General features: G+C 34.0%; 1 long non-coding RNA gene across 1 annotated transcript; it reads right to left on the bottom strand.

The window, feature by feature from the left end:
• Window positions 1–17669: 17669 nt before the first annotated feature.
• On the bottom strand, window positions 17670–60146 carry LOC100918173. Its single transcript, XR_147355.2, has 3 exons — window positions 60079–60146; window positions 56858–57025; window positions 17670–17824 (listed from the first exon to the last, which is right to left on the bottom strand). It is a non-coding gene; the product is annotated as an uncharacterized LOC100918173 (long non-coding RNA).
• Window positions 60147–72089: the final 11943 nt, after the last annotated feature.

Here is a 72089-nt window from a genome sequence, read left to right as displayed (position 1 = left end):
TTGGAACCACTATTGTATACTGGCATATTGTTTCCCCAAATGATTATAACAATTCATAGCTCTAGCAGATGTGGAACAGCATACTTGACTTTTCATAGTCTCATTAATATAAAATTTTATCATTTTAGATCATCTTGGACAAATTAATGTTTGCAAGTTGGTAGCTAAGAGTTTTTAAAATTCAATTTTTCTAATTAATATAAAATTAAAGTTTCAGAGGGTTATTGGACTTCACATTTTTTTTGAATACTAGCTTTTCATATTCTTTGACCCATTGAGAATCAATCTTGCAAATGAATCAATTCTTTAAAGATTTTAATTATTTTTTTGTTTTTATTGAAGTATTTTTATTTTTAAAACATATGCAACGATAAATTTTCAACATTAATCCTTAAATACTTTGTGTTCCAATTTCTCCTCCTTCCCCCAATCCCCTCCCCTAGACGGCAAGTAATCCAATATATGTTAAACCTGGTAAAATATATGTAAATCCAATACAGGCATACATATTCATACAATTATCTTGCTGCACAAGAAAAATCTGATCAAAAAGGGAAAAAAATGAGAAAGAAAATAAAATTCAAGCAAACAATAACAAAAGAAGTGAAAATGCTCTGTTGTGATCTCCACTCAGTTCCCACAGTCCACTCTCTGGGTGCAGATTCTCATCATCACAAGATCATTGGAACTGGCCAAAATAATCTCATTGTTGAGAAGAGCCACGTCCATCAGAATTGATGGTTGTATACTATTGATGTTGCCATGTACAATGATTTCCTGATTTTGCTCACTTCACTTAGTATTAGTTCATGTAAGTCTGTCCAAGCCTCTCTGAAATCATCCTGCTGGTCGTTTCTTACAGAACAATAATATTCCATAGCGTTCATACACCACAATTTATTCAACCATTCTCCACTCAATGGGCATCCACTCAGTTTCTTGCCTCTACAAAAGAGACTGCCACAAACATTTTTGCACATGTGATCCCTTTTCCCTCCTTTAAGATCTCTTTGGGATATAAGTAGAAACACTGCTGGATCAAAGGGCATACACAGATTGATAGCCATTTGATCATAGTTCCAAATTGCTCTTCACAATGGTTGGATCAGTTTACAATTCCCCCAACAATGTATCAGTGTCCCAGTTTTCCCACATCCCTCCAACGTTCTTCATTATCTTTTCCTGTTATCTTAGTCAATCTGAGAAGTGTATAGTGGTAGCTCAGAGTTCTTTTAATTTACATTTCCCTGATCAAAAGTGATTTAGAGCATCTTTTCATATGACTACAAATGGTTTTAATTTCTTCATCTGAAAATGGTTTGTTCATATCCTTTGACCATTGGTCAATTGGAGAATGGCTTGAATTCTTATAAATTTGAGTCAATTCTTTATATATTTTAAAAATGAGGCCTTTTTTCAGGATCCTTGGATATAAAAATGTTTTCCCAATTTATTCCTTCTCCTCCAATCTTGTCTACATTAGTTTTGCTTGTATAAAAATTTTTTCAACTTAATATAACCAAAATTATCTACTTTGTATTCAATAATAAATTCCAGTTCTTCTTTGGTCACAAATTCCTTCCTTCTCTACAGATCTGAGAGGTAAACTATCCTATGTTCTTCTAATTTGCTTAGGATGTCACTCTTTATGTCTAAATCATGAATCCATTTAGATCTTATCTTTTATACTATGTTAGGTGTGGGTCAATACCTAGTTTCTGCCATATTAGTTTCCAATTTTCCCAACAGTTTTTGTCAAATAGTGAATTCTTATGCCAAAAGCTGGGGTCTTTGGGTTTCTCAAATACTAGATTACTACTGTCATTGAATATTTTGTCCATTGAACCTAATCTATTCCACTGATCAACTGCTCTATTTCTTAGCCAGTACCAAATGTTTTTGATGACTGCTGCTTTATAATATAGTTTTAGGTCTGGCACAGCAAGGTCAGCTTCATTGGCATTTTTTTCATTAATTCCCTTGAAATTCTTGATCATATTCCAAATGAACTTTGTTATTATTTTTTCTATATAAAATAATTTCTTGAAAGTTTGATTGGTATGGCATTAAGTAAGTAGATTTATTATCGTTTTTATTATATTTGCTCATCCTACCCATGAGCACTTGATTTTTTCCCCAATTAATTAGATCTGACTTTATTTGAGTGGAAAGTGTTTTGTAGTTGTGTTGTTCCTGACTTTACTTTGGCAGGTAGACTTCCAATATTTTATATTATTGTCAATTACTTTAAATGGAATTTCTCTTTGCATATCTTGCTGCTGACTTTGTTGGTAATATATAAAATTGGCAATGATTTATGTAGATTTATTTTTTTGTCTCCTTCAACTCTCTAAAATTATGAATTGTTTCTAAAAGTTTTTTAAATTAATTATGTAGGGTTTTCTAAGTATACCATCATATCATTTGTAAAAAATGATCATTTGATTTTCTCATTACCTACTCTAATTCCTTTAATCTCTTTTTGTTCTCTTATCGTCAAAGCTATCAATTCTAATCCAATATTCAGTAGTAATGGTGATAGTGGGCAACCTTGCTTATTGGGAATGGTTCTAATTTGTTCCTATTATGTAAGAGCCTTGATGATAGTTTTAAATAAAGACTACTGATCATTTAAAAGAAAACCCCATTTATTCCTATATTCTCTAGTGGTATTAATAGGAATGGATGTTTGATTTTATCAAATTCTTTTTCTGAATCTATTGAGATAATCATGGTTTTTGTCAATTTGCTTACTGATATAGTCAATTATGCTACTAGTTTTCTTTATATTAAACCAGACCTGCATTCCTGATATAAATCCTATTTGGTCAGTGTCCATTAAGGGATGGTTTTCTGTAATCTCTTTGTAATATTTTATTTAAAATTTTGTATCAATGTTCATTAGGGAAAGTGGTCTATAATTTTCTTTCTCTGTTTCCACCCTACCTGGTTTAGGTATCAGCACCATATCTGTGTCATAAAAGGAGTTTGCTAGGACTCCTTTCCCTATTTTTTCAAATAGTTTGCATAGTCTTGTGATTAATTGTTCGTTTAATGTTAGGTAGAATTCACACGAAAATCCACCTGGCCTTGGAGATTTTTTTCTTATGAAGTTGATTAATAGCTAAAATGGGACTGTCTAAATAATATTTTTTCCTCTTCTGCTAATCTAGGCAATATATATTTTTGTAGGCATTCCTCCATGTCACTTAGAATATCAATTTTATTTACATACAGTTGGGCAAAATAATCCCCAGTTATTGCTCTTATTTCCTCTTCATTGGCAGAAAGTTCTCCCTTTTCATTTTTGAGACTAACAATTTGATTATCTTCTTTCCTTTTTCAAATCAAATTAAAGATATGTCTATTTTGTTGTTTTTTTCATAAAAGCAACTTAGTTTTATTTATTAATTCAATAGTTTTCTTACTTTCAATTTTATTAATCTCTGCTTTTATTTTCAGAATGTCAGATCTGTTATTTAATTGGGGGGGGTTATTTTGTTCTTTTGCTACCTTTTTCTTTTTAGTTGCAAGCCAAATTAATTGAACTTCTCTTTAATGTATGCAAGGAAACATCTAGAGATATAAAATTTCCCTTACTACCACTTTGGCTGCATCCCACAAATTTTGGTATATTTTATTGTTGTCATTCTCTTGCATGAAATTATTGATTACGTCTATGATTTGATGTTTTGCCTATTCATTCTTTATGATTAGATTATTTATTTTCCCCTAGCCTTTTATTGCATCACGATCTGAAAAAAAATGCATTTACTCTTTCAGCATTTCTGCATTTGATTTGAAGATCCTTATGCCCTAATATATGGTCAATTTATATGAGATGTAATTTCCCTTATTTTACCTCTATTTTCCTCTTTTCCTAATACAATCCCCTTTTTACCTCTAATGTATTTTTTATATTATCACAGTAAAATCAAACTTTACCTGCACCTTCTAAGTATATCCACAATAGAGACAGAGTTATCAAGAGTTCTTTCCTTTTTTACCTTTTTATGCTTCTTTTGAGTTTTGTGTCTAGAGAGCAAATTTTCTGTTCAGCTATGGTCTTTTTTAAAAAGAAATAAATGAAATTCACCTGTATCATTGAATGTCCATTTTCTTCCCTGAAAGAAAATGCTTAGTTTAGCTAGATAGTTGATTCTTGGCCACAGTCCAAGTTTCTTTGCCTTTCAGAATATCAGATTCCAAGCCCTTCAATTCTTTCTGGTGGAAGCTGCTAAATACAGGGTCATCCTGATTGTGAATCCTTGATAGTTAAAGTGTTTCTTTCTTGCCACTTGTAATATTTTTTCTTGGTCTGATAATTCTGAAATTTAGCTATGATATTCTTTGGAGCTTTCATTTTGGCACCTCAGGAAGTGATCAATGAATTCTTTCAATAGCTATTTTACCTTCTGAATATAGGACATCAGGACAGTTTTCCTTGATGATTTCCTGAAAGATAATATCTAGATTTTTTCCATCATGGTTTTCTTATGATCCTTACATTGTCTCTCCTAGATCTATTTTCCAGGTTAGTTGTTCTTCCAGTGAGATATTTTACATATTCTTCTATGTTTTCAGTTTTTTGGTTTTGTTTGACTGATTCTTGATGTTTCATTGAGTCAATCATTTCCATTTGTTCAGTTCTAATTGTTAGTGTATTATTTTCTTCAGTTACTTTTTTTAAAGCTCCTTTTGTTTTTGGCCAATTAATTTTTAAATGAGTTTTGTTCTATTTTTTCCATTTCCTAAATTTTGTTTTTCAAGTTGTTGTTTTTTTCCTTTTCACAAATTTTGTTTTTCAAGGAGTTGTTTTTGTTTTCCATTTTATCAAATCCATTTTGTAAGGAGTTATATATTTTTTTCCATTTCACTATATGTGTTTTGTAAGGAGTTTTCTCAAAATAATTTCTGCGTTTCCTTTTCCAAATCCTCTTGCAAAGTTCTCATTTCTTTGCCGCATTTTTTTCTTCTCTCTTTTAAGATACTTTTTGAATTCTTCCAAAAAGCTTTGTAAGGTAAGTTCCAATTCATATCACCTTTTGGGGCTTCCTCTGGAGACAATCTTCTTTTAGTGTTCTCAGAATTTGAAATTTGTTCTTCTGTTTCTCCATAAAAATTATGGTCAGAATTATTTTTGCTTTTTTGATCATTTTTTTTTTTAAATGTTGAGTTTTGCTTTTAGGATAAAGGGGAGATTGTCCAAGCTTCCTCTACAGGTGACAATTGATAAGCTGAGTCAGTACTGACTAACTAAGTGCCGGTCTCACATTATTCTAGTGTTCAGAGGCTCACTATTTGCCTTTTGTATTTGTGTTGAATGTCATAGCTAATCTGCTGATCTACTGTCTTCCAACCCCAAACAGAGTATCCAGCAGTGCTTTAGATTCCTTTAATTATATTCCCCTGGCAATGGAGCTCATACTGCCCTGAGTCTCTGCATTGCCTGTACTTGCCTGCTCCCCTCTCTTCCCTATTGAAACAGACCTTTTCTGAATTTCTTCCAAAATACCTTCTGCTGGAAATTTGTTATACTCCACATATTTATGGGTTCTGTCACTCCAAAACCAGTTCAGAGGCTTCATTTTATGTTGGTTTTGAGGGACTTAAGGGAGACCTGAGAGAAAGAGGGTCTCATCTCCTCCATCTTGGCTCCGACCCCCAAGATTTTAATTCTTTTACTTTTTTGTCTTCAATATTTACAACAAGGAATTTTTTTCCAATCTGTTTCCTTTTTTCCAATTATATTTCATTTTGCTGTGCAAGCCTTATCTGTAATATAATCAAAATAATTTCCTTTCCTACTCTGAATTTCTTTTGCTTGTTAAATAAACATTTTTCTATCCCAATTTTAGGAAATATAAAGATAAAGATATGGATTGCATCTATGACTTAATTGATATGGGGAATACCCAAGTGAAGGAGTTCCCTTCATCAGTTGAAGTTGGACCTTCTCTGTGACTTACAAAATTTCCTAGAGTACTGGGAGGTTAAGTTACTTGACTGAGATAGCATAGTCAGTATGTGTTAGTATGTAGCATTTAAATCTAGGTCTTTTAGGTTTGAAGGTTCACTGTTCCATGCCAGCCCTAAAACATGCATCCCATATATCACTCCATTTTCTTTCAATTTTTCAGGAAAGTTTTATATTTATATTTATTTTTTATATTTAGATAATTGGTAGAAGCTACCAAAATTTGTACTTCACTATTGGCATTTTAAAGAAACTTGAGTCACCTCATCATAAGTCAAGGAATCCATGGTTTCCATAAGTACTGTTTTATGACTTTGGATTTATCAAACAAACATAAATCCAAAGTCACAAAACAGTGCCTATGGAAATCATTATTCAGTAAAAGTTGTTTGAGAAAATTAGTGATATGATGACAAATGGGATTAAATGCACAATGTATATTATAATTGGAGTAAAATGTTTTCAAAATAGACATTTTCCATGTTTCATTCACTGATTCCTTGACTTATGGTAAAGTGACTCAAGTTTCTTCAAAATGCCAATAGTGGACAGAGTGTTGAGCCTGGAGGCAGAGAGGACTGAGTTGAAATTCAGTCTCTGACACTTACCAGCTATGTGTCCTTGGGTAAATCACTTAATCCTATTTATCTCAATTTCCCTCTTAATCAAAGGGACTAGAAAAAAAGTCAAACCACTTATTAGCCTGAAATGATCAAACACTTACAATTTCTAAATTAAAATTAATTTTAGCTTAGTCAAAAAGGACTAGATAGTTATTAAAATATATTTGAACAAACAAGATCCCATTTTAATACAGATACTGGAGACAATTATTGGAGTTAAATTGCCATATGATCTATAGTAAACACATATGCTAGAAAAAATTCCCTGGTTATCACACATCAATTGGAAAACAGTTCAATAGCATCATGTGTATAGGAATGTTATCATCTTGCTAGATTATCTATCAGCTTGCTTCTCAAGCCTCATTAATAACTTCTGACCTGGATTTGGACATAATATGTAATAGTATATAATAAAGAGCTCCTCTCAAAACTTCCATTTAAGGAAGGCTCCCAGGTCAGCCATCTTTTTCTTCATTTTTAACCTTGCAGAACTCTGAATTTCTCCAACATGCCCCCAAGGTAGAGTACCTACTTTCTTCTTTCCAGCTTCCTTTTATGTGTTGTTTTCCCTAAATTGAAAGTTCCTCAAGGTCAGATAGTCTCTCCTTTTGTTTTTTTTTTTGAGTAATGTCTGGCATATAACAAAAAATGTTTATTGACTTACTAAAGAATATATTCAAACATCTTGACTCTTTCTTAAAGTATAATGTTTGTCCCACAAGCCAGCCATTGAAGCAATAAATGAGTCTCCTTTCTCTCAAGTCTTTTCTTTTAGGTTTAGTAGGAGTAGGAAAGAATTGAGGAATCATCTGGAAAAGAGGTGCAAATCTGAAGAACTCCAAAAAGGAAGATTGTCCTTTGTCGGTAGTGAATGGTCCACTTTTGCAATGAATTGCTGGAAGTCTGACTTGTCTCCAGATCAGGACAAAGGATCATCAAATCTCTGTCTTCCCCAAACCAGTTTCCAGTTCCCTTCCCCTACTCAGCAAAGATTATTCAGGCATAATGTTTTTCTGGTAAGCGAAATGTCTTCTGGAAAGCAGAACAAAGGGAAAGAAAAAATAGAGGAGACTTTGTGTCATTTAAAGTTGTCAATCTGGGTAATCCCAGATGTCAGTAGAAAATTTACCATTTCTTCAAGATGATCAATTTTGTTGTCTTGTGAAACTGAGTTTATTTCATTACCTATTTTGGGTACCTTTTGATACTCTGACTCCAGTCTATGTATTAAAGAATTTCAAGGGTGTTTTTCCCTGACAGTACTGATCAAAAAAATGAGTCCATGGGAACCATTTCCCTAAAGTACATTTAGTTTTGCTAACAGACACCGCCTGCTAGGTTCAGTGACAGCTTCTTCTGATGCTTAATGACAATATCTTTTAATTTAACATTTTTAATGAAAAATAATGTAGGAGTTAAAACTTTAAATTAGGGGAAGAGTACTTTGGTACCATAATTGGCTTCAAACCCACCAATTAAACATTATATGAATTAAAGTTTTATGTATTTTTAATTGTACCTTCAATAAGAGAGGAGTACAGCTTGTCTTTTAAATATACAATGAATTATTTAACTATTGGATTCAGTCCTGAATTTTATGGGGTTTAATTACCTGGAGAAGGAGAAGAGGGATAACACTACTTACAAAAGGGAGTGTGGCATGAAGAGGGATAGTTAAGAAGAGACTGAGTCCATGCTTCTCATTTATGTAAAAAAATTGACATCAGGATAGTACTTGGACAATTAGAAAATAATTAAATTTTTGATTTATTCTGATGGCAGCACTGGGGAGACTTTCTTTCTCTTTTGCTTTACCAAACCTCATAAAGGACAATTCTGGACCTAAGATTACAGAATGCAGGCTGATGTGAAGGATATGATCCAGTTGCTGATCAGCTGAAAATATTTCCTTAGTGATGGTGCTAATTTGGCTGAAAAGAAGAAAGTAGGTTGCCTGATTTTCATGTTGCTAAATAAAAATCCCTCCCTCTCCCTGGAATGCATCCCAATCCTAATGGCAGTTTGCAAAGTAAAGACAAAATAGCAAAAAGAGAGGACATTAACCCTTTTTATTCCCACAGTTTGAAAAACACTGAATTAAGTCAAGTTTAACCCATTTTTTTTTCTATGTAGAGCTTGACAATTGCATATTGGAGATGCAGCAATGGGATCAATGTAAATCCTAAAAGTCTTCTATATGATTTTTCTCCATCTAAACCAGGATTTGTCTCCGTGAGTACTAGGAAAAGATCAGAATTATGAGACATTTGATAACTGACTCCCTTATAGGAATTCTTCTTCTGAGTCCTTAACATAATTTTCTACTTTTTGCCATCTCATAGAGACAGATATAGCAAGAGTAATATCTTTTGCAAGACCATTTTGGAGTCCATTCTTTTTTAACTTAAATAGTTTGTGAAACAGCTCAGTGGCGTATCTTGAAAAAACAAAAAAAGAAATTTAGAGTAAGGGTAAAAGATTCAGTATGTTCAAGGGCATCCTTGGAATATTAAATTAAGTGCATAAATCTTCTCAATAAAGCTCAGTACTTGGGGTCTCCTTTGATTGCACCATCATGTAGTTGGGAACAGTGGCTTACTGATTTTTGTCAGGGATTAAGATTCAATGGGTTCCACCTCTTGTGGATTAGATATTTCATATCTCATAAAAATTAGGCCTTTCATAAATGAGCAGTAAAGTCACAGACCCAGCCCTGAACAGAGGAGTGTATTTGATATAGAAGAATCGTCTTCTCATCATTCCTTATTTCTCCATCGGATCTTCAGGACCTGAATAATAGACCAGAGAGAAAGAGGAAGAACAATTGATGCAGAAGCAGAAAGGGAGGACAGGAATCTAGAATTTCAGAGGTACTCTAACCAAACTATACTGCTTGCTCAGAACTTAGCAAATCACCAGTAAAGACTGGATTCTTTAATACCTTTCATTCCTGTTGTGCCTAGAATTTCTGACCAGGAATTACTAGTTCTAGTTCCATACCCTCAGGCACTATGCTGGCAAGTTCATGGTGTTTGTTGCCTCTTTTTTCCTGACTTCTGTCCTGTGTATGAGGCAGCTAGACAGTGTAGTGGATAAAGCACTGAATAGTATCAATAAATCCTGAGTTCAAATCCTATCTCAGCCATTTACCAAGTTTGTAACCCTCTATAAAATGGGAACAGCACCTAATTTATAGTGTTATTGTGAGATCAAATGATAAATGAAAACTTCTTTCAAAATCTCAAGGCACCATGCTAATAGCTACTATTATGATGATAATGATGATGACAACTTCTCCTGAAGATTTTTCTACTTTCTCTTCCAATTGGTTATTTTGTCTCTATTTTGAGTGGTATTGTGTTATCTCATGAAAACAAAACAAAACAAAACAAAGCAAAAAATGCTAGACTTGGCTCCAGGAGAAATGAAATCAAAGAAGGGATGATGAAAGCCATTGAGGGCAACTCTTCATTTTACAGATGAAGAAACTGAGTCTGAGAAGTTGTGACTTAACCAAATTCAGAAAGCTAGTACATTATTTACAGCAGGTCTTCCTGATTTCAACTCTTATGAGCTCCTAGTAACCTACCACTATCTCAAAATAATATTTTAAAAGGATGATTCATAAATCTGAAGTTTACTACGAATGTGGCCAATTAATCTTTCTGAGCCTTTGTTTCCTCATCCATAACATGGAAATTTTACTATATCATTTATAGGGTTGTCATGAACAAAGTTCCATTTAAGTATATGATCTATTATTATATTCCATTTTCTTGTTACCTTAAAGACTCCTCTTTATGTAATTGTCCAGACACCTTGGATAATTCTTCTGTTTTCCCTTTTTATTCTCATTATTCCTAAACCAAAGTATGTTCTTTTTCCTTTTCATAAATTTTTTTTAAAATATATGTTTTGGAGAGGAAAATAAAGGAATTGACAGATTTGCTTTCATCATATATTCAAAAGACAAGAATTATCTCACTGGATATTGGATTATCTTGAAATACATAGCTCATGATAAATGTTAAAAAATATATACTAAGATTAAAGAGAATTATAATCTAAATACCAACTTTGGTTACAGAAGATGAAGCAGAAGAGAAATCTTACATAGCTTTTTTATCTCCAAATTAAAAATAAATCAACATAAAATTTGACAATTCAGTGAAAAAGTGGACATAAATCGGGACAGTGAAAAAATATGGAAGAACTGGATTAGGAATAAATTAAGAAAAGGAGAAATTTGTACATGTTGGGAAAATTAGGAATCATAATTATTTCATGACATCTTGATAGAATACCAATGTAGACATCTCCAACCTCCTGGGAGCCCAATACTAGAAAGTCCCCAATACCTAGGCAAGTACACAGTAAAGTGGGTGGTCTCATCCACTCTTCTAACAACAACTTTCTGTCCTTTCATAAGAGACTCTGGAGTTCTGTCTAAAGGATTCTTTCACATTTCCAAAAGTAGTTGGTCTCTTCCCCTTGTTTCCTGCCCTTGAACAGAAAATATTTTCTCATTCTGATAATAAATCCTGCTTATATCCTCCTTTTCTCCTTTGGCTGATCCCTCTCCCTGAATCCCCCCAATCTTCTGCTTTATCCCTTTCTGTGAAAAGCTTTATTTTTTTATCTTAGTTGCTGTAGAATGCTCCAGTTGGCTTTACAGTCTAAGAAGGCATTAAAGGTTAGTAAAAAAAAAAATCTATATCAGAAATCTGAATCTTCTATCAGTGAAAGCAGATTCCTAAACATGCAAATTAATCTTTTTGCTTTCAATTTATCCTATATTTGATCCAGAGTCATTGGATTCATACTGACTTCTTTGTCTTTTGTAATAGGTCTAGCAAAATTATAGGATGAAGTTCCTTTTAAGACAGCTTTTATAAAGCCTTGAGTGGGTTATTCCATTATAATGTAAGCTCCCTCCAGTGTAAAATTCTTCTTCTGCTAGAAAAACAGAGAATGATATATGGTTTGTGCTGAGTAGTTCAATGCTACAGTAGGATGAAGCTAATTCGTTACTCTGCATCAAGATCAGTAACACAAGCATGAATCCTTGGAAAATGGGGATTTAGTTTGGTTGAGGGGATGGCATAGGTTATTTAAGGGGGAGGGTGAATGGTGGAAGTCAGAAACAAAGCAAGGTAAGAAAAATTTTCAGGATGATCACTTGTGGAATTAAGCCCTTGAGTGGCCAGCGCACTTCTAGTTTAGCTGAGCCAATGAGATCCAGTCTTCAAACAAAAGCAAAAACAAGGAATATAAGCTTCTGGGTATAAGAGAGTGTTTTAGATCTGGATTTAGCATTCTAAAATTTAACTGACTGACTATCCATAGATTATAAATTTTGAGAAGCCCATTAGGAGGCTGGGCTTAAATGGAAGCTTGGAACAGCAGAGGAAGGCTACTTCTTATTGAGTTATCATAACTGTGTCACTTCACATGTCTTGGACTCAGTTATTCTTTTAAGAAATAAGGGACTTAGATTAGATGGCTTTTGTCATCTTTTCCAGATCCAAATCTCTGATAATTTTGGTTTCCTGACTGTATATTCAGTTCAGGTTGCACAAATTTAAAATATAGTTATGGTAGGAGGAACACAACTCAGGAGAACTGATGATATTCAAGACAACAAATATTTGTTTTAAATAAATATAGTCATTCCTCAAAATTCAGAATTAAATTTTTGTCACTTCAAACATTTTTTGAGTTAACAATTGCAAAGATTCATTAATCACATCATCGGTTACAGTCTCAAGATTAAATGTTCCTTAAGCTCTACTAAACTCCCATATTCCAAGATTTTTTTTTGAATTTTTTTATTATACCTTTTTATTTACAAGATATATGCATGAGTAATTTTTCAGCATTGACAATTGCAAACCCTTTTGTTCTGATTTTTCCCCTCCTTCCCCTATCCCCTCCCCCAGATGGCAGGTTGACGAATACATGTTAAATATGTTAAAGTATAAGTTAAATACAATATATGTATACATGTCCAAACAGTTATTTTGCTGTACAAAAAGAATCAGATTTTGAAATAGTATACAATTAACCTGTGAAGGAAATCAAAAATGCAGGCGGACAAAAATAGAGGGATTGGGAATTCTATGTAGTGGTTTACACACTCATTTCCTTGAGTTCTTTTGCTAGGTGTAGCTGTTTCAATTCATTACTGCTCTATTGAAACTGATTTGGTTCATCCCATTGTTGAAGAGGGCCCCGTCCATCAGTTTGTGGCCTTTCTGAAATCCTCCTGCTGGTCATTTCTTACCAAATAATAATATTCCATAATATTCACATATCACAATTTATTCAGCCATTCTCCAATTGATGAGCATCCACTCAGTTTCCAGTTTCTGGCCATATATTCCAAGATTCTTAAGGAGATCTCAAACAGTGTAAAGCAGACATCACTTGTAGATTTTTCCAAGCTGAAGTGTCCAACACCATCACCAAAGTTGTCCACTAGATGTGAAGGATAGCTTTTAAAGCAATGTTGAGACCTCACCAGCCTTAACATCTTCCAACAGCAATTTCTAAAGTCCCAAATCTGCTTCCTTATTTTTCAGAAGGCAGCCAAGGTCGAGAGGTTTACAGCACTTTAACATACAGTAAACCACCATCATACTATTACCTGACACAGTAGAAGGCAAGACTCAGGTTTAAAATATTTTAGTTTTTACAATTTTATTTATGGCATTGTAGATTTCATGTATCATGAAAAGTGAATATTGTCTGAAATCATTTTTATATTAAGATGTTAGAACAAAAGGTCACAGAATTCTGCAAAATTACTTGTGAGGAAAATGTTTTGCATGTTACTGATTTTACTTTGCATATTGCATTTTGTGAGTTATTTCATGGTTACTAAATTAGGAAAAGTACATCCCAGAATTAATGTTTCATTATAAAGAAATGTATGCAGAAAAGTATGTCTTCATCAATCTTAAGTGAAAAATTACATCTCTTGGTGGCAAGCACAAGGTTAATCTGGAAATGTAAAGAAAAAGTGAAAAAGAACCCTTTATTCAAGGAGATTACCTTCTAATGGAAGTGAAACTATACTTCAATCCTTAAAAATGCATATGGAGTAGATACAAGATAATCTTGAATAGGAAAGCACTTCAAGTTGGAAAAAACAGGAAAAGCTTCCTGTTGGAAAGTGGAATGTGGGCTGAGTTTTGAAGGAAATTAGCTTTCCTAAGAGGTGAAAATAAGGAATTGGTGGTTTCAATGCTTAGTGACCAGGCAGTGAAAAGGGCTGGACATGAGAGTTGGAGAATTTTGTGGACCACAGCATGTATACAAGTCAAGTCAAATCAATAAGTATTTAAGTGCCTACTCTCTTCCATACAATGAACTGGGGACACAAAAGAAAAAAAAAAGTATAATTCTTTCAAGGAGCTCACAGTCTAAATGGGGAGGTGAATGGTAGTGATAGAGGACAAAAACATGCAAACCGTTATGTAAAGACAACATATTATAAATTAAAAATAATCTCAGAGGAAGGGCACCAGCATAAGGAAATGACTCAGGAAAGACTTCTTAAAGAAGGTGAAATCTTAGCTAAGGAAGGAAGTCAGGAAAGGAGATGGGGAGGGAGAAAATTCTAGGCATGGAGATAGCCAGTGAAAACATTTGAAGTCAGGAGATAGAATTTCTTATGTGAGGAATGGAAAAGAAAAGAAGGAAATCTATAAAAGGGCCAAGCTGTGAAAAATTACAAATGTGAAATAGAGGAGCTTCTATTGGCTCTTAGAGGTAAAAAGGAACCACTGGAGTTTATTGACACACACATAAAATGAGAGAGAGAGAGAGAGAGAGAGAGAGAGAGAGAGAAAGAGAGAGAGAGAGAAAAGAGAGAAGAGTAGAGAAGAGAAGAGAGAGAGGAAAGAGAGAGAGAAAGAAGAGAGAAAGGAAAGAAAGAAGAAAGAGAGAGAGAAAAAGAGAGAGAGAGGAAAGAGAGAAGAGTAGAGAAGAGAAGAGAAGAGAGAGAGGAAAGAGAGACAGAAAAAGGAGAGAAAAAAGAGAGAGAAGAAGAAGAAGAAGAAGAAGAAGAAGAAGAAGAAGAAGAAGAAGAAGAAGAAGAAAGAGGAGGAGGAGGAGGAAGAGGAGGAGGAGAGATACAGAGAGATAGAGACAGAGAGAAAGAAATAGTAGTAGTGGTGTTGGTAACATGATGAGACCTATAACTTTAGGAAATTCACTTTGGCAGCTCTATGGAAGATAGACTAGAGCAGGATTTATTAAACTTTCATATTCATGACCTCTTTTCACCTGAGAAATTTTTAGGCAACCCTGGGTATATAGGTATATAAACCAAACATTTACTGATAATAAATCATAATTTCATTTGGACTATATAAAGGAGCAAAATTACCAATTTGTAATTTACTCCTGGTGAGAAGTAATGAGGACCTAAAGGAGGGTGCTAGGAATATGAGTAAAGGAGGGAGAAAATATGTCCAAGAGATGAAATAAATAAAGAAAAAACAACAAAATTTGCAATGCATTGTATAGGTGGGTGAATAATGAGTGAAAGGCAACACAGATTTAAAACCCAAATAACTGAAAAAAAATAAAGATCTCAATAGTTAACAGGGAAGTTTGAAAGAAGTATGGATTTGGGGAGATATGTTTTGGGGCATCTTGAGTTTGAAATGCCTCCATGATACTGAATTTGAAATGTCCAAGTTGAATGCTGGGAGGGAATGAGAAGAGCATATCAAGATGGGAGGAAACAACTTCAAAAGGTGATCACTGAACAAAGTTAGTGATTTCTCATAAAGCAGAAATGAGGAGAGAGAACATTCCAGGAATGGGGGAACAGCTTGTACAAATATATACTGGTTATAGATGAAATGTCCTATATGAAATGGAGAGTATAACATTTAGAATATTTAAAAGATTCATTTTCATTTTTCCCACAAACAGGTTATATTTTTGGTAGCCTTTATTCTTTCAGCTTTCCTGATTGGGATGCTATTTATTGTGCAAAATTACAATTTTTTTCAAAAAGATTTATAGCAGGATTATGTTAAATAGCCAACTCACATTGAATGTTTGTGATCACTCAATTTAAGATTAAAATCTGCTTCATACACAACATTTCCAGACACATAAATAAATTTAAATCCACCTGTGTTAAGAAAAGCTATATTCAAATTTTTTCAGCCATAAAGAAAACTTAGGCATCTAATTCCCCAATATTATAGATGAGAAAACTGAATATATCCATGTACATACATTTTTAGATACCATAATCCATTTCCATACTTAGATTTACATACATGCTTGTAAAATATACAAACACACCATCTAGAGGGAGTCACATCTGTCTATGCTTTAATTAGAGTGCTCATTCTAAAAAAAAAGATGATAACAGAGTAGCTACTGAAACAATTGACTGTAAAAGGCCACTGTCACTTTGACAGCTGAAAAGATGACAGGGATGTATTGCCTGACTTTAAACTGTCTTTCCTGAATAAATCATGCACATTCTCCTATTTGCCTTTGCCCCCTTTTTCTACTTGTTCCCAAATAGCATTATGGAAATACGTTTGGTTAGAGAGAAAGTAGTTGGTTTTAAGTGAAAATTTCCCACACTCTTCCAACCATCTTCTGGAAGGTTATTTAAGCAATAAGTTCCAAGAAGTCATTTGTTACCAGCAATTAAAGCTATAATAAGCTGGCCCAAAGCCTTGGGAGCAGTCTATTTTCAAGTTCTTAGTCTCATTTTGGACACACAAGCCAAGAGACTTTATGAAGTCAACAAGAACAAGAACATCTGGGGAAAGAACAAAGAGCTAGCTAGCAGCTTTTGAAAAGCACATTCCTTTTTTGGCTCACATTCTCCATCTCCTGCTAGCTGTCTGACATACAGGCTGTTCCTGCTGTTGGCCCAGACCTTTCCTGATCCTCTCCCTGTGTAAAGATTCATCCTCTGATAGCCTACCTACAACTGGAAAGCCGCCTTCACTTGCTGATCACAGGCCCCTGACTGAACTAAATAAATTTCAGGTGAAAGAAAGTTAAATGATTTGCAGAATCTTGTAGAGTCTATCCACCTAATGTGGAACCTAGGGGAAAGAGATTTACTAGGATAAAAGGAAGAGATCTGATGTCTTTTCCTCCTTCCCTTTTCCTTTTCTTCATCCCTTTTCTCTTTCCTCTTCTTTCTCTCTCTTCCTATTTGTACATTTCTGTCTTTCTCCCTCCTTTCTCTCTCCTCTCTTCTCTCCCTCCTTTTCATTTTCTGTCTCTTTGTGTCCCTGTCTCCTTGTCTCCCTGCCTATCCCTTGACTTTTTTCCCTTCTCCCTTCTCCCCTCCCCTCTTCCCCCATTCTCTGGGTCTCTATGCCTTTCTACCTTCCTGTCACTCTGTATCTCTGTCTGTCTCTCTTTGTTTCTGTTTCTCTATCTCTGTCTCTGTCTCTGCCCATTCCTTTGTCTCCATTGCTCCCTCTGTCTTTTTTTTTCTGTCTCTCTGGGTCTCTGTGTCCCTATTTGTATCTATCTTTTTGTCTTTATCTCTATCTCTGTTTCTTTGTGTATCTATCTCTGTCTGCCTCTGTTTCTGTCTGTCTTTTTATCTCTGCCTCTATTTCTGTCTCTCACCCTCTGTCTATCTCTGTGTGTCTGTCTCTTTTTGTCTCTGTCTTTTTCTTTCTCTGTCCCTCTCTATGCCTGCTCTGTCTGTCTGTCTGTGTCTCTTTGTCTCTGTCTCCATCTCTGTTTCTCTCTGTGTCTCTGTTTCTCTGTTTTTGTCTCTCTCTCTGTATCTCTCTCTGACTCTGTCTTTTTCTCTGTCTCGGTCTCTGTGTCTCTGTCTGTCTTTGTCTCTGTCTCTCTGTTTTTGTCTCTTGGTGTCTTTCTAGCTGTCCCTTTGTCTCTGTCTCTCTGTTTTTGTCTGTCTGTCTCTCCTTGTCCATCTGTCTGTCTCTATTTCTGTCTCTATGTTTCTGTGTCTCTGTTTTTCTGTCTCTGTCACTCTGATTTTCCTCCCTTTCCCCCTACCTTTCTGCTTTGTATTCAATTACTACACAATGTTCAGGCTTACAGACTTTTATTTCTTTTCCTCAAGCTTCCCCCCAATTCTCCATTTGTAGGCTGTGTCTTCCTCTTCTTCTGCATTTTGAAATAGACCAGAAGCAAATAAATCCATAGTCCCAGAAGCAATTTTCTTGTGGGATTTCCTCTGTTCTGCAGTCTGAAAAATAAGAGTACACATGAATTTCAGATCAACATCCAAATGTTCATTGCTATCAAATATCCACATCTTTAGAATTTCACCCAACACTAATTATAATGAGCTATTTTATGCTTTCAAGGGTATACAATAGGATAGCACATTACTCACTGAATGTAAAACATCTCATTCATTTTTCCCCATACATACTGGCTAATTTTATCCTTTTCTAGCAACTCATTCATCTCTACTATTTAAACCATCTTCCTCATCTTGCTTCCAGACAATATGCAAATAATTAGCTTTTGAAACTTCCCAGGTCATATGCTTCTTTGGCCTTTACTATTTTTGCAATGCTAAAAATATGTTTGTCAGATTTGCCCTTCTTACAAATCATCACACTATCCTCCAATATATCATACACCCTAATTTCTCAGGCTTACATCTGGCAAAAGTCTCTCCTGTGACAGACCTCTTTTTAAAATTTTTGAGTTAGATTTTTATACTTTTGAGTATTTTTTATTTGTCAGTCTTTTCCTCTTTCATTAAGAGAACTAAAATATAAAATGTTTATAACTCTTATTGGTAGGGTTGGCCCTCAACAAGTCAGTAAAATATGACAGCTCCCATTTTTAATTGGACTTCTTCACAACAATCCTTTTTAGTAGGTAACAAAATTATTAGTGGCCTACTTGATGAAACTGATGCTCAGAGGGTTCCTTTAGAACTAAGATTGGAAAGTAGATTTCTTGAACATATTGCCTGTATTTAAAGAAAGTACAAAGGCCAGCCATCTTTTTATTTCCCACCAGATCGAATTTCTTCAAATTTCTCCATTGTGATCCAGAGGGCTCTTCATCTTTAGAGATCATTTCAGTTCTTAAATTCAATCCTTGAAAACATTCTTTGTCCCCCTCCTTCTGATTGGATGACTTCTCCTGATCCTTCATTTAAGGAGCACTCCCAGAAAATTCATTTCTTCATTACTCACTTGCCTTCATCCTCCAGACGTTTCTATTATTCCTTGACAATGGCTATCTTTCCACCCTTTTCCTCCTTCCCTTAACAGTTTCCTAACCCATTGGAAGGTAATCTCCTTATGGACAAGCATTGTCTTTCTTTTCTTTTGTGTTCTTAGAATTTTAGCAGTGAGACAGACAGTGAGTGCTTAATAATTTTTTATTGGTAACTAACAATTAAATCACTGAAGTTTGCCTTTGGGACCCTCCATTTTAACTTAGACCTTTCTTGCTCCCATTATTGCATGGTCCCTTACCCTTAACATACACTTATCTTTATATTTTGCCTTTAGAAATTTTGCTGCCTACTAATTCCAACTAGAAAAGATTGAAAATCCTTCAAGTAATGAGGCAAATGAATTAGAACTGATACAAGGATACTATTCATGTATTTAATGCAGCTGAAGCATCTTACTTGCCTCTCTATCAGAACTAGGCACAGAGAAGACAGTTTCAAAAAGACACAGAGACTTCCCTCACAAAACTTATATTCTGAGAGAAAGACAAATTACACAGTCCCACATAAGTACAGAGAAAAGTGGAAAAACTAAAAGCTATGTAAAGTCTAGGAGTAAATCCAAATAAGTTGGGTTTTTAAAGGATTGGTGGGCAAAGAGAAGAAATTAGGCCATTCTGGGCATAGGGAATAGGATAGGGGAAAAACACCAAAAGGCAAGAAATCAGATGAAATTTTAGATATGGAGATATGAATTAGATTTGGGTAAAGAGTATGTAGAGGAGAAGGAACCATTTTTGGAAATGTATGAATGCTTCTATTTGCATAAGGCCTACTGGCAGATAGGTTGAAATTTTACTCAGCAAATAAAAGAAAGACATCATCATCATCATCATCATCATCTTCATCATCATTATCATCATCATCATCATCATCATAGTTGTTATTTGAAGAGAGAAGTTATAGGGCCAGATCTAGGCATAAGGAATTTAATCTGAAAGTTATTTAAAGGATGGTTTAGAGATTTTTTAGAATTCAATATTCCATGTATAGGGTTAGGAGGACCTACACTAGTATAATAGTTGTAGGACCAGAGCAATAGATAGAAACCAGAATTATTTAAGTAGATGAAATCAGTGAGATTGGACAGTCCTTTGATATTAAAAGATAAAGGGCAGAAAAAAAGAGAAAACATTCCCAATATTTCAAATTTGGGAGACCAATTTTACTTATAGCCAGCATTCCAGGATTTCTTATCAGTTAATATAAAATCACTTATTTAAATAAGGAAGCAGCATAGTCTTATGGGAATAGTCATAACTATGGACCTCTACCTCTTATTACTTATATAACTTGAATTATATTGCATGGATTTCCTCATCTAAATCACAGAATCTCAGAAAAGACAATTAGTCCAGCACACAACTAAACAAAGCAGATCTTCATTTCTTAGGAAATTTTTTTTTTCTTATATCAAACCTAAACTTGCATCTTTGAAATTTCCACCCTTTGTTCTTTGTTCTTCCCTTTGAGCCTACACAGGCTAAATCTAATCCATATTCCTTAAGACAAATCTTCAAATATTTGAAAATAACTATTATTTATTAATTATATATTATTTGTCCTTCCACAAGGACAGTCCTTCAATTCAACAATATTCTTAATTATTCCACACTAGTCAGGATTTCAAGTGCATTTAGATTTTTGATTACTCTTATTAAAGTCCATTTAGATTTTTGATTATTCTCATTCAATAAAATCTACAATATTGTCATTTATTTGTTACTATTAATATAAGACCCCATACTCAGAAAGAAATAGTCCCTGCACTCAGAGGAGCTTACATTCTTTTGGAATAGGGACAGGGAGAGTACTGAAGACAAGTAGAGTAAAAATATGCAAAGGACCTCCAAATGACAGGTGAGGAGGACCTTAACTACTAGGAAGATCAGGAGTTCACTCCTAGGGGGAGAAAAAGTTTTGAAGAGGGCTGGGCTAGGGATTCCAAAATTGCTTAATGCTTTTGTTTTTGTGTGCTCGGGTTTGAACACACTGCTTGGATCATAGTAGGCACTTAATAATTTCAGTTAGTTAACAATTCTTGAAAGTAAGGAGGGAGAACATTCCATACATGGAATACAACCCATACAAATATATTGTTGTTGTTCATCCTTCATTTTTGAAGAGATCCAATGACATGATTCTTGCATGAACTGAATTTAAGTGAGTCAGAGCTGTTCAAAAATCATTGTTTTATTTTTCAGTCATGTCATTCCAGTGGCAAAACAAAGGTCAAGAGAACTGGTGAAGATCCAAAATGCAGTGGATGAACTTGGCTTTTTTTTTTTTTCCTGAGGCAATTGGGTTAAATGACTTGCCCAGTGTCACACAGCTAAGAAGTGTTAAGTGTCTGAGGTCAGATTTGAACTCAAGTCCTCCTAACTTCAGGGCTGGTGCTCTATCCACTGTGTCACCTAGTTGCCCCAATTTGGTCTTTCTTAATTAATTTCTTTCTCATATCTCCATTTATCTGAGGTCAGATCCATTCAATAACTAAGGGCTGATGGAGAACAAAAGATAAGGAAAATCCACAGAATTTCTGGCCAGAACAGAAGATGATTGCTAGAGATGCAAGAGAAGCAATATCATGGATAAAAAAAAGTATGTTCTTCTGTTTGGATAGACGATAGTAAAGCCAAAAAATTAAGCTTAGAGCTAAATTAATAAAATTCTAGGTAAATTCAGTATCACTATGCCTTAGAAATTATACTTTATCTCTTCTCAAAAATCTGTCTTTCTTGATTTTTGGGCTAAATACATAAATCCAAATAAATATACCACCTTTTTGACCAACTATTCATTTTCTTAATTAATTATTTCTCTTTTTTTCTCCTTTGTTTTTAAGACAATACTGGAATTAGGAAAACACAACCTCTACCCCAAAGCTCTTCAGTTTCTTGCTTACTACTTCATAGTTGTTGGCAAAAGGTTTTAGCTTCACCTTGGTACTATCTTTTATAACACCAGAAGTGGGCAGATATTGTCCGTTTCATTAAGTCTTCTAAGATTCCCTATCATGTATTAGATGAAGAAGACCACAAATTTATTCTTACCAAGTCAAAGAGCTGCTTTGATATATCTGAGTGGAGGATTATCAATTTGCTACTGCTCTTTTCTTCCCCCGACTCTCATTGGGTAATTTGCCACCTAGTAGCTTTTGGACTCTACTATATTATTCTTTAGGAAACAGTTCTGTTTTCCTCGGAGCATTCATCTCTGTCATCTTGTGGGAAAGACTCCAATCTGTTTTAAGCTGTACAATTTGTCTATTTCTTTTTTTTCTCTTTTGTAAAACATTCCAACTTTCTCCAATATTCTAACAAAGATGAAGCTTCCCTTCTACAACTCAAATCTTGTTTTTCCCCATTGAAACATCACTTCTGTTTCCTTTAGGAATACTTCATCCTCCTTGAAACTTCCTTGACTTTCTCCTGGAGGAGAGAGTTCAGCCTAAACTTAGAACACAAACAAAAATCACTTGGCTGAAATAAAAATCTATTTTAAAATATTGATATTTTCCCCCTGATGCTGCATAGCTGTCATACAGCTGTGAGATTAAGACATCGAATACCAGAATCCCCAAAGAAACGAAGGCAGGATTCACTTACAGAGTAATGGAGAGGAATATGATGGTCGTATACAGTCTACAATACATTGCAGGTGAGGACTTATACAAGAGAAATAAAATAAAAGAAGATATTATAGAAATATGTAAATAAAAGTATAAAATATAGAAAATTATAATAAAAAGGTCAATACAGATCTTAAGAGTAAAACAAGGGATGATCAATCAATACAGGCCATTGATATTCACACAATGTCAAGAGTTTTATTGGGAGTTAGCAAGTACATTAGATGGATCTTGGGTGGCAAGTTTAAGAGCACTTGAAAAAGGGAATCAATGAAAGATAGTAAGGTTTCACTGAGGATGATCTTGATAATTTGAGTGAATACTAACACAAATGAGATTATAGATATCTGAAACAACAAAGCAAGAACCTGCCTACCATGGCTTTTAGGCTCAAATGAGATCAGGTATCCAGAGTACTTAGAAAACAAACTGTATACATATAGAAATTACCATTTTATAAGTAGAGATGAAAATAAATGGCTTATAAGGTCTCTTGTAACTGATATTCTGAGACATGGAATTTTCAGGGAAAGGAAATAAGGAACCAAGCATTTTTTGAGCACTTACTATGAACCAGGCACAAATACAGGGACATACAAATTAAAGGGAAAAGAAGAGTATTCCTTGTCTTAAAAAAATTGGAGAGCCAGGCCTGGAGCCAGGAAGGATCATTTTTCCGAATTCAAATCTGGCTTCAGACACTTACTACCTCAGACTTGCCAGCAAGTTATTTAACCCTGTTTTGCCTCAGTTTTCTCATCTGTAAAATGAAGTAAAGAAGGAAATGGCAAATCACTCCAGTGTCTTTACCAAGAAAACCCCAAATGGAGTCACAAAGAGTTGGACACAACTTACAAATAATAACAAAACATCTAAAATAAAACTCATGGGGAGGCACAGTGGCATCTGGTTGGCTTTGAAGTCTAGAATACAACAGAAACTGGTGGAAATTAAGGCCAGCTTGGGACCCACCAAAAAATGGAGATTCCAGAAAATTTAAAAGAATTTACTCCTTAACTCTTTACTGCTTCTTTGCTGCTTTTGTTTTGAGAAAGACTGACTGCATGTGCATTGCTTTGGGACCATTCCTTAAATCTTAGTAGCATTGTGCTGATGGTTTCCAAAGCCTTATGGAATCAGGGTTTGTGCTTTTTGTATCAAATCAGTAATGCAATGGAAAGAGAGATTGATTAATAGAATCAGAGGATCTGAGTTTCATCTCAGGTCTGCTTATTATTTCTCTGTGATCTTGGGCAATTCACAGTATCTCTTGCTCTCAAATTTCTAAAATCCAAAAACTTGGGAATAAATCAGATGATATCTAATCTGATTTACAACTATATGATACTATGATAATCTACAGTCTACCCTTTACATACACAAACCACATAAACACCCAAAACCCTCCAGTGGTTAATTTGTTTTTTGTTCATCCTTTTAGATAAATATCATACTGAATATCAATCAATACTTTTGTAAAAAGTATAATATTAGAACAGTCTACCCTTTTCTAATTCCAATATCTCGATTTCTTTTCCTTAGGTATACAGAATTCATTTTTCCTCTCCATGATTTACAGCATTAAAAAATTGGGAGGGGTATCATTTTAGCATGCCTTTCTTCACCTATTAACACAGATTCTCTTTCCATCCCCAATGCCTTCCTTTAATCATTCTACCATCCTCCTGTAATTTACCTAGTGTTCAAAACTTAATTTTAAAAAGTTATTTTATGTTTGAATGACAGCATTTGAACTCTCATCAGTGGGATTCTTGTCAAATTTCTGTGCTTATGCTGATGAGTGCTTACTTAGCTGATGAAATAAGAAAGGAGAAGGTTAACGATCTATCACTGTCTCTTGGAAAACTTTGAAAATCATGCTATTTGGGAAAGAGAATCAGACAGAGATTGCCAATGTTGATACAGCCTTGTGAGTTTTTCTCCTTCATTTATTTTCATTAAAAAGGATAATTGCATGAAAACAAGAATCTTTCTCTTTTTTTTTGCTTTTTACTTTTTTTTCTCTTGAGGGGACACCTGCTCCTGTTGTGATGCATGACTTGAAAATTTTCTATGATCTCTGTGACATCTGTAACCTAGAGAGATATTTCAGGAGGAGAGAAGAAGGAAAAATCTCAAAGAAATCACTTTGCACTAAAGAATTAGGCTGTTTGTATTAAAGACCTATAACAGTTTCAATGTTGCATGAGATAGCTGTGCTGGTTTATTCTATATGTACTTTTTATGTGTGTCTGTGGCCAGAAATGTTTCTTTTCCTTAATCTACTCTTGGGGAAGAAATATTTGTTCTGAAATTAAATAATTATTTAATAGAGATTGAGAAGTTATTTTTTGAGATAAGAAGGTATTCCTTGATTCAAACACAAACATGGAATGGATATATTCAGAACTTCAGAAATATTGGATAATTATGTCTGGTGACCAGAAATTTTGAATTGAAAATAGGAGAGAACGGTGGGTAACAGTGAATCATTTTTCTTTAATATATTAAAGATGCATGGTTCCAAGGGTTTTCTTTCCAAATCTTAGCAGATTAGCTTTCTGAATCTCCAGGGTATGATTAGAAACCTTCCTAGGAGAAATGCTCCTACTTCTAGGAGCCCCTATGTTCAAGTCCTGGATCCACTACTTGTAGGACTTCAGACATTTCAATTTATCTCTGAGGATTGAGGTGGGTCCCATTTCTACACATTCAAAATGCGGATTTTGTTGATCTCTATAATCTCTATCTCTAGAACATATTATGGTTTTAGATCCTATTTTTTCCATAAATTTTGCCTCTTTTAATATTTTACCAAATTGTCACTCTGGGATTTCCATTGCTTTCAGTTACTTTTGTTGCAGGTTTTAAGTGCTGTCTTTATATTTCTGACATTTTGAACCACATGCTTTCTTTGTCTCTTTAACGCAACTTCTGAGGGTTAGGTCAGTGATATTCTTTTGGTATAAGGAAGAAGATGGGACTGTGACTGTTCCTTGTATACAAGGTTAGTATATGCTAATTTCATGAAAACTGGGCAAACTTTATTTTCTTATTATGTTTATTTCAGTTTTTATTTTCTCTCAATTACATACAAAAATAATTTTAATATTTTTTAATTGAACCTCCAAATTCTCTTCCCCTCATTGAAAAGGCAAGAAATTTGGTAGATTATCCACATGTAGTCATGCAAAACATATTTCCACAGTAGTCATGTTGTGGAGAAAAAAAACAGCCTCTCTTTCCTCCAAAAAAGAAGAAAAAAAATTTTTTTAATGATTCTATTTGTATTCAGGGTCTGAGATCTTACCCTGTTGATGGATAATTTTTTTCATCATGAATCCTTTGGAATTGTCTTGGCTCACTGTGTAGCTGAGAACAATAAGATCACTCAATGTTGATCATCATGTAATATTGCTGTTACTATAGATAATGTTCTCTAGATTCTGTTCATTTCACTTTACATCAGAGTTCATATCTTTCTTCCATATTTTTCTGAAAACATTCTGCTCATCATTTCTTATCATATACTAGCACACTATGAAAATCATATACCACACCTTGTTCAACCATTCCTCAATTGATGGGCATTCCCTCAATTTCTAATTTTTTGTCACCACAAAAGAAGCTGCTATAAATATTTTTGTACTTTTCCTTTTTGTTCTTTACCTCTTTTGTTTTTAGTCCTTTGGGCATAGTTACAATTTGCTTTCTGGAATGGTTAAATCAGTTCACAACAATACCATTAATGCATCAGTTTCTCAAATTTTCCATATATCCTCCAACATTTATTATTATTTCTTTTCTGTTACATTAACCAATCAGATAAGTATGGGGTGGTTGTTTTCATTTGCATTTCTCTAAACAATAATGATTTAGAACATTTTATATACTTTAGATAACTTTGATTATTTCATTTGAAAATTACTTGTTCATATCAATTGACCATTTATCAATTGAGAATTACTTGTACTCTTATAAATTTGACTCCATTTTCTATATATTTGAGAAACAAGGCCTTTATCAGAGGAATTTACTTTAATTTTAACAGTTATGATTACAATATATTTCCTCCTATTTTATTTACCTGCACTCCATTTACTCTACCCTGTCCATCCTCAAAAGTATATTGCTTCTGACTAGCCTCTCCCCCAATTTGCCCTCCCTTCTATCAGCACGTTTTCTCTTATCCTCTTCCCCTCCTCCTTTTCTCTAGAGATTTCTATTCCCAAATGGGTATGTATTCTATTTTTTTGAGCCAATTCCAATGAAAGTATGTTTCAAGACAGTTTGCTTCCTTCCCCATCTTTTCTAACTGCCCTAATAATATGAAAGTTTCTAGTAGTTTATCATCTTTCCATGTAGGAAAGTAAATAATTTAACCTTATTGAATTCCTTTGATTTCATCTTTCTCTCGAGTCACACATGAAAGTCAAATTTTCTATTCAATTCCAGTATTTTCATCAGGAATGCTTGAAAGTTCTCTATTTCAATAATGTATTATTTTTTTCTCCTTACAGATTATACTGTTTAACTGAGTAACTAATTCTTACTTATGGGCCTAGCTTCTTTACCCTATGAAATACAATATTTCAAGCCCTGTGATCCTTTAATTTAGAAGCTAAAAATTGTGTATACTCATCATGACTCCATGGTATTTGAATTATTTCTTTTTGGCAGCTTGCAATATTTTCTCCTTAAGGTAGGAGCACTAGAATTTGGCTATAATATTCCTAGGAATTTTCATTTTGGAACCTCTATTATGAGATAATTGAAGCATGCTTTCCTTTTCTATTTTACCTTCCAGTTCCACAATATCATATCAGTTTTCCTTGATAATTTCTTGGAAGATAATTTTTAAATTCTTTTTTTTTTTGAATCATGGGTTTCAAGTAGTCCAAGAATTTTAAAGTTAGTTTTCTAATGAAATAGTTCACATTATCTCTTATTTTTTTCTTTTTTCTTTTATTTGACTACTTTTGATGTCTCATGGAGTCATTAGCTTCCATTTTCCTAATTCTAAGTTTTCTTATTTTCTTTAATAAGCCTTTGTATTTTTTTCCACTTTCCCTTGTTAAAGAAATATTTTCTTCAGTGAATTTTTGTAGGACTATTTCCTTGTGGACAATTGTACTTTTTAAGGAGTTTTTCTTTTTAGTGGATTACTGTGCCACTTTCACCATTTTTCCTATTGTGTTTTTATTATTTTCTTCAGTATTTTTGTTTACAAAGCTGTTAACTCTTTTCATGTTTTTATTTTATCACTCTCATTTTCCTCCAAATTTTTCCTCTACCTCTCTTTAATCTTTTGAGCTCTTTTTTTTTTTTTTTAATTTAGTAGCCTTTTATTTACAGGTTATATGTATGGGTAGCTTTACAGCATTGAGAATTGCCAAACCTCTTGCTCCAATTTTTCCCCTCCTTCCCCCTACCCCCTCTCCCAGATGACAGGATGACCAGTAGATGTTAATATATTAAAATATAATCTTTTGAGCTCTTTTAAGAATTCCTTGGGAGCTTGAGAAATTCATCTTTTTCTTTGAGTCTTTGAATAATAATTTTAACTTTGTTGTCTTTTTCTGAGATTGTGTTTTGATATTCCTTGTAATTGTAATAATTGTCTATAGTAAAATGTTTTGTTTGTTTGGTTACTCATTTTTCAGTTTATCTTGACTTGAACCTTTCTGTTGAAGTTGATTTCTGCTCCAAGGTGCAGGGTGCACTGCCCCAGTCTTCAGGTTTTTTGCAAATCTGTTTTTAGATTTTATAAAGAAATAAGTTTTTATTTATTTCCTCTAAAATTCTATGATCTAAATAGAACTTTGTTTACTATTTTCATGACCCTAATCTGAGTATAGACAAACCAACAGAGTCCTGCACCCATTGCCAGCAAAGAGACCCCGTAATCTTCTCCTGACCAGTTGTCTGATTCCTCTTTCTATCCATGGGCTAAGAACTCTGGAAGCCACTACTGTCACTGTTGAGTCAGTCACCCCCAAGGCCTGTTAACTGGTTTGTTGGGGCTTGACCTGTATTCCACTATCACTCCAGTGCAAAAGACCTTTACTGCAGATTTTCTAAATTGTTTTAATCTGGAGTATTTTTCACCTATCCTTTTGTGGGTTCTGTCTCTCCAGAATTTGTTTTGAGGCATTTATAGCTGTTCAAAGAGGAAATGGGTAAATTTAGGCAAATTCCTGCCTTTTCTCCACCACCTTCCAAATAGAGCAGACTTTTAGAGAATACTTCAGCAGTGATTTACATCTAGTATACTGTAAGCAACCACTGATACCTTAATTTCTTTTGCATTCATAGAGCATTTCCTATATTTCCTGAAAAATCTATGCTTTACCTGCCCAAAACATGAAGAAATTGTGCTTCTGAACTTATTTTCATCCACGTCATAAAAATCATTCCTTGACTTTTTACCCCCAAACCTCCCCATCAGTCCCACCAAACAATCTATGTAATTCTGTTAGTTTTCTACCTGGAAGCAAAATTGCTTAAAGTGTCCCCAATAAATGAGTGTAGTAAATAAAATGAAAGAATGTTTTTGTGAAGTTTCCAGCCAAGGATCTCCCAATCCTTGCTTTCAAATGGCACAAACACTTAAGAAAAAAAAAAACTATCAGGGATCACAGGTTCATAGATTTGGGACTTAGAGATTCTCCATTTTATACCACTAAGAAAGTGATGATCATGCTATTTATAAGCCCTCAACAGATTGAAATATATAAGGGCAATTCTATATCAGGGATTATTTGCTCCAACGCTTTATTCTTGCAATTTTTGGTAACTGATACTAGGTGAATGGTGTTGCATATTAATTAATGTGGCTTTAAAACATGTCTCCTATATGATTCAGATAAATTATAATAGAACACATTTCAATCACTGGTACTTTCTTTTATCTTTCTGAAAATAGACCTATGAAGAATGAATAGCACAAAAGTTATACTATAATTATATATATTTCTATACTTTTTTCTATCTATAGTTTCTATATTTTCTATACTATAATTTCTACCTTTTAATACTGTTTTGATCAAAATGTAATGTAGAAGATTTCAAGAACAAAAATAACAGTATAAATTATATTAAAGAAAAGCCATGGATTTAGCATGATATAGTAAGAAAAGCACTAAATTTGAATCAGATAATATATATTCAAAGTCTGTTTCTGCTACAACTTTTTAAAAATCTTGGAGAAATCATGGAAAGTTATTGGGTTGCAGTCTTTTCATTTAATAAATTAGAGAGTTAGACTAGCTGATCTCTAAAGCTCCTTTCTCTACATTCTATATTCTACAGTCCTAAATTAATATAAGTCTAATTCTTGATAAATCAGTATAACAGAATTATTCAAAAGCTGGCATATCTTAATTTCAAGAAGGCATTTGATGAAATATTTTGTTATTTATTAAGATAAAATATAGGGGGTAGGTCAATGTAAAATTTAATTTTATTACTGTCTCTTCCAAGCTGATTATCAGATAAATGCTCAACCTGAAAAGAATAAACTTTCCCAATGGTTTCTTGCTTGGTGAAATTTTAACTCTGGTCTGTTCAACTTATTTTTTTTCTCAGTGACTTCACACATCAGGAAAACAATCAGATTCACAAATATCATAAAGCAGTACAGGTTTTTTAATTCAAAGCATGTCCAAATCAATATTCAGAAAGATGTTGATGGTCAAATAATGGACCAGAATAAAATGAAACTTCATGGTGATAAATGTAAAGTTTTTCATTTGAATTAAAATAACAACAGCATATATTTAAAAATAGGCTAAGGACAGTCAACTTAGTACTTCATCTGGTGGGAAAAACCTGGAGGTTTTAATTAGAGACAAGTTTAATATAAGCCAATATAATTACATAATAGTTAAATAAAAATAACAAGTAAATGTAAAAGTGGAGTATTACGTAGTTTATACAATTCCTACTAACTCTCAGAAAAGGCAAACAACCAAGATTAGTACCCAAAAGAAGAAAACAAGTAGCCCAACAAGGGCTATATCCCTTGAATTAATGAATTATCCAATGAATTAAGATTGGATGTTGATACATATGTCATCATTCAGTAGCCCTCTCCTAATAACTTCTGTGTCCCAGCATGGCTTGAAAATTGTTTTGGGACCCACTAAAGTAGGGCTCCTTTAACTTTTTCCACTCACTTTTCACCCAAGAAATTTTTACATGGCTCTGGGTATAAAAGTATATAAAACAAGTATACAAATAAAACTTTTATTGATTATGCATCATAATTTAGCCACTGCAAAAAATACCCAGCAGTAATCAACTGTTTTCTATAATGTCATAATTTAGCCATTGCAAAAAGAAAAGAAAAAGAGCAAATGTCAACTCTTCAAGGGGCTATAAAAGGGGAAATTGGGTTTACTGCTATCTAGTTAAGAGCATTTGTTAGGTTAGTAAACTTCAAACCTGAAGAACCTTTGTCTAGAACAACTACATAATTGAACTCAATGATCATAGATTTTGCAGAAGGGATATGACAAATCAAAAAATCGGAACACCCTAAATCAAGAAATAATATAAAAATATTCCCAGAATTTCTAAATAAAATCAATAAAATTCAATCTAAATAATCCTATAATCTACAGATCACCCCTACAACTATGTTTGAAATCGAAGACACAGTGCCTAAATTTAATAATTTCAATCACAAAAATCAAGTACTACAAGCAATAAAAAGATTTTCAAAAATAAAGAAAAGGAAATTTGAAAAGAACAGGTCTATTTTTTTGTTATTGTTGTTCAGTTGTTTCAGTCATGTTTGACTCTTTATAATCCCAGTGGAGATGTTCTTGGAAAAGATACTAGATTGGGCTTCTATTTCCTTCAACTCATTTTACAGGTGAATAAACTGAGGCAATCCAGGTTAAGTGGCTTACAAGTTTATATACCTATTAAGTGTCTGAGGCCAGATTTGAACGCGGCCTTCCTAACCTGAAGCCCTCATCTCTATCCACCTAACCACTTTTGTACTCATCAGAAAACAGCCAGGAATGAAATAATATATATGCTGAAAAGTAAAGAATTCAACACAAAATGACATCATTATAGTACCCAAATTTTTCTTTGTGCCATAATGCAAAGTACTTTGCAATATTATCTTATTTTACTGTCAAAAGAATTATGGAAGATAGCTTCTATTATGATTCTCCCTTTTACAGAAAAGGAAATTGAGAAAGAGAGATGTCAACTGACTTACAACTGATTATATAGCATTAAGTATCTGAGGCAAGATTTAGTTTCAGGCTTTTCTGACTTGAAGTCTATCTCTCTATCCACTGCACTATTGTGTATTTGCAAAATTAAGCCTAATTAATAACGTAAAAATGGACATTCTAAAAAAGAGACATATTTGAAATATTCTTGAAAAAGTAATAGATATGAGCTAGTTACAAACAGCAGAAACACAATAAAGATAAACATAATCATCAAGACAAGAATAAGTAGTGAAATAAATCTAGAGACAATTAAAAGAAAAAAGAAAAAGACACATAATGGGTAAACAGTGAACCGTAAAGATCATTAATAGATTTATTTTCAAAAATATTAAAGAGGATAAAGATTAAAGTAGAATTTTAAAAAATAGGTCTTATATTCAATCATGCAATCATGAAACACAGTGAATTACAACCTAGAACTCTAAAGATGAGTGAATATTTTCTCTTGGACTAATTGCAGAAGTACATAAAAGGAGAGAAGGGAATGGTTCCACAATAAAGGAAAAGTAACTCTTGTATCTGTCAGCAAAAAGAGGTGGTAAAAGAAGGGAATAAAATAAATGAAAGTAGTAAGAAGGAGGTTTTGATCCAGTGAGGGAGATCTCACTGAAGAGTACTCAAATGGTGAAGAGCTATATTGTATAAGAAGAGATGAGGACTTTTCAGTAATTTTGAACAGGGAGTACATTTCTTCTGACAGAATATTGTGCTGCCATGGATAATATATTGCCTCAGACTTCTCAGGGGCAACTGAAACTCAGGGAGGAAATTGTATGGCCATCTGGCATGGAAGAGAAGGGATATTGAACTTATTACTTAAATAAAAAAATAATGAAGAGAATGATCATGAAATGGGTAAGGAGTAAAATTAGAGAGAAAAATACGGGACAGAAGAAATTTTTCCCTTGGGGTAATGTTTCTATCCTGATTACTTAACTCAGTTAACTGATACTTTGAAGGGTAAAGTCCAATAGAAAAAAAAAAAGGCAGTCAGAGTTCAAGATCTGCAATGGCAATAATATGTTTGTTAAAAGAGGGAACTCAAACTTGTTGTTTTAGAAGTTTTAATTTAATTTAATGAGCAACAAAAAGAGGTGAAAATGGAATAATTAAGTATATAGAAAATGAATAAAAAAATTTAAATTTCTGAATCTCAAAAAAAAAAAAAAAAAAGGAAATAAAAATAGTTGAAAAGGAACTACCAAAGTGGGTGGGGAACACTCCTGGTCCAGATGGACATAAAGAAAATTCTTTCAAACTTTTAACGAAAAATTAAAATATGTATTACCTAAGTCATCTTCAAAAATTTAAAAAAGAGGGGCAGCTAGGTTGCGCAGTGGTTAGTGCACCAGCCCTGAAATCAGAAAGACCTGAATTTAAATGTGGCCTCAGACACTTAACACTTCCTAGCTGTGTGACCCTGGGCAAGTCACTTAACCCCAATTGCCTCAGTATAAAAAAGAAAGAAAGAAAGAAAACACTCTATTCTATCTCATTTTATTAGATAGATATAATCTTAATACCTAAACCAAGGAAGGTTAAAGGCAAAGAAATCAATGAAAACAATATCATTAATGGATTAAAAATGTTAAATAAAAGCCATCAAACAGAAAGTTATCTGAGAAATCATTCATCATGAAAAAGTTGTGTTTATGCCAGCATGATTCAACATTAGAAAAAAGTCACTATAATTAATCATAATAAAAACAAAAATATGCAAAGCACATGATTATCACAATAGATATAGGAGAAAAGATGTTTTTTAAAAATCACAATATGATATTTATTTATTCTAAAAACCCAACAAATTATAAACATAGTAAGATTTTTAAAAACATTGAAAGTATTTATGAGAAAAAAGCAAGTATTATATTCAATGAGAATCAGTTTCGATGTTTTTCCAATACATGTGGATTTAAAGCAAAGATGCTTCTTCTCAGTGTTATTATTTTTATATAATTCTTGAAATTCTGGCAATAATAATAATTAAAGTTTTAAAGATAAGAAAAGAAAGAAAAAGTCTATTTTTAATGAGTTGATAACTACTTAGGAAATCCTTGGAAATCAACAAAGAAACTGAGACAATAAGCTCAGAAAAGTTAAAAATTACAGAATGAACTTTTAAAAATTAATAGTATTCTTATATAAGAAAGTGTCTGACTTCAAGTCAGAAAAGCCTGAAATTAAATCTGGCTTCAGACACTTAATTTCTATATAAGAAAAAAATTCAAGAGGCAATAATGGAATGGGTAATCCCATCCAAATAAACAACAATATGCACAGAATGTTTAGGAACTCAACTGTCAAAGCATGTTCAAAACTTCTATTTATTCAATTACAAAATGTTTCTTAAATAACTATATTAAATAGCTAGAGGAATATACAGTGTCCATACTGGATTATGCCAATATAATATAAAATGACAGCATTATTAAAGATAAAATTTATAGAGTCATTGCTATACCAATCTAACTACCAAAGAGATATTTTAAAGAGGTAGCTAGAATAACAGGATTCATTTGGAAAACAAAAGATCTAGAATATATGTAATAAAAAGTTAGTGATCAAAAGGTAATAGCACTTCCAAACCACAAACTATGTTATAAAGCAGCAATTGTTGAAATTACTTGACATTGACTAAAAATGTAAATTTAAATCAATAGAATGGAGTAGACAAAAGAGAATCATAAATAAAAGAAGTCAATAAACCAGCATTCAATAAATTACTTAGGAAAGTTCCCCATTTGACAAAACCTTTCAGTTTTTGCAGTAGTCTGACTGAAATTAGTCTTAGAAAAATATCTTCTGCCATATTCCAAAATATATTCAAATTGAATATATGACATGAACATAAAAGATCATCCCATAAAAACCTATCATATGATCAAATCTGATGGAAGTGGCTCTCTTCAACAATGAGATCATCCAAATCAGTTCCAATTGTTAAGTAATGAAGAGAACCAACTACACCCAGTGAAAGAATACTGGGAAATGAGTGTGGACCACAGGATAGCATCTCCACTCTATATGTTATTATCTGCTTGAATTTTTATTTTTCTTCTCAGGTTATTTTTACATTCTTTCTAAATCCGTTTTTCTTGTGCAGCAAGATAACTATATAAATATGTATACATATATTGTATTTAACATATACTTTAACATATTTAACATGCATGGAACTGCCTGCCATCTAGGGGAGGGGGTGGGGGAAAGAAGGGGAAAAGTTGGAAGAGAAGGTTTCACAAAGGTCAGTGATGAAAAATTACCCATATGTTTTGTAAATAAAAATCTATAACATTAAAATATATATCATAAAATTTCACATATATAAATAATAAAGGAATTATTTTTTCTTTTTTTCTTTTTGCTAAGGCAATTGGGGTTAAGTGACTTGTCCAGGGTCACACAGCCAGGAAGTGTTAAATATCTGAGGCTAGATTTGAACTCAGGTTCTCTTGACTTCAGGGCTGGTGCTCTATCCACAATACCAACTAGCTGCCATGATAAAGGAATTTTTAAAGAAACTTAGAGAAAAGATATTTTTTTAAAAGTCAAAGTAGATCATTTTTCTTACTTTATATGAAAAATATTTTTATACAACAAATTTTAAATAGGATAATCAGAGAACTGATCAGTTGGAGGAAATTTCTGTATTTAATATCTCTGATAATACTTTAGTATTCAAGTTATGCAGATGACTAACAGAAATATATGAGACCAAAACGCCTACTCTAATATTTAATATTAAATGATAAAAGAATATGAATGTTTCTAAAAAATATCACAGGCTATTAACAGCCATATAAAAGAATACAAAAAGTCTCTCTCTCTCTCTCTCTCTCTCTCTCTCTCTCACGCACACACACACACACACCCCAAACTAGAGAATTGAACATTTAAAAAAATCCTGGGATTCTACTTGTCACCCAGAAAACTAGCAAATATGACAAGAGAAAATCATAAACATTGGAGGCATTATCAAAGAAAATCACACCAATGTTTTTCTGTGAAGCTCTGAAATATAACTATTCTGAAGCTAGTTAGAATTGTGCCAATAAAGCAGTAAAACATTTATACTTTGACTGCTAATCACCAACCTCAAGAAAAGTTTTAAATAAAAGGCTGAATATATGCCAAACAATTTATAGTGATACTTTTTGTGGTTGCAAACAATTGAAAACAAAATAAATACACATAAAATTGGGGAATGGATAAATAAAGTGATACACAAATATAATGGAATATTATCATGTCTATTATAATGGAATGTAAGAAAATAGTGAAAAGAAAAATTCTGAGAATCATGGGAAGACTAACATGAACTGATGCAAAATGAGTAAAGCACAATCAGGACAACAACATAAACAGTGGCCACAAATATGTAAATGTAAAATACTACACCCAGAAAACAACTGAAAATGAATGTTATGACATTTCAAGTAATCAAGATTTCAAAGAAGACAAAGAAAATCATAGATCCCCATTATGATGATTTTCCTTTGCTGTGCTAGGAGGTTCATAATAACAGAATATTGGAATGATATCCAACTTTTCTAGTATCTATCAGTTTTGCAAAATTTTAGTCTTTTTCTTTTTCATTTTTCATGAAATCTTTTGTTAAAATGGTTGACTCTCTGATATAGGGGAAAAAACCAACATAAGAGCTAACCAAGGTTGCATAAAAGCAAAATATATGAGTTTTTTTTAAAGAGGAAGAAAAGGCAAATATAATCAAAAGTTATCCTAATTATCCTATAGCTTTGCAGCCAGAAAGGATATTAACAGACTTCTTATCCAAATCCATCATTTTACAAATGAGGAGTTCAGGTCCAGATAATTTAAGTGACTTATTCACAAGTATATATGTCAAAAGTGGCAAAGCCAGACTTTGAATGCAAGACCCTAGATTCCAATTATAGTATTCGTTTCCATTGCATTATGCTGGGTAGTATTTGATGTCCAAGGAGACATGTCTAACTACTCTCAGAACTTATCACACTTTATCTCAAACATGGAATAAATTTCTCATAATTGGAAAGTGATCAGAAGAATAATGAGGGATTTAGAAACTATAAAAAAAAAGGAATTAGAAATGGTCAGTTTGGGGAAGAATTTCTGGGGCTGAGGGTGAAGGATAGATTATAATAGCAGTTTCAAAATACTTGAAGAACCACTATATGGAACATAAGACATTTATGCCCTTTTGCTTTAGAAACAAAGAAATAAAATCTATGACTGGAACTAAAGACGAACTTTTCATGTGAGTTCTACATTAGTACTTTATTATGCAGTATAGAAGTCACCCAAGTTGTTCAATACTTTGAAACTAGGGCAAAAATATGAAAAATTCAGGCAAGCTAGAAAAGCTTTAGAGTATGAAACTGGAGATTGACTAGTTTCCAAAGACCAGGTTATCTAATTACCTTAACTCCATAATAATCCCAAAGGCCTTGATCTTTCTGTGGACCTTTGCCATGAATTTTTATTCTTTGATTGGGCTAAATTACTTTTTTATTGATATTTTTAGATTTCTATGGATCTGTGATCTCAGCAGTATCAAGTATTACATTACTAGGGAGCACAATGGGAATAAGCATAGAATTGTAGTTGGAAGGTATTTTGGAGTTCATCAATTTCAACACCCTCATTTTAGAGATGAGAAACTAAGATTCTGAGAGGTTAAGCATTCTATCCAGGGCCATATAATTAGTATTCATTCAAGGACAAATCTGAACTTAAATTTTCTTGACTCATACTCTACCGCTAGGTCCATTAGTCATCTGTGCCTTGTCACCCTGTCTTATGTATAATTATGATTTTTCCACTAATATTTACTCAAAGCTCTTTCCAATGATCTGACAATTTTAGTATTTCATGGATACCGTTACAAAAACTGGACTGTTAATTTTTTAATCCCTTGACCCTGCCACATCACCAATGCTCCTTCCTTTCTATGACTTATTTCCTTGCTTTTGTCTTTTATGTCAATTCTCAACTATGAGAATACATGGTTCACTCTTAGGGTCAGTATTAGTAATAAACAGCAGATTGCTCACAACTACCCTGACTTCCTATTGCTCTTTGGTTCAACTGCCATTTTGATCTTTACATTAAACATTTCAAAATACATTGTGAATAAACCATTTTTTAAAGCAGTTATACATGATTGTTTCCCAATAACAGAGCCCAACAGAAGAAATGTTATTTTCGGTAGAAGCAGAAGCCCTGCTGTTTCAAACTGCTTTTGCCTCTATCCATAATCTGTGTTATTGTTGTTGTTATTCTAAGGACATACCTTTAACTCTTTCTCCAAACCCATATGCCTAAGAAAAAGACTTATACTAACAGACTTCCAAAAATTACCTCCTTATACAACAAGGAAGTCTTAGCTCACAAAACTCAATGGAGATATAACATGAAACACTATTCTGCCAATTGCATCTTACTGCATTGTTTGTTACTATAAAGATAGTATATTTTGGAATGCTTCTGGGGTATTCCCAAACATGAATAAATGCATTTAAAATCTATATACATTTTGCATTTTTGACACATGCTTTTTTAGGTGAAAAGCAAGATAAAAGTATTCTCCTGGCAAAATGTACTTCTCTCCTACCTCTCACTCCCATATGTATGTGTGTGTGTGTGTGTGTGTTTGTCTATCTCTTTTCTCTTATATTCCTTCCCTGCAACATCTCTAAATGTTTTTGAATAGCAACTGTTTGGTCTGTGGAATTTCCTTCAAAAAACATACCCTACACTCTTCATGGAAAGATAATAGGCTTTAGAGTACTTCACTTAGTAATCTCATCAGCTTCCATGGATTTAATTACTGCATCCAAATCTATCTCTACTTCCCCAGTCTCTCTGCTGGCCTCCAGGCTCATATCTCCCATTTCTTTGGAGAAGACATATTCAACTAAGTCTATCCTAAATGCAGTGCATCATAATTCCTCTTAAACTCTCCTACCTCCTCCTACTTTCCCAGGAGGAAAACATCAGTCTTCTAGTCCCTTGGGCTCAGAAATAGAAATCATCCTGGATTCCTCATTATCTCTAACACATTTCCCATCCAATCAGTTGCCAAAGTCTAACGATTTCTCCTTTGCAATATCTCTTGATTATGCCCACTTATTTGCTTCTATATAGCTATCATTTTAGAGAAGGTCCTCATCGCTTCACTTCTATATTATCACTGTAGTCTGTTGCTGGCTCTGCCTGCCCTATGGCTTGCTCTGTTCTAATTCATCTTCCAATTAGTCCCTAAAGTGATTTTTCCAAAGTGCAGGTCTGATCATGTCACCTCCTTCTTAGCCAGTAACCTCCAGTGGCTTTCTATTACCTTCAGGAGCAAAACTAAAATACTCTCTTTTGCATTAAAAGTCATTGAATCCTATTCCTACCTTTCCAGTCATCTCAACATTATCCCCCAACACGTACTTTTCAAACCAATGATACCTATATCACAAACAAGACTCTCTCCCTCTCCCTCTTCCTTCCTCCCTCCCTCTCTCCTTCCTCCTCCCTCCCCCTCTCTCTCTCCCTTCCTCCTCTCCCTCCTCCTCCTCCTCCTCTCTCTCTCTCTCTCTTTCTCTTTCTTTCCCTTTTTCCCTCCCCCCTCTCTCCTTTCTCTTTCTCCTTCTCTCTCTCTTGTCTGTCTCTCTTCATTTTTGTCACGCTTTCTGACTGTTCCCCATTCCTGTAACATTCTCCCTCCTTTGCTCTAACTACTGACTTTACTGGTCTCCTTTAAGTCCCAATTCTTTTTAAAAATCCTATCTTTTAACAGTAGTTCTTTCCCAACACTTCTTAATCCAGGTCCTTCCTTCTTTTATTTCCTATTTATCCTGTATATAGCATATATATTTCTTTGCAAGTTGTCTTCTCTATTAGCTTGTAAACCCTTTGAGGGCAAGAACTGTAGTCTGCCTCTTTTTTTTTTTTGTATTCCTAGTAGAGTTTAGCACAAAGTAGGTGCTTAATAAATATTGCTTGATTGTGGTGAATGGAATATTAGGCTTAGATTCAGGAAGATTTGGATTTGAATCCTTCTTGTGTCACACTTACTACTTGTGTGACACTGGGAAAGTAAGTTAAACATTCTGAACTTCAATTTCTTTATCATTAAAATGGGCATAATAATAATATCAGCAATACCTACCTGTCAAGTTTATTGTGAAGATTTAATATGTATACCAAATAAGGTTCTGCAAACTTTAAGATACTATATAAATAGTAGATACTCTTATTGGTTCCCCAATGTACCTCAAATTCTATAGTGACAGCAGAATAATGAATCATTTAAGCTGTTTGGTACAAATCTCTTAGACCCAAATTGCCTACAACTCAAAAAATTTTTAAAAATTACTGTATCTATCTAGAAATCATCTCTTTCACATATATAGACATCTATGTAGCATATAGTATTTCTGAAGATATTAGGAATTGCTGTCACTGATTGATATATAACTATGGACTAGCCACCATTCTTTAATATGTCAAGGTAGAAATCTAAAAGTTATTGCTTTATTGAACATGATTTTGTTTTGTCAATCAACTTATTGTTCACTTCATAAATTAATTTTATTCAAGACCTAGTTATGAGGCACAAAAGCATTGTGACATACATATGAGCTTACAGGTTTAATGAGAGTGGAGCTGGGGAGAGACAAAATATGCACATTCAAATCCTGCAATTTGAAACTCAGATGAAAGAATAATGGGTATATGACACTTGAAGAAAACAGACTTTTTCAGGTATTTAATTCATATGAAGGAAAATCATAGGCTTAGAATTGTAAAAAGTTTACAGATGATCTAATCAAAATTCTTTATAAAGAATTTTAGGTACAGAGAGGTAAAGCAATCGGCTCAAGAGTACACAGGGAATGAACATAAAGTTCATACTTTATGACTGTAAATTGAGTGATTTCTTCACTATAGAAGTGGGTGGCAAGAGAGGTGGTATTTTAAAGAATGAAAAGGAAGTAATGGATTTTATAAAAAGGAAAAAATAATGAGATTATTCCATGAAAAAAGTAATATTTTTTAACAGAAGGATATTAGGGAGAACACAAGAGTATTCTAGTTAAAGAAAAATACATGGAAAAGCAAAAATGTAACTTCTTAGTGTTAACTCGTCATGTAACTGTAGACAACTTTCTTATACTATAAGTGTCAGGATACTTCCTCAACTACATTAGTAGAAAGAGCTTTCTTTCTAGGAGTTTCATGCATCCATGAAATCACAGGTGCAGCACACGTATGTCTATATTATATATACCCACTTTACATCTATGTAATGAGCTGAGGCTTGAGTTGATGCACTGAGGTCCCAAGTATGTGAGGCTAACAAGTAATTGGGCTATACTCTATTAATATACATGATTGGATAAAGAATGGTCCCTGCCCACTCTCCGTGCAAGTCCTGATGTGTTGTATAGGAAATGACGATTTTGGTGGGGGGAGGCAGAGAGAGAGACAGGAAGAGAAGCTGGGAGAGATTGGGCCTGGGTTCGAGACTCCGAGCTGCTGGTTGTGTGGCTGCTAGTCGAGCTAGCTTCTTGACTCAGCTGCACACATTGCTATCGCCGATTCTCTTCCACCTCCGATCCTTCTGGAAATGACGATTTTGGTGGGGGGAGGCAGAGAGAGAGACAGGAAGAGAAGCTGGGAGAGATTGGGCCTGGGTTCGAGACTCCGAGCTGCTGGTTGTGTGGCTGCTAGTCGAGCTAGCTTCTTGACTCAGCTGCACACATTGCTATCGCCGATTCTCTTCCACCTCCGATCCTTCTTCACTGAGAATAAAGACTGACGGTTTTCCCCTAACCTGAATTCCTGTCTCCTGTTGATTTAAAAATACACGATCTTCACACATCTACAATTCCACTTTGTTTCATCTCCATGGGACAAGATGCTTCTCTCAGGTTAAGCTCATTATTTCTTTTTTTAATTAAAGCTCTTTATTTACAAAACATATACATGGATGATTTTTCAACATTGACACTTGAAAAACCTTGTGGTATTCCAAATTTTCCCTTCCTCCCCCCCTCCCTCTCTGCTATATGGTAGGTAATCCAATACATGTTAAATATGTTAAAATATATGTTAAATCATACACACACATATATATATAATATATACACACATATACACATATTTATATAATTAACTTGCTGCACAAGAGAAATCAGATTAAGAAGGGAAAAAAAACCAAGAAAGAAACAAAATTCAAGCAAACACCAACAGAAAGAATGAAAATGCTATGTTGTGGTCCACACTCAGTTCCCACAGTCCTCTCCCTGGATGTAGATGGCTCTCTTCATCACAAGATCTTTGGATTCGGTCTGAATCCTCTCATTGTTGGAAAGAGCCACGCCCATTCAAATTGATCATTGTATGATCTTGTTGTTGCCATGTACAATGATCTCTTGGTTCTGCTCTTGTCACTTAGCTTCGTTTCATGTAAGTCCCTCCAAACCTCTCTAAAATCATCCTCCTGATCATTTCTTACACAACAATAATATTCCATAACATGCATATACCACAGTTTATTCAGCCATTCTCCAATTGATGGGCATCCACTCAGTTTCCAGTTTCTGGCCACTACAAACAGGGCTGCCACAAACATTTGTTCACATACAGGTCCCTTTTCCTTCTTTAGGATCTCTTTGGGATATAAGTCCAGTAGTAACACTGCTGGATCAAAGAGTATGCACAGTTTGGTAACTCTTTGGACAATATGCCAAATTATTCTCCAGAATGGTTGGATCATTTCACAACTCCACCAACAATGTATTAGTGTCCCAGTTTTCCCACATGCCCTCCTTCCAACATTCATCATTGTCTTTTCTTTTCCTGTCATCTTAGCCAATCTGAGAGGTATGTAATGGTATCTCAGAATTGTCTTAATTTGCATTTCTCTGATCAATAATGATTTAGAAAACCTTTTTATATGACTAGACAGTTTTAATTTCTTCCTCTGAAAATTGTCTGTTCATATCCTTTGACCATTTATCAATTTTAGATGGCTTGAATTTTTATAAATTTGACTCAATTCTTATGAGGCCTTTATCAAAACCTTTAAATGTAAAAAATGTTTTCCTGATTTATTGCTTCACTTCTAATCTTATCTGCATTAGTTTTGTTGGTACAAAAACTTTTCAACTTAATATATTCAAATTTATCTATTAGTTTTCAATAATGAGTTCTACTTCTTTAGTCACAAATTCCTTCCTTCTTTACAGATCTGAAGCTCATCATTTCTAAACTTACCACCATATTGCTGAGTCAAACCGGGATTTACACTGTATACCTCATTCTCCTCTCCCTATGATTAAAGAGCAGGAGGGTCTCAAAAGCTTCTTTTTCATAGGGTAGAAACTAGACTCTCAGTTCTCTACACTTTCATTTGTTGCCCTGCCTGGTTTTAACTCTACAGAAAAAAAAGACATGGCTGATATCGCTTGCTGTGCTATGCTCCCTCTCCCATTTTTATGCCTTCTTTTGGGTGTTATTTCACCCTTTTAGATTGTAAGCTCCTTGACAGACTGTCTTTCTTTTCATTAATTGTATCCCCAGTGCTTAATCCAATGCCTGTCATATAGTGGGTGCCTAATAAATGATTTTGGATTTGCTTATATTGAATCAATATTACCTTGGATTTATCTCTATCTCTACTTCTATATTCATAGATTTCAATAATTTAATATATAGAATGAATATGATATAGACTTTTAAAATGAATATCATATAGAATATTATAATATTATTATATATTCTTAATATTTTATACAATTAATTCAGTTTTAAGCTTTAAATGCTTTTAACAGCTTTAACAACTTAACACATGAAGACTTTGGGAACACACTGTAAATATTATATATAAACACATAACTAAATATACATATTAGTTTCACTTATACATGATATATTTATTTGATCTAGAAAAGGGTAATATATGCAATATTTTATACATATATATATATATATATATATATATATGTATGTGTGTGCATATATGCCATAGGATTGAATAGATAAGGTGTTTCTAATCATGGAAGAGTGGGATAACAAGATGTAGATTCTGGGTATTTAATTACTTTATTAATAAGGCCAAAATATTTATTAATAAAAGAAAGATCATTCAAGCATCTCTCTTAGGCAAAAGACCCTCATGGCATCTGTCTCTCAGTTGAAATGCCCTTTAAAGAACAGATACTCCCAAGAATAGGAATTAACTTAACTGGTTAACAGTTAATGGGAGAATGAATATTACCATGAGGCCTGGACTTGAAATTTATGTCCTATATTTCCAAGTCCAATTCCTTATAAATACTGTTCCCATTTCTCCGTGGCCTCTGTTAGCTGATGCAAAAGAGAAACATGGAACACTTGAAGACAGAGCAGAGGAGGCAAAGCAAAGGTTGACGAGGTCTCTCTGGTTTTATCTTTAAGGCCAGGAGAATTGATTTGAATTGCTACAGGAGAGCTCAATTGTTAAATTTTCAGCGTGAGCATTTACATCTCAGAAATAAACAAATGCTGCAAAGTTCAAGTTGATTTACTGTTTTGTTGATGATCTAGATTTAAGGAAGTGTTAAAACTTATTAAACAGATTAAACTTAAAAGTGTGTGTCTTGCAGACTTTTTTTTATAGACTGTTAAACATTTACCAGGCTACCATTGTTTAAAGCCTCCCAATTTTGCTTCTTAGGAATTCTCATAAATTCCAAAATCAATGCCTGGGAACCTTTGGGGGGTCGTAATTTGTTGAAGTTGTAAAAAGGACACTAGCTTGAAATATAGTTAGTGCTGAAGGTCATAAATAGCATATAAACAGAGGTAGCCTTAGATGGCCTTCAGGTATTTGTGGCCATACCTCCCCAGCAAAGGTTCTATACCTTTTTTTTTTTTTTTTTTTTTTTTTTGTGATTCTTTTGGATGACTAGTGAAATTTCTGAACCCTTTGCCAAAATAACTTAAGACATTATTGTATTATTAACATGAATTCCATAAATGCATAAGATAGATTATATATAGAAACACAAAGAAAAACAATGATTTTTGAAAGAAAAAACTTATTTTTCCCCCATCAAAATTCTAGGACCCTTTGAAATATATCCATGAACTCTTTGAGATGGGGTATATTTGTGGACTTAAGAATATTTGCTCTAAGAGAATGAGGCAGGAAGGACTCTTGCAGAGTGAAGACTTTTGCAAAATTTTGGTGAATAAGAAGCAAACAAAAATTTCACTTTTTACTAGTTGCTCTCTTAAAAGTAACTGCAAGTCAACAAAAGCATTTCTTGTCTTGAGAATTTGTGTAAAAGAAAGTTGCTCTGGGAGGGATTCAGGAACTTGATAGGGATTACAAGCTAATAATTAATTGGAGGAATAAAAAGATTTGTCCATGATCACAATGCTAATATCCTAATCATGGAATTTGGACCTCACAAAAAAGAACATAAAAAAGTAGAGAGCAGGGAAGTGATGGAGTAGATTATTTTAACTAAGTAAACTGAGGAAAGAAGAGATTAAGAGTGTTGAATAAGTATCAATATTTATTGATGTCATTTGGATAGAAAGCAGATGAGGAAGCGAGACAGATTGTGAAATAGGCATAGAATTTAAGGAAGGATAAAGTGGAGATTTATAGCTAAAAGTTACAGGAATCTTGACTGGGTCATAAATATGCATTAAATGACTCTCTAAGGAGAGATGACTCACTAGTGGTAGAAAGTCTGGAAGCAGCAAGGGAGAATAAAAAAATATTTCAATTCCTCACCTTTATCATGAGAGTGGAATATGAGTGAAAGTGCCACCAGTGTTGAAAAGGGTAGTCATGGGTGCTGTGTCATGAGTAAAAGGCCAAATCTCAGTGACTGCAAGAAGATGGAGACTTATTTAAAATGAAAAAGAGCAGACATTCCAGAGAACACGAGAGGCTTGGGAAACTTTAGAATGGGAGCTTGGATAGGATTGAGTTGAAGAGGGTTGGAATAAGGAAGAGAAAGGAGCCAATGGGGAATGGAGAATAAGTTTCAAAGGAGAGTGAAAGGAAATTCAGAATCACAAGGATGAATTAAGTATGAGGGGAATGGAATTATGTAACTCATTAAAGACTGAGTTTAATGATGATCATTTTCCAGAGGGGATTGAATTCAGGAGAAAATATTTCATGGCTTGTTTCTAGACACAAATATAATTAATAGTGAAGTCAGAATGAAGAAAGAGGCACTGGATTATATTTGGGGATTGACACAGTGCTTTTGACAATATCAAGATTCTTTCTGAAACCAAATCCTAAGAATTATTATTTCTGGGGAGGAATATCATCCCCTGGTAGCCATCCGTTTGATGATGACCCAACAAGGCATCTGTGATCCTTCTCTTTGTGAATGAGCAGATCCAGACCTGTAATATACATGAGAGATCTCCTTGGGTTTTACAGGCTGCCTCCAAGGGGATTGGAGTCCTAATGTTGGCTCAGTACATTCATCTTGTTTTGATTTACAGTCTAATGAATAATTCTGGTGGTAATGACAGAACCTGCATATTTATAGAAAACTGACATTTCCTCTACATGAAATGGTGCTGGTATCTATGTAAATGCAGCTCTTTCTTTATGTGCAGCAGCTTCTGTTAGATTTAATTACTTTCTCTTGAAGTTTTAAAAGGAAGGTTTAAGACACCAACCTCCACCTTTCCACCCCCTCACAGGAGCCTATCTTTCACCTTTCCCATCACCCCTTTCTCCCTTGTTTCTCTCACCTACCCCACTTATCCTCCTCCCCTTTGCCCACTCCACAAAAGAAACTGCTTGAAATTAAACAAACTTAGTCACTGAAGCCAACAGAAAGTGTTATGTATGTGTTTCTTTCTTTATTGGCTTACTCCCACTCCTACCCTACTCTATTCCATCACATGATTTTGGAACATTTATTTTGCAACATTTGTCCTGTCAGTAATCTATAATTATAGACAATGTGATCATTAGAGGGTCATATCTTCTTTTGGAATAATTTCAGTGAAGAATACTTAGCAAGATCCCCTGTACACATGAAGATGATGATGATGAAGAGGAGGGTGATGATGATGATGATAATCTCATGAGGTCTTTGAACACCTTCTGTTTTTCTGATGTGGGTCAGTTGGCTTGTTCTGAGTCCTGGAGCTCACTATATATTCACTAAATATGGGGAGGGCATCTGATCCACAAGCTTCAGCATCTTTAGTAGCAAAGACTACAGATATGTGCCATTATGTTAGTGATACAGAGACTAAAAAATAATATTCTAAAAATTCTGAATAGAATTAGGGAAAGTTCTCATTGGGCATTCCTGAAAACAAACATGCTGGGATTAGAGCCCATTTCCAATTCTGCTGTGAAGGAAGCCTAGGTTTCTTTATTGTGTGTGTCTTTGTACTTACTGATTCCCTTGCTTAGAATACTCCCTTTCTTTCACTTCAGCTCTCTAGTTTACTTTGCTTCTTTTAAGAATCATTTTTGAATCATACCCTTTGCAAAAGATGTTCCCATTCCCCCAAAAAAACAAAAACAAAGAAATAAGTAGCTTCCCTCTGAGATTATCTTCCACTGAACTCTATTGTCTTGTAGGCATATAGTTATTTTCATGTTGTCTCACACATTTTTGTATAGGAGCAGGGACCATGTTTTTTGCCTTTTTATCTTTACACAGAACACAATACATTAGTATATAATAGGTACTTAATAAATGCTCTTTTGATTAATTGACTGACAATCATCTTGTGGTCCTCTTCACCACACATGGAGATTGGGGTAATGTTCTGTAGATAAATTGGGATAAAAATATCTGGTTTTTAATATAGTTCAATTAATCAATCAGGAAAGATTTATTGTGTCTTCACTGTGCTAGTGATTGGGGGTATTAAGATAAAATTATGCAAATAATCCCTATCTTGAAACAATCTATACTATCTGGTTAGAGATCAAGTTGTGGATATATAAAGACATATGCAAAATGGGCACAAAGGACAAAGGCCCATTTAATAGCAAAAAGAATTTAGAAAAATTTCATGGAGAAAGTGACACTTGAACTAAACCTTGAAGGATACAAAGGATTCTGGGAGATGGAGATGACTAAGGAGGGCATTCCAGGCAAGGGGAACAACCTATGCAAAGGTGTGGAAGCAGAATTTTAAGTTTTATTTATAAAGAACAAAAAAGTTTGGACCACAGGGTTCAAGAAGAAGAGCAATGTGCAATAATGCTAGGGTATGAAACAGTTTATATGCTAAGAATTGTTTATATTTTATTTTAGAGGTAATAATAAATCAATAGTTTACTAAATAGGGAAGTGACACAGAGAATTTGATGTTTTAAGAAATTAAGAATTAATTAAATTAAAATTTTAATTAATAAAAGAAATTAAAATTAATTAAATTTAAGAATTTGATGTTTTAAGAAATTTTAAGAAATCAGCTACACAACTGTGTAAAGGAAGGATTGGACAAGGGAGACTTGAGCGAACACAATCAATTAATAGACAAGTGCAGTCGTTCAAGTGAGACATTATCAGAGCCAGAACTAAGGCAGATGCTGTGTAAGTAAAGATTAGTGAATGAATTTTAGTGATGTTAGAAGTAAAGATTGGCAAATTATGGTTATGTAGGGTAAAAGAGAGTAAAGAATCAAGGATGAAATTGAGATTGTGATCCTGGGTCACTTGAAAAATGGTAGTACTCTTCACAGAAATCAAGAAGTACAAAAATTAGGAAATCGGGAAGAAGAATGGGTTTAGAAGATAACTGATGAGTTTTGGAATGTTGTACTTTAAAAATCCATTTGCTTTCCAGTTGATATATCTAGAAGTCAGTTGGTGATATGCAATTGGCTCAAATATTTATGATTTGTGTGATCTTAGAGAAATTATTTTAAAATTTTAGTCTCAATTTTCTCATCTATCCAAAGGGGATAATCATGTTTGTACTACCATTCTCACAAGACTGTTTTGAAAATAAAAATTTATGAACTTGAAGAGTGCTATAGAATATAGAATTAGGGGGGATGTCAGAGACCATCTAATTCAAATCATACCTAAGAAATACTCTGTTTTGATATATCTGACAGCTTTTGCTTGAAGATTTCTCCAGTGACAAAAACACACTACCTCCCAAGGGAGTTCATTATTATTTTGGAAGATTGCTATTGCCAGGAAATATATTCTTATGTCAAACCTAAGTGTCAAACTTCTTTTCAGCTTCCTCCCATTGCTCTTAATTCTCCCTTCTCGGCCAAAGACAACAAGTCCAATCACTTTTACACGTGATAGTTCTTTAATGGAAGATTTCCAACTTATCAAAACTCCTCCCAAAATGTGTTGCATAGAAATTAACATAGTGCTGCAATAGAGCAGTCTAAAAAGGGCAAAGTAGAATTATATATCATTCTCACATCTTTGGTCCTATATGTCATGCCTGTATTAATGTAACTTAAGATTGAATTAAAGATGCCTTTCCTATTATACTATAGATTTGTATTGAGCTCAATATCCACTGAAGTTTGAAGATTATTTTCAAACGAACTGCTGTCTAGCTGTGCCTCTCATACCTTATACTTTTACAGATGATATTTTGAACCCAAATGTAAAATTTCTTATATTTGTCTATCCCTAGTAAGTTGGATTCAGCTTAATAGTCTATCCTGTTAAAATATTTTTTTTTCTTTTGCATCCTGAATTTATCTTCTATCTGGTTTAACTAATGTTCTTGACTTTATGTTACAGGTGAATTTAATAAACATTTTATCTTTGACTATATTCAAAGCATTGATGAAAATAGGGAGCTGGTCCCACATTTTTCTTGGTGTAGGGAACATATTAGGAAACAAACTCCTTTTATCAATGCATATCTACAAATTTCAAAGAACTGAATATAGTCTTAAAGAGTAGACTGGGACATTAAAAAGTTAAGTATTGCTCAGGATCATATGGTTATTATGTGACAAAGTGACTCAGATCAGGTCCTCCTGACTTTAGGTCAATTGTCTATCTCCACTGCTATTTCTGAGTTTCAGCTTCCAGGAATTGAAGTCATTTATCATTTTTTATTCAATGATTTTCTCCATGGAAAGATCTGAGTATAAACTGTACCTCTGATACCTATTGCCTTGTGTGATTTTAGGCAAATAATCCCTTTTGTGTGTCATAAATTCTTCATGTATAAAATGAGAGGGTTTGACTTGTTCTATGAAACTGGCAACTCCTTCAGAGCTAACATCAAAACCATTCGTAACTACTGCTAAGATCTAGGCATTCAACCAGCTCCAAATTCATCTAACTATTTTGTTATGTGGCCCACATAACAGATAGTTCACAAGAATAGTTTAAGAGATTTTGTCAAATATTCAACATGTATAGGACTGCTTGCCATCTGAAGGAGGGGGTGAAGGGAGGTGGGGGAAAAGTCGGAACAGAAGTGAGGGCAAGGGATAATATTGTAAAAAAATTACCCAGGAATGGGTTCTGTCAATAAAAAGTTATAATTTAAAAAAAAAGAGAGAGATTTTGTTAAATACTTCAGCACAAGTCATCTTGATTCTCTTGGTCTATATTATCAATAAAGGAAATCAATCTAACATCTGTTTTAGGTGAAGCCATTCTATCTTGTTAGAATTACCACTTTCATTTTCTGAATATTCACCTATAATGAGTTTATTGGTATAATCTATATTGAAATCTCTATTATTGGTACAATCTGTATTCCAATCGGTATATTGGTATAGTCTCTTTTTCACACAGAGATAAAGAGTCACTGATATTCTCTATATATGTTTTTCAATAACCATAACTACCTAGTCTCAAAATGCAGAAATGGGATTGCTATCACTAGGAACTGACTACTATAAAAGCTGAGAGACATCTTCTTGATGAAGGGAGAGAAAGAAGAATGCTTAGTGTCTCTAAGTAAAGAATCATGCTAAAGAAGAGTTGGTTCAAGTTCACATAATCATTATGGTATTTATTTAGCAAGACAAAATTCTCCATTCTGGAGTCAAGTATCATGCATATTCCCAAAGTGCATACAAGATTATAAGTATATTCCTAAGAAAGTTATAATAATTCCTAGCTTTTACCCAATACCAGAGCATATTGATTCTTTTTTCTTTGTCATAAATTCCACTATATGTTAGTTAATTTCCCCCACAGTTCTCATCACTTCCACTCTTGAGACCTAGTTCTTCAGTGACTGTGATAGTGTGAAGTAAATAATTTCAGTTCCTGTCATTGATTCTTAGACCTTTTGAAGGAACTCATAATTAAATCATTAAATCAACCTACAAAATATTAATTAGTTAATTAATTGCTCTTTCCCTGAGAAACAGAGAGAAAGGAGAAAGAAGTGATACTGGAGAGAGAGAGAGAGAAAGAGAGAGAGAGAGAGAGAGAGAGAGAGAGAGAGAGAGAGACTAGAGACTTCCAACAGACATCCAGATTATCCAAGTATGCTCTAACAACTATGTTTATCGTTTTTCTGTCACAAGGTTATGACCATTACCAATTTTCCTATATTTGCTTTCTCCCTAGATGGTCTATAGTATACCTCACTGACAATATTATTTCTCTTTTTGCTTTCCATCTTCCTTTTGCCCTTTCATTACTAAATTTCCTCACATGTTAATGTTGTTCTGTCCCATTCCCTTTTATATCTGCTACTCCTTTTAAATTAAATATATTTTTCCACAGCTATGTTCTTGTCATGGATTTTCACTCTCAGTTATTATTATGATGTCAAATTCTCCTCTGTGATATTTGATCCTTAAGCTTTTTAGAATTGTAACTCTTACACTGTTATTATCACTATTAGCTCACTGCCTGGCACATAGGAGAAATTTAATAAATGCTAGTTGACTAGTTAACTGTTATTATTTGTCACTTATATTGCTTTGTGATATCTTCTGTACTTATTGTTTCTTTTCTGTTGTTGCTTTATTTTCCATATGTTTTTAGTTTCCCCATATTTGATAAGCTCTTTTAAAACAGAAACTGTGTCATATAGCCTACCTTTTTGTCCCATATGCTTAATAAGTATTTGTTGATATTTTTCCCATATATGACAAAATAAATAAGTCTAAAAGCCTTTCAAAATTTGCATAACTAAGTGAAGGGTCAAAGTTAGAAATGTGGTTCATATAAAGGCAAATAGATGGCTCAATAGATAGAGTGTTGAGCTTTTATCCAGACCCTGTTTGCTTTAATCCACTGGAGAAGAAAATGGTAAATTAATTCCAGAATCTTCGGCAAGAAAACCCCTAGACATTATTGGTGCACTATAGTCCATAGGTCAGGAAGTCAGACGAGACTAAACAACAAACACCTGGTTTAATGGAAAGAGTAGGGTTCAAATCCTACCTTTTGATACCTAGGAGCTATGTGATTCTCAGAAAGTCAATTAACCATGAAGTGGATAAGGAAGTCTCTAGAACTCATCTATCAAGTTATAAATCATGGTGTTTCAAGTGATAAAAATCAGAAATTCTTCATATAATTTGGGTATTATTTAAGTGATTTCACATTCGAAGACGAAAGTTAAGACAATGAAGAATGATTTATATTCACAGCTCATCTGGCCAGATGATCTCTTTCCAAGAGACAGATGGAGGGAAGTTGTTCCTATTCGGCTCCAGGAATGGGTGGAGAAAGGACAAAACCTATTCTTGTTTCCCTTCTGGTACTTTCCCATTTACTTCTCCCTGATCTGCAGATATTTTAGTTACTCTGACCTCGCCCACGATTAAAGAATATATAAAAATACATTAGTATTTAGTATATCAATTTATTAAAATGTTCAAGTCTACTTGAAAACATCTATTTGAGTGTTTCCCAGGCTTCTGTCTGCATAAATCACTTGCAAAATCTCTGAGGAAAGGGTTTATTAAGGCAATAAAGAGACATTTTAGGAATTCTTTAAGTACTTGAATGAATAAATGAAACTTCATCCCAGGCCCTAAGCAAAATGACACAAATTGTGACTAGTTGCTGGAGTTTTCTATGTTGCTATCACCCTAAGAGCTTACCATGTAGTTGAAAGAAAGATATCACAGTACTATTGTTAATCTCTGAAGATTGTGGTAAGCAGCATAAAAAAGAAGATGCTTTGTCTCCCCCACCTGTGGCAAATATCAAATAGAGGATCAGTTTGTCTACTTTTCTGTTTTTAAGATGAATGAGACAAAAAACATGAGGACTCAGTTTTAATCCATCTGACCCAGAACAGGCACTAATCCTTTTATTTCCCCTTATATGTAAACATCTGTACCATCCCAAATATTTTTGATATTTTTCTATTCTTCTCCAGGAAAAATTCTAATAAAGATCTCAGTGGATTGACCATGGTTTCTCATTAAGCCACTACATCCTTCATATTCTTCTCTTTTGCCTCAAGTCTTTATTTGGATTCGAAATCAAACAGTTTGCACGGTTTGGCGATTATCTGTGTGTCTGCTCTATTGACTTCATTATGAATATTTAAATAATGTGAAGTGCTATCATGACAAATGCGCTTTCCTTGGAGAAAGATCTGTTCCCTGTACTTTGCAGAATTCATAAATAGCTATTGCCCTGCATGATGTCAGTAGAACTCTTGAATGAATTAACCTCTTGCAATCACAAAGGACCCATCATTCCTAGTATTATATGTATATTTTTATAATTATTTGTAATAGGAACTGTGCAGTAGGAGCTCTTAGGGTGCCTGCCATAAGTACTAATTAAATTATATAGCAAATGCATGCCCAATTGGTTTAAATGTCTGAATTCTGAGCAGTATTGTTGTGAATAAATGTACATATGCTCAAGCTCCTTCTGGGGCACTCCATTTCATTATCCTGAGTGGTTGCTTTCTGCATCCAGGATGAAAGACAGGAGGAAATATGAGTGGCTGTCAAAAGAAATGAAATTAGGAATCTGGATCCAGTGCTTAATGGAAGATTAAGTACCTGGTAAGAATTGTAGACCCTCACCTGAGCCTCTGAAATGAGGTATTGGAGACAAGGAGAAAATAAAGTTGCATAATCTTCCTCATCTATACCATTCTGAAAGCTCTGTCACTCATCCCTAAAATGACCTCTGATCTATTTGTCTAGTACTGTCCTGTACAGAAGTATCACCTGTACCTAATTGGCGTCAATGAGTTGTTCTTTTAATGAAATAATCATTGAGCATTTCCTGAAGTACTAGGGTAAACTTTGGGCAGGAATGAAAAAGAAAGAAAGAAAAAAGAAAGATGTGATATACCAGAATAGTTATCTAACCCTCTTTCTTTGATCAAACTCTCCATTGGGAATTGAAGGACCAATACTCACCTTGATGGCTCAGGATCCAAGCTGGAGTTTTTGCAACTCTAATCATGATAATTCACTAGAGGGTTCGATTATTAATTTCTCTTCTCTTTGGAAGGCCTGAATTCCCACCGAGTATTGTTCAGTCATGTCCAACTCTTAGTGATCCATGGCACATTAGACCCTTCTGTCCTCCATTAACTCATGCAATCTGTCCAAGCTCATGTTCATTGACGCATACATAGTTGAGCATCCTTTCATTTTGTGCCTCTTTCACCCTATTATGGAGTTATTTTTTGTTGTCCTATGTTTTTCTCCAGTAACATGTTGGACACTTTCTTACCTGTGGGGTTGATCTTCTGATGTCATATCTTCTAATATTTTAATACTATCCACAGAGTATTTTCTTGACAAAGATACTAGAGTATTTTGCCATTTCTCTAATGAATCACCTTTTATTAGAACTCTCTATTATGACCTGGCTCTTTTGACTCTTCTTTTACATGATTAATGTAGAAATATATTTAAGATGATTGCCCATGTGTGACCCATAATAAAATTGCTTGGAAAGGGGAGATGGAAGGGAAGGACAATGAAAAAATTTGGGACCCATCCTCTTACAAAAATGAATTCTGAGGACTATCTTGATATAATTAGAAGAAAAATAAAATACCATTAAGTAGAAAAACAGAAACAAACAAGGAGGGAGGGGTGACATCCTTCTCCTTATGTTGAAGAAGGATCTTCATTTTTATGATCATTTTATCATTGATCATCATATCAATGATCTTTTATGATCATTCAAAGGAAAGGTCTCCAAGTGATGACTCTTCTTCATCCATTATACTCCTTGAGCTTCTAGTGTCTTCCCTCTACTTCCCTAAATAGGAACTGATGTTCTAAGTCCATCTTATATTTCTATAAAATTTCTGGTGTCTTATTCCTCCTCAGACTGCTCCTAGGTCTACTGGTAGTATACAAGATTCTAGATTTGAGAGATTAAAAATGAATTTAGATATTTTCTATTTCAAATGATTCATTTTTATAGATGAGGAAAACAGATGCAGAGAAGTTGGCCCAAGGCTACACAGTATTAAAGGGCAGAAACAGATTTAAAAATCTGAATTTTTTACTCCAAACCCAATGTGTTTTCTACTGTATCATACTCTCCATGTCATTCTGGCCACTCTATGTCCTTGACATAACTCCTGATTATAATCTTAATAAGTCTTTTTTTTTTTAAATGGGCTCAATATTTTTGTTAGAGTTGTAAAATGATCCAACCTTTCTGGAAAGCAAATTGTAATTATGCCCAAAGGACTATAAAACTGCATACCCTTCTTTGATTCAGCAATGTCTCTATTGGGTCTGTATCTCAAAGATATCATAAAAGAGGGGAAAAAAGACCCACATGTACAAAATTATGTTTTTTTTAACCATGGCAAGAAAATGGAAATTGAGGGGATACCTATCAATTAGAAAATGACTGAATATTATAGTTATATAAGAAAAAATAAGCAGGCTAATTTCAGAAAAGGACTAGAAGGATTTACATGAATTGATGCTAAGTGAAGTGAATAGAACCACGAGAAAATTGTATACAGTGACAACAAGACTATGTGATGATCAATTCTGATAGAATTGGCTCTTTTCAGCAATGAGCTAATTTAAGGCAATTCCAATAGATCTGTGATAGAAAGAGCCATCTGCCTCCAGAAGGAATTTGGAGACTGAATATAGACCAAAGAATAGTATTTTCACCTTTTTTAGTGTAGTAGTTTGCATCTTGTTTTTTTTCCTTATGTTCCCCCCTTTTGATCTGATTTATTTTGCATAGCATGATGAATATGGAAATATGTTTAGAAGAATTGTACATGTTTAACCTATGTCAAATTGCTTGCTGTCTAAAGGAGGTAGAGGAAGAGGGAGAAAAATTTGGAATGCAAGCTTTTGTTTTGTTTTTAAATGGTATTTTATTTTTCCAAATACATGCAAAGATAATTTTCAGCATTTCAACATTCACCTTCACACTACAAGGAAAAATAAAATACTATTAATTTGTTTTAAAACGGGCTCAGAGCTTTGTGGCATTTGAATGTGATCGGTCGTTAATTATCCCTTAATTTCCCTCTGTTTGTGTTTATAGGCCCATTCTTTTTTGGATGTATTCTCACACTGTCTGGGTACATTCTCAGAGAATTGCAGTATAGGGCCTATCCCTCACCTACTCCCAAATAATCAAACAGCTATAATTTCTTTTATATTTGTTTGCCCCTTCCCATAACCCTTTCCTGTTGCTGTATAATTACTTGCAAATTAAGTTCAAATAACAACTCTGTATATGAAATCTTCCCAGGTAAACATACATATTGAACTTGAATAATGACCCCTGGCTTACAGTTTTAAAAGGTCTAGCCATAGACTAATGATGCCCAGGACTTTAAAGACATCTGAAAAGTTTTTTTTTTCCCCTTTTGAAAAATGCCTAGGATTAGATCATTCTGCATGCTGGTTTCTACATTAATGCAGACTCCTATGCAGCACTAAATTGAATTAGAGTAGACTTCAGCAGACCATTGTGAGGAATATGTATTTACCAGTTTTAAAAGCTTCCTGGAAGATTTAGGAGGGCAGGAGTATTTCAGTCACAATCCATTAACCCTATTTATCATCCATTGAAAATGCCTAAGCGTGAAGCCATTTTCAATCTCTGCTAATGTGCCTAGAACTGATATAGCATAGCATATTTAATTTCCACACTGCATTATGTAGTTGTGTTTTGTGTTTGTGCATTGAAAGGTAGCAGAACTCACAAATTCAAGATCTTCACTTCTGTCCAGTCAGCTGACATTGTGGAAGCTTCAATTTCCTTTGCCTTCCCAGTAGATGCTTCAGATTTTCATCCTTTAGGAGAGCATGGATTGGAGCTGCCTTGTCTGACTTCTTATTCTCCTATGCATTCAGCTCAAAGCACCTCTAGCCTAGTAAAGACATGATTCAGGAATAAAACATATGGCCAACTCTTTTTATAAGCATAATTCTAGACAAGTTTTTTTATGCATTTTCATTCCTTGAACATTCTTTTTCACTGCCAGAAGGACCTGTATCTGTTCCTTAGTTGGTTCAATGCTAGGAAGAGCCACTAAGTCAATAAGAGTTTATTGACCATCTACTCCATGTCTACCGTGTCAGGCGATATTGGGAAGGAAGCAAGAATCTGAACATTACCAGTACCTAGAACCAAAAAGCCTAAAAAAATAGAGTGGGAATGGTGTCAAAATGAAGTGGTGGAATTGGAGCATTACAGCCCATTGTACAAGTAAACAAGGTCTAGGATATGATCCAGTTGGACAGATGAGAGGTAGAAGAGTCAAATATCCTGAAATTTGGTAGAGATAGGATGCAGAAATCAGGCACAGGTTCAGAATCAAGGTATCTACAAGTACAGAATTATATATATATATATATATATATATATATATATATATATATTATATGTAGTAATATATAATTATATAAGATTTAAAATGATATTAATGACAATGGCAATTGACATATGTGTACAGTGTGTCCCCAAAATTCAGAATATTTTACACATATTCTCTCATTTAGCCAGCACAACCACCCTCTCACTCTCAAGAAACACTGTGATCTTAATGGATAGCCAGATGCAGTCTAAGTCAAGAAGGCATGAGTTGAACTCTTTCCTCTGACACGTACTGGCTTCTGGGTCTAAGGAAATCATTTAATCTCTTAGTGCCCAAGAAATTCTCTAAAATGAAGGCACAGAATATGAATCTGCATTAATAGGGGGAATTTCTTCCCACAGGAATCCCCTATGCTGGCAAAATTATAGATCAAACATAATCACAAAATTCTATCTATCCTGTGAGACATATCCATATCTACCTAAAAATATGATTTTACCAGTTTTAGACAAGGAAGATGAAGTTCAGAGAAGTTAAATAGGATACATAAAGTGTACAATTATGATCAGCAATTAAGTCAAAGCTTAGGGCATTAGGAGATTATAGAGTCAAATGAGGAGACTACACTAAACCAAGAACTAGCAAATGAATAAAAAAATTTAAACAGAGCTGCCTCTGGGAATTTTGCCCCATCAAGTAATCTTTCATATCATGCTGGTAAAGGCAGGAACCAATTCCCAAGTGTCCTTATCCTGTGATTGGTGAGTTTGTTTTTAAGGAATTAATGAGTTCAGTGGTTTGGGAAGATCAGACTGAGACCCTTCTATGAAAGAAAACCTTTTACTGAAATTCTAAGTCTTAAAGAGTTGGGGTAGGTGGGATGGGAATGGAGACATTAATTGACTCATTTGGAGAACCACAGTCAATATGTTTCAGGGGGAGGATATAATAATAACAATAAGCGATGATAATGATGATGACATTTTTATAATACTTTCTATATGCCAGGCACTATTCTTCATAATTTTTACCTCATTTGAATTCATACCTTTTTTGCTTCAAGAATGGCTCCCCACTCACTCTATCAAACTGCCTCTCAAGTCTATAGATAGTTGGGAGAAATAAAAAGTAAACATGACTGGGGTGGAGATTTGGATGGTTATTAAGCCAAGGACTGAAAAGAATAGAAAAAACAAATACAAAACTGGATCTCTTCCTTTGAAAAATATTCAATCTGGTTATTATTGTGAGAAAAATATGCAAAAATGGAGATAACTAGGTGACATATAATCAAATGTTAAATTGTGTAAATCATATAGGAATGCTACAGTAAAAGGAGAGCTCAGAATGAGCTCCAAATAAAGGAGTTTTCTCGAAGAGGTTGACCCTGAGGGGCAATTAAGATTTAGCATAGATGGGAGGGCATTCCATAGAAGCAAAAACAAAGATGTAGGGGTAAAATCTCAAATAATTCATTTTAGCTTATTTGAGGGTTTTATCCTATTTTCTGGAGAAGATGGTAGAAAAGTTATTTATTTCTACATCTGGATCTAGGTAATCCTACAGATTTTCCCTTTGTTAAGATCATACTCCTTGTGAATGTCGTTGTTTAGAACTTATCTTTTGCTCGGTTAGCACAACTCATATTTATGACTGACCTACATGAGCATAGTAATTTCAGGACATGGAACTAATAATCTACTTGAGAGTTTGTGACTCCAGCCCAGTGAACTGCATTATCCACTCCCACGTGTGATTAAAATCTGAATTAGAAAGCAAAGTTGGACTCAGTAGTGGAATAGTAAAACTATGACACATCAACACATACTGGGCATTGTGCCCTATGTACCCACAGTAATCAAGAAAGTTCCCATCATCACTCTATGAAAGTTTTTTTTTTAATGTTTTCCCTCTGATATGAACCAAAAGACAGTTCAAGAACTTTGGTTGCCCTGGTTTAGGAGTACAGACTGTGGTCTTATATGTGCATCCTTAGCTCTCTGAGCCTGGAGGCAGGGAGCAAGGGTTCATAGCATTATGTAATCATAAGAATATCTAAGAGACTTTATAAGGAACCCTCATTTTAGGAAACTGAAGCTCAAAAGTAAAGTAATTTGCTCATAGTCATATAGGTATGCATATCACTCCCCCTTATAATGGATACTTTGCAATATCCTTTGTAGGCCTCTCTTCTCTTTGCTCACTCTGTCTGTCTGTCTTTCTCTGTCTCTGTCTCTATCTCTTCATCTCTCTGTCCCTGTCTCTCTATCTCTCTGTCTCTGACTCTTGTCTCTCTTTCTCTCTCTCTCCTTCTCTCTCTCTCTCTCTCTCTCTCTCTCTCTCTCTCCTTATTAATTCCCATGGGTTTAATATGAGCTCCATACAGAAAACTCACAGATTTATTTCCTGAGAACCAACTTGTCCAAAAATACTCCTTATCATTTCCCCAAGCCACCCCTCTTCCAAACTTTGATATTTCTGTAGAAGGTACCACTGTCCTTCCAGTCCCCTTAGTTCATAACCTTGGCACTATAATCAGTTTCTCACATTCTCTCTCTTATCCCATACATCCAATAAGTCCCCCCCCCCTTTTTTTAAATTTCTACCTCTCCGCAACATCCCTTGAAGCTGACTCTTTCGTTCTATTCACACAAGTACTTAGTTTAAGCCTTCACTATCTCTCACCTAGGTTGCTACAATGACTTCATAATTGAGATCTCCTATGTCAGGACTTCTACAACTCTCATCCATTCTTCATAGAGCTGACAAAATGGCAAAAGGATTTTTCCTTAAGAAAATTCCTGACCATATCATTCCTGTTTCAAACCAAAGCCAGTGTTTCCTTATTGCCTCTAGGATAAAATAAACTCCTGTTTGGTTTTAAAATTCTTAATAACCTGGCCCTAATCTATATTTTTGACCTATGTAAATATTACTCCCCTTATACTATGCAATCTAATTGTCATATTTCAGTTCTTTATAGATGGCACTCCATTTCCTCTCCCTGTACTTTTTTACTGACCATCCCAGCTTAACCCAGGGCCTTGAATTCCAGGACATCTTCATATATAGTGTATTAAATGCTGGGCCTGGAGTCAGGAAGACATGAGTTGAAATCTGGCTTCAGACATATACAAAATGTGTGTAATCCTGGGTAGTCATTTAGCAATTACGGTTCAGTTTCCTCAAATATAAATTGAGAATAATACTAGTACCTAAATCTCAGGGTTGTTTTGAGGATCAAATGAGATATTATTTGTAAAATACTTAACTCTATTATTTTTTAACTTTATTTTTATTATTATTTGACCCACAGTAGATGCTTCATTTCCTTCTTTCAACCTCATAGAAACCTTGTCAGTCAAGATACCCCTCAATCATCAGATTCCCCCAATTATTAGTGCTCTTCTTTCATAATTATCTTGTATTTAACTACCCAGTATGAATTTTTAACTTTTCTTTGAAAATTTATAAAATATACTGACATGACATGAGAAAATAAGTTTTTTTCTTTTCTGAAAAGAGGGCCCAATGCAGTATTTGACACTTTGTAGGTTTTAAATAAATACTTATAGATTGATTAACTAGCATAGCTTAGGTTCAAAAAATAACTTCAGATTTCAAATCCTGTATTCTTTCCATTGCTTTTTGTTTCCTAGCAATAAGGTTAGGGGACTAAAAGATACATTGTGAATAGCAAAAGGGGAATCAGTATTTATTAGTCTCAGAACATAGTCTCCTAATTTGTAAAATAAAAGGATTGAAATAGATAACCTTTCAGACCCTTTCATCTCAAAATGTTCTCTATTGCCTCCCCAACATTGTAAAATAGCTCCAATTAGGTAAAAATGAACATTAGACTTTGAAGATGAAGAAGGGAAGTGAAATAAAGAAAATATATAACGGTAGATAGGAGGAGATGCTTTATGCAATTTCTAGTTATTTTATGCATGAACTGATTATATGTGTAAAAGTCTCAGGTGTTTGTTTTTTTTTTACCACCAGCTGATAAACATTTTCTCTTCCCTCCCCACTGTCTCTTTGAATAACTTTTAAGCTACCCATGTCCCCCCTATCTTTGAAAAGTGAAAGGTTGAATAACCCCTTAGCTGAATTTATAAGTAGGAACTTATAGGATATCCAATAAATGAAGAGGAAGCGTGACTTGGGGATAATTGCCATATGGGGAGGGTCACAACCCCTGCAAAGAACCTTTTTTTTGCCTAAAGTGAATGGAGGAAAAGGAAGCTCCCACAAGGTGAGAGGTACAATGATAACAAGATCCTAGGAGTGAGGATTTTGAGGTGTCCAAAAAAAACAGCAGCTGCTGAATCGGCTAAGAGCCCCAAAGTAAATCAAACTTACAAATATTTATTAAATGCCTCTTCTGTGCTAAGGGCAGCTAGGCGATACAGAGGTAAGAGCATAAGGTCTGAAGTCAAGAAGTCACATCTTTCTGAGTTCAAATCTCCCCTCAGACTTTTACTAGCTATGTGATGCTGGGCAAGTCACTTAACCTTATTTGTCTCAGTTTCCTCGTGTGTAAAATGAGCTAGAGAAGGAAACGGCAAACCACTCACTTATCCTTGAGCTGAGAGGAAGCCACTGGAGTTTATGAACTTACAGGGGAGGCGGGTTACTTAATCAGACTCAAACTTTAAGAAAATCACTTTAGTAGACAAGGAAAAGGGATCAAAATAAGAATAGCCTTTGTGCAGGCAAACTCACCAGATCATCAGGCTATTGTAAGAATCCAAGCATGAGGTGATGAAGGTGTGCTCTAGAATAATGGCAGTGTTAAGGGGAAGAAGGAAGCATATTGGAGAGATATTGCAAAATCAACCAGCCTTAGCAACAGATTGGGTATGGAAGAGAAGTAGGGTAGGAAAAATAGTAAGGTCTGTGGGATGACATCTAGTTTATTAACCTGAGGGACTTGGAAAATGAAGTTGCCCATTAGAGTACTAGGGAAAGTGAAGGCCAGGTTTAGGGTGAAAGATTATGACTTCCATTTTGGAAATATTGGATTTAATATATTTATTGATATACAGTTTGAAATGTATGAAAGTTAGAGATGTGAGTTTAGAGATCAGCAAAGTGCCCTATAGATAGTATATAGATGATAATTAAATCTATGGCAGATGATGTCACTGAGTGAAATAGTATAGAAGAGAAGAGAGCCCAATACAGAACCTCCATGAGACATCTATAATTAGAAGATGTGACCTGGAAGAGGATTAAGTAAAGAAAGCAGAGAAGAAGAGATAGATGAGAGAAGCAGGAAAGATATATATTTTTTCTTTTTTCTTCCTTTTTTTAATTAAAGCTTTTTATTTTCAAAACATATGCATGGCTAATTTTTCAACACTGATCCTTATAAAACCTTGTATTCCAAATTCTCCCTTACCCCATGACAAGTAATCCAATATATGTTAAACATGTTAAAAAAAAAAAGAAAATGATAGGAAGGAAAGTGGAAGTACCTAGTAGAGACAGCTTTTTCTCTTTTAGATATGAAAGAGTTTTAGAAATGGAAGGACAAGGGGAAGTTCCAAATGGGCATGTTTAAGTCTTCATTACTTTTCACCTAGACAATTGCAATAGCATTTCAATTGGTTTTGCCTTCTCAAGTCTTTTTCCACTCAGATCCATCTTCCCCCTAGCTGTCAAAGTGAAATTCCTATAACATTGACAAGACTTCTCTCCTCAAAAAATCTCCTGATTCCTTCTACAAACAAAGGCAAACTCCTCTGTTTGGCACTTAATTTACTTTATAGTCTAGCTTCATCCTACCTTTGCAAGCTGTCTTCCTTTTTATATATTCTACATCATTCTAGTTGAATTTCCCTGCATGATAATCTCTGTACATGACATTCTATGTCTTGACATCAGGCCTTTGTATAGATGACCATCCCCTGTCTAGAATTTGGGCCTTTTAGAATCCTTTACTTCCTTCAAAGCTCAGTTCAAATAATACTTACTATAAGAAGACTTTCCTAATTGCCATCAGGAGAGCTAACACTCTGCCTTTAATGTTTCATAATTATATTCTGTATATTTTTTTATGTATTTTGTCTCCCTCTAATCAAAAATGTCTTGGTATTTGTATAGTCTTTGGATTATCTGCCTAAGGATGTAACCCATAGGCACTAATTAAGTGATGAAGGCAATTGGGATTAAGTGACTTGCCCAGGGTCACACACAGCTAAGAAGTGTTAAGTGTCAAAGACCAGATTTGAACTCAGGTCCTCCAGGGCTGGTGCTCTATCCACTGTGCCATCCAGCTGCCCCTTATATTTTTGCAGGTATTTCCATTGTCCCATCTCTAAGATTGATTATTTGTCTTCTGTGAATCAATCAATCTCACAACAAATATTGTCTATTAGCATCATGTATGTATGTATGTATGTAGTCAGCCCAATGTTTCACAGCAGTAACCATTTGGTATGATACTTATCTGCAATCTTATTAAAGAGACAAAAGTCAGGCATGTGACATAATGAAGCAGCAATGCTGAGTTGTGGGAGTCAATTGATATAATTGCATTGGAATGGACATAAGTATCTCAAATTAAAAATGCCACTAATACAAATGGAATGGTAGTGGAGAGTAGGGATAGGGAATCAAACTTGGAATTTTTAAGGCCTGCATTTGAATCAGATTTTGCTTCAGATACTAACTGTGTGCCCACGGGTGAGTCAATTGCTCTGTCTGCCTCAGTTTCCTTACCTGTAAATTGGGGATAGCAATAGCTTCTCAAGCTATTGTGAGGATACAGTGAGTTAATATTTGCAAAGCACTTTGCAAATTTCCAAGCATTAAATTACTATTACATAAGGACAATAATAATTGTTTATTCTTCTTCTTCCTCAAGCATATACCTGGATTTCCCCATTTCTGTTGAAGGGACAATTATTATTCCATGTATACAAATTCACAACCAATTTTTGCCAGTTCTACCATGAAACATTCATTCCTTCCTCCACATTCAACAAGACCATACTATTACCTGTATTGCAACATTGTCTTAATTGGTCTCCCTGGTTCAATTCTCTTTCATATCTAGTCTTTCCCAACTAATTTTCCTAAGTCAAAGGTGTGACCATTGCAATTTCAGGCACAATAATTTCCAGTGTCTTCCTATTAATCAACAATAAACACGCTTTTATTTTAAGCACTTAATTTGTGCTACTATTTATGCTAAACTGGCAATGAAAAGTAAGAATTTTCCTACTCTCAGGCCATGTCTTTTCTGAGATTTACATCTAAGATCAAATACAGACCCTAATGTTTGTAATTTAAAACCTTTTACACCTTCCTGGAATACATCTTTCCAGACATACTTCCTTTAAAATATACCTTGGTCCTGTCAAAATGACTTTCTTGCTAACTATTCTTCCTGGATTTTAACCTTACTTATGCCATGGCTGCATTGGCAGTCTGGTGAAATCTGTGAGCCTCTTCTCAGAATAATATTTTTAAAAGCTCAAAATAAAATATCAAGGATTACAAAGGAAATCAATTTTACTGAAATACAATTTTCATTATTTTTTAAAAGGTCAAGGTTGAGAAATCCTGATCTATCCATTCCTTTACACAGACTGCTCCCCACTATTCTCTTAGCTGGGATGCCAAGTCTCAGGCTCCTAGTATCTGTAGTTTCTTCCAAAATTCCGTTTGAATGAAACTAGTGTTCATGTCAAAGATGTTGGTGCCTTAACATCAAAATTACCTTCTATTTATTTTGTATATGCTTCTATTTTTTTTATCCTGTATCCCCCAAATAGAATGTCTTTATTTCTGTCTCTGTTACTTCCCCCCTCCATCCCTCTTTGTCTCTCTTTCTGGCTCTGTTTCTCTCTGTCTCTCTTTGTCTCTGTCTCTGTCTGTCTGTCTGCCTCTGTCTTTATCTCCCCATGTTTTTTTTTCTATTTTTCTTCCTGTATGTATCTCTTTCTCTTCCTCTCTCTCTCCTTCGCCCAACCCAATTTATTGCAAAGGAATCATATAAAGATTGCAAAAGAAATCTATCATATTCTTATTAGCTAGACTCCAGATATTGAATAAATCAACCCAAATGGGCCTCTTTTATAAGTTAATGGCAAATAAAATGTTATTGATTCTTATTTTCAGAGTATTAGGTAATATCACTTATTAATATACAAGTAATAAACCATTTAAATTTTTATAGTATACTGTCTCTTATTCACTACTTTACATTATCTTAAATCACTCAACATGGTCATTAAACTATTCTTAGATAAGATAATTTTCCTCTAGACCTTTCTTTTTGCTTTTTCTATTTTACAATTCACAAAATCTATTTTTTCTTTTCCATGTCAAAGATGGAATCACAGAATATTGGAAATGTAAGTATTCTTTTCTTCCTTCTATTGCCTCTCCTAACTTAGATCGCTTTTTTTTGAGGGGTGGAGGGAAGGTTATATAATGTTAACCCCTCTTTTTCTCTCTTTGAAATTGTTTTTATTCAATTTATCTTAGCAGTATTTTTAGGATCATCTCTTCCTACAATTACCAATATGAATTTGAAAACATAACAATGGCTAGAAAGCCACAAGATCTCAATGTCAATGCAATTCAAATAAAAAAAATTAGTCTCTTCTAATTACTATGTTTGTAATTGTGAGTGAATTCCAAAATCCTTCTGTGCCAATTTCTTCACATATAAAATTATTGGGGGAGGGAATGGAGGAGGGAAGGAGGAAAAATATGTATATGGCCTCCCAGGTCTTTTCCAGTTACAAATTTATCCTGCAATCATTCATCAAGCATCTATTAATGAAGAGAACTAAGCTGAAAGAGAGACAGACAGACAGACAGAGAGGAAGAAAGGGAGGGAGGGAGAAGGAGGGAGAAGGAGGGAAGAAGGGAGGGAGAGGGAGAAAGAGGAATAGAGAAGAAGAGGAGGAGGGGGAGGTATTCTACTTTAGGAGACATATGAATACATATAAATATATACAAAATAAATTCGAGGTAATATTTTGGACAAGGCACTAGCAGTTAGGTGGTAGACAATATAAAAGGTGTCTCTTGAGCTGAGTTTTGATGAATATTAGTGACTAAATATTTTATATTGTTTGTTTTTTATTTGAATATTTGAATTAATATTATATTCTAAAAATAAACGGAAAATTATTTTTCAACAATCTCTTTTGCAAAACTTTGTATTCCGAGTTTTTCTCCTTCCCTCCCCCACCTATCCTTTCCCCAAGACAGCAAGCAATCTGATGTAGGTTAAACAGTGTAATTCTTCTAAATATATTTCCATATCCATTATGCTGTGCAGGAAAAATCAAATGAAAAGGGAAAAAACACAAGAAGACAAAGAAAAAAAAACCAAGAAAACAAATGGCAAAAAAGAAGTGAAAATACTATGCTTTGATCCTCATCCAATCTCTAGAATTCTCTCTCTGCATTCAGATGGTTCTTTTCCATCCCAAATTTATTGGAATTGTGTTGAATCATCACATCACATTGCTGAAAAGAGCCAAATCCATCACAGTTGATCCTCACATAATCTTATTGCTGCTGTGAATAATGTTTTCGTGTCTGCTTGCTTCACTTAGCATTAGTTCATGTAAGTCTTTCCAGGTTTTTCTGAAATCACTTTGTTCATTATTTCTTATAGAACAATAATATTCTATTACATTCATCTACCATAACTTATTCAGCCATTCCCCAACTGATGGACATCCACTCAATTTCTAGTTCCTTGACATTACAAAAAAGACTGCTACAAAAAGTTTTGTAGATATGGGCCCTCTTCCTTCTTTATTAATCTATTTGGGATCCAGACCCACTAGACTAATGATTTTAAAATGGAATTGGCTAAAACATTCTACTTGTCTTTATAGAGTTTACAATCTAATGGGTAATAAGAGAAATAGCTAATTAATCAGTCTTGTTTGCTGAACATTCTGCTAAATATGTGTGTGTGTGTGGGGGGGGAGTATTTGTGTATGTTTTTGTATGTGTATTTATAAGCTAGGTAGCTGAATGTCTTCTTAAATACTTCCCACTGATTGAAATGATTCATCAGCTTTTGTTCAATGCATTATATAGCTTTTCTCTTTGAAGAAGATTGTTATTATTGTTGTTTACTTATTTTAGTTTTTTCTCCTCTTCCTGGCAACATTTGGGGGTTTCTTGGAAAAAATACAGCAGTAGTTTATCATTTCCTCCTCTTACTCATTTTACAGTTAAAGAAACTATGAAAAATGAGGTTGAATGACCACCAGGATCTCACAAGAAATAAGAGTTTGGGACTAGTTCTGAACTAATGAAGATGAGTGTTCCTGACTCCCAGTCTGGCAAAACTATCTATACACTGTGTCATTCCTGTCTTGAAGAAGATTCTGTGACAATCACTTGATATTCATTTTTCAAAAATGTATAATTTAATTTAGTATGTAAATAGAACTAACATATGAAATAATTATTAGGGAAAAGGGAAAAAATGGAGGCATCTGAAGAAATAAAGAAGACTTCTGAAAGAGCCATTTCTGAAAGCACTATTTTTCATATCTTCTGGGTCAAAAGAAATTAATGTAAACTGAATTATCTAAGGAACAATGGTATGGGGTATGGGGCAGAACACTAGGTTTGTAGTCAAAAGCCCTGAGTTCAAATTTGAACTCTACCCCCATTGATGATTACCTTGGACAGATCATTATACTTTTATGTATCTTATACTTTCAATTAACTTTAATTGTCTTCAATTATACTTTTAACCACGTAAATAATAAGGGATTGGTGTGGCTGATTTCAAAGTTGTCTTTAGTGATCTGAAAACTATGACCTGCAATGTAAAATATTATAAACAGCTCAAAGAAAAGTGATATGGAATCCCATTCTGGAGGCATGAAGTAGGAAGTAAAGAAACAGAAAACTCATTGAATTCAGATATACCATGATATTTATCATAGTGAGAAAAAGGCAAACTCATCAGATCGCAGCTAAGAAAAAACAAAACAACAAAAAAAATGTCTGTCTATACAAATTAATGGTTGCTAATATATTTTGGATTTTGCATCATTTCCAGATGCCTAATGTATTCTTCCTCATTTTTAGAAAGAACCATACTTCACAACAAAGTGAAAGAGGAAAAATTTTCACTGAAGTTATCTAACTTGGCAAACAAACAAAAACCCTGGCATTATATTCAGTTTTCCCTAAACATAATCCTAACCTCAGCAAAGAACAACAGGGGTAGCTTCTCATATTTCTTCTATAGGGCTAAACTTGATCATTATGATTTTGAAGTATTGTTTAATCTTGTTATTGTTGTTCTTCTTTCAACATATATTGTTTTAATGCTTCTGTTTGTTTTTCTTGGTTCTAATTACTTTCAATCAATTCATACAAGTCTTTTCATATTTTTCTCTATTCATCACAGTCAGCAATTCTTCAAGCAGAGAAACATTGTTATAGTCATACCACAATGTGTTTAGCTATTCCCTAATGACAAGCATATGTTTTATTATTCTTTGATAGTTTAAAACAGGTGCAATTAATAATAATAATAATAATATTTATGTAACACCTTCACTTTGTTAGTCACTGTGTTAAGTGCTTTGTAATTATCATCTCTTATTTCAATTTCACAATAACCCTGAGGGACTGGGTGCTATTATTTTCCCTATTTTACAGATAAAACTGAGGTGGAGTATATACTAAGTATTGAGATCCCTGAGTCAAAGGATTGGAAAACTTTACTAACTTTCTCCACACAATTTTAAACTATGAAAAGTATGATGTTTAAAAATCTCTAGGGCAGAATAAGACCTTTCTTAATCAATATACAAAACAATCAGTATTTTTGGATGAATTGATGAGTAAATTAAAAATGAATTTTTAAAAATATACTGTTTTTATAGTGGAATAGAATGATAAATACTTCTTGCCTGTTACCATGTGTCAACATGGATTTGACTTGCTATAGTTCCTCAGCAAAACTAATGTTTTCCCTCTTCTCACCTTCTCCAAAAACCATAAACTGCTGGTTAAAATTAAGCAACAATACTCATATTATCTGTTAGGTTCAATTAAAATAACAGCTGTGTTCTAAAGTAAACAGGGAAGAGGCTATTTTCCATTAGAATGCATTAGGGGAGCTTCACTAGGGAGGCACAGATGGCTGTAATCAGAGACATTGGAAAATTACGTTTGTCTTCGTTTTCCCAGTGTCTGTATGACTTTCAGGTCCATCACCCATATTCTTGCTTCCTGTGACCAATTAGAGTTTGTGGCTTTTACCAATACATCCAATTTTAATGACTATACAACTCAAATCCCATATTGTATGAATGGGTGGCTACAAATCTCCCTTAGTACCTTAGAGCAATATGCCTACTTGTTGTTGGAAAGGGGAAGGGTTGGGGAAAGAGAAAGAGAAAGCCCAGGAGTTAGGTTCTTGAGACAGTCAGCAACACAAAATCCTTTGAATGGAGGAATTTGGAAAATTTTAAATGAAAATGGAAATAATACTGTGTTTCTTGAGTACAGTAAACTAAGTGTCCAATAGAGAAATATGAAGTCCTCATTTAGTTTCTGGATGAAGTAGGGAAGATTTGTTCTTAGTTTCTCCATTTTTTAATATGGAAGCAATCTAGTTTGATGGAAAGATTTAGAATAAAAAGAACTGAGTTCAGATGTTGGCTCATCTTTTTATTCTTTTTATAACTTGTTAAATCATCTCTAAGATTTATTTGTTTCTAGGATATAATAATAACTGCCTTCTACTTGGCTTCCACCTATCTTTCCAGTATTATTTAAAATGACCTCATTTTACTCCTCTATTTGGCATTTTGTTCTCATCACAACCTGGCTCCTCTCTGCCTTTCTGGTCTTCTTATGTAAAAACATATTATTGGCTTACTTGATTTTCTTTATTTTTATTTTTAAAAAATAATAATAGTTTTTTATTTTTCAAAATACATGTAAATATAGTTTTCAAAATTCAATCTTGCAAAACCTTGTGTTCCAAATTTTTCTCCCTCCCTTTCCTTCTTCCCCCTCTCCTAGACAGCAAGTAATTCAATACAGTTTTGACATATCCAATTCTTCTAAATATATTTCCACAAATTACTATTAATCAGAAAAATGTAAATTAAAACAACTCTGAGGTACCACTTCATACCTCTCAGATTGACTAAGATGAAAGGAAAAGATAATGATAAATGTTGGAGGGGATGTGGGGATAACTGGGATACTAATACATTGTTGGTGGAATTGTGAAATGATCCAACCATTCTGAAGAGCAATTTGAAAGTATGTCCAAAGGGCTATAAAACTGTGCATATCCTCTGACCCAGATGCCACTACAATCTATATCCCAAAGAAATCATAAAGAAGGGAAAAGGACCCACATGTGCAAAAATGTTTGTAACAGCTCTTTAAATGGTAGCAAGGAATTAGGAAATGAATAGGTGCCCATCATTTGGGATATGGATGAATGAGTTATGTTATATGAAGATAATGGAATAGTATTGCTCTATAAAAATGATGAACAAGCTAATTTTAGAAAGGTCTGGAAAGAATCACATGAATTGATGCTGAGCAAAACAAGCAGAACCAGGAATGTATTGTACAAAATAACAGCAAAAATATGTGATGATCAACTATGAAAGACTTGATTATTCTCAGTGTGTCAGTGACTCAAAGTCATCCCAAAAGACTTTGGACATAAAATTCCATCTGCATCCAGAAAAAGAACTATGGATATTCAATGTAAAACAACACATGCTATATTCACTTTTTTTCTATTTTTTTCTCTCCCATGGTTTTTCCCTTTTTTCTGATTTTCTCCCCCAACATAATTCATAAAACAATGTTTGTTAGAACTAAAAAAAATCAAAACAAAAAAATATATTTCTACATTTATCATGCTGCATAAGAAAACAGCTCAAAAGGGGGAATATGAGAAAGAAAAAAATAAGCAAACAAATTATAACAACAATAAAAGTGACATACTATGTTGTGATTTACATTCAGTCCCCAGAATCCTCTTTCTGGATGTAAATGAATCTCTCCATCAGAAGTCTATTGGAATTGCTCTGAATCACCTCATTGTTAAAAAGAACTATGTCTATCACAGGTAAACATCACATAATATTGTTGTTGTATATAATGTTCTCTTGATTCTGCTCATTTCACTCAGCATCAGTTCATGTGAGTCTCTCCAGGTCTCTCTGAAATCATCCTGCTGATCATTTATTATAGAAAAATTATATTCCATAACATTCATATATCATAACTTATTAAGCCATTCTCCAGTTGATGGGTATTCACTCAGTTTCCAGTTCCTTACCATTACAAAAAGGGCTGCTACAAACACTTTTGTACAGGTGGACTCTTTTCCTTTTTTTATGATCTCTTTGGGATACAAACCTAGTAAATACACTGCTGGGTGAAAGGGTATTCGCAATTTGATAGCCTTTTGGAAATAGTTCCAAATTGCTCTCCAGAATGGTTGAGTCAATTCATAACTGCACCAAAAATGTATTAATGCCCCAGTTTTCCCACATCTCCTCCAGTATTTATCATTATTTTTTCCTCTCATCTTAGCCAATCTGAGAGGTGTGAGGTGGTACCTCAG

The sequence above is a fragment of the Sarcophilus harrisii genome, chromosome 2 (genome assembly GCF_902635505.1).
Source record: "Sarcophilus harrisii chromosome 2, mSarHar1.11, whole genome shotgun sequence".
Taxonomy (NCBI): domain Eukaryota; kingdom Metazoa; phylum Chordata; class Mammalia; order Dasyuromorphia; family Dasyuridae; genus Sarcophilus; species Sarcophilus harrisii.
This window is presented reverse-complemented; position numbering and strand designations above follow the sequence as displayed.